Consider the following 72,089-nt stretch of genomic DNA (forward strand, 5'->3'; position numbering starts at 1 on the left):
AGGGCACCCACTATGTCCCCAAACCAGACAGCCTCTTCTAAGACACAGTACAGACAATGAACAGAAGGTGGGTTATAGCTCTACAGAATAAATCAACACAAGGCCTCTGTCCAAAGGAATTTCACAGCCTGGTCTAGGCTCTAGATCCTTATCCATATGCTTTTTTCGATGTAGCAATGAAATGAAAACTGCTGTCAAAAGCACTTCAATTGCAAATGGACTGCTACTTGAATTGTAATGCTTGGTTATAATTTTTTTCAGAGCAAAACTTTATCTATTCAAATGTGTCTTTTATAAAAGTTCATCAGTGAAGATCATTATAGTCGCCTTAATTGAACTTTTAATTTGTCTGCAGAGATTATTTTAAATGTTTCCTTTGATTATGTGTTGAGTACTGTGACTTGTTGCCCTATAGAAATAGCAGAATTGACATTTCCTTCCTTATCTCCTTTAGAGCATTCAGATAAGGATAATTTCATTAGGTCCTGTCTAAATGATGTTTGGATCTAGGCCCTAGAGCTAAGAAAATGATTTTTAATAGTCTGTACCATTTAATCTATTCATGTAGACAAATTGGATTAAGTACAACCTTTTTGAAAAGCCTCTAAAAATCCATAATTATGAACAATAAAAATATTTTTTTAGGTTTTCTTTGCAAAAGACTATCAGATTAAGAAAAACAATTACAACTGATATTCAGAAGAAAAGTTTGAGTTCTTATCAATCTATAAAGAGTGTACCAAGGGGAAATGTCAATTGCATGCTGTTTTTTTAATCTTTAGATAGTTGCTTCATTATCCACATAATCAATTATTTATTCTGTAGCTCAAACTAATTAGCCTTTTCATAAGAAAAGTATCTTGAAGTTGTAATATTCTTCTAATATTCATGTGATTATATCAAATATATCAAGCCTGCATGTGATGGTGAAACATGGGAGGTTTTGCGTTAAGTGATGAACAATTAAAAGCCTGTGAAATCCAGCTATCAAATTGCCTATGACACATTAAAGCAAATGTGTTCATTGAATTTTAATGAGTTGTAAAGCAAAAAGTAGAAAATGGTTTAATCTATTTTGCTTTATTTTGACTTAGGGGTGAATTGTTAATCATGAAATCAGGAGACATTCTAGGTTCAAGTTGGTATACAAAATATTTGAGCCAAGATATTTAACCACAAAACTTGTACTTAAAATTAGATGCTATGACTTAAGACTTAAATATAAGACGTGACACCATAAAACGCTTAGACGAGAACATAGACAAAATATTAGCTGACATAAATCACACCAATGATTTCTTAGGTCAGTCCCCCAAGGCAATAGAAATAAAAGCAAAAATGGAACATAATTGAAATTATAAGTTTTTGTACACCAAAGGAAACCATAAACAAACAAAAAAAGGAAACCTATGGACTGGGAGAAAATATTTGCAAATGATGCCACCAGCAAGGGCTTAATTTCCAAAATATACAAACAGTTCATACAACTCAATACAAAAAAACAAACAACCCAATCATAAAACGGGCAGAAGACCTAAATAGACATTTCTCCAAAGACATGCAGATGGCCAACAGGCACATGAAAAGATGCTCAACATTCTAATTATTAGAGAAATGCAAATCAAAACCACGATGAAGTACCACCTCACACCAGCCAGAATGGCTATCATTAAAAAGTCTACAGAAAACAAATGCTGGAGAGAGTGTGGAGAAAAGGAAGCCTTCTTACACTGTTGGTGGGAATGTGAACTGGTGCAGCCACTATGGAAAACAGAAAAGATGGTTCTCAAACAACTAAGAGGTACCATATAATCCTGCCATCCTATTCCTGGGCATGTATCTGGAGAAAACTATAATTAGAAAAGATGCATGCACCTCAGTGTTCATTGCAGCACTGTTTACAATAGCCATGCCACAAATGAATGGATAAAGAAGAAGTGGTATATATATATATATATATATATATATATATATATATATATATATACACAGCGGAATATTACTCAGCCATAAAAAAATGAAATAATGCCATCTGTGGCAACATGGATTGACCTACAGATTATTATACTAAGTGAAGTAACTCAGAAAGAGAAAGACAAATACCATATGATATCACTTACATGGGAAACCTAAAAAAATGACACAAATGAACTTACTTATGAAATGGAAACAGACTCACAGACATAGAGAAAACAATTGTGGTTACCAAGGGGAGTGGTGGTGGAGGGATGGATTGGGAGTTTGGGATTAGCAGATGCAAACTATTATACAGAGAATGGATAAACAACAATGTCCTACTGTATAGCACAGGGAACTATATTCAATATCCTGTGATAAACCATAAAGGAAAAGAATATGAAAAATAATATGTATATAATGAATCACTTTGCCATACAGTTGAAGTTAACACAACATTGTAAATCAGCTATAATTCAATAAAATAAAATGAAAGAATCAAATGCCATTGTATATATATATACACATATATACATATATATGTGTATATATATCATATAAACATATGTTATATATATTATATGTAATATATAATTTTTATATATTAAATATATAGCATATAATACATATAAATAATATAATATATAATTATATATTGTATAATAATAATATGACCATATAATAATATAATTATTATTTTATATAATTATTATATAAAATATAGTATAATATAATGCATTATTATTATATTAAAATATATCATAATATAATATATAATATAATAATTATATTTTATAATTATAATATCTATAATTATTGTATGTTACTATATATACATTTTGCAATATGGGCATCTCTATAAGAAATAATTATAATAATATTTATACTAAAGTCATACAAGAGTAGGAAAGACAGAACAAAATAAAACATATCAATTTTCATAAGAAATATTGTTTCAAAATAGTAAAGAACAAAAGAGAGAGAGAGCAAGAGAGAGGGATAGAGAACAGAAACAGTTATGAACGAGTGAAGTTCTTCCAAGAGTGAATGGAAGTTTCAATATTAAGAAATCTGTTATTTTAATACAGTTAAAATCAAATATACCTAAAGATGCCCAAAGGTCTGTGACAAAATTAAACAAAGATCCCTGATTTAATTTAAAAAAATGTAAATACAATAAATATATTGTGTGCACATTGTTAAGGACAAATGGATATGCCCATAACATGAAAGAATATACCTGTTAACCCAAAGCTAGTAATCTGCTTAATGGGGACACATTAAGCAAAGTCCCGTGAAAGTCAGAAAGAAGAATGAAACACTGATGCTGACCACAGCTATTGAATGTTCACTGGAAATTTTAGACAATCAAACTAGAAAAATGAAAGGTATTGGAGTATGAAAATTGCTGAAGATATGAGAATTTTGCTTAAAAAGAAATCCAATAAATTGCTAAAAATTAGTGTATTTAAATCTATAGCTTTATCAATAGTAAGGTATCAAACAAATACAAATTATAATTCAAGAAAATATTTTTAAAAAACTACTGAAGGATGAAAGTGAAATAAATTTAAATACATCATTTTGCATAAAAATTTCCTTTTTATAAAGATTAATTTATAAATTCAATAAAATCCCAATGTAGATAACAAAGGTGTCTTAAAATTGGAACTAGAAAATCTGATCCTAAAATCTATATGGAAATATAATTAAAAAAGAACAGTCAGAGAATTGTGAAAAAGAAGATCAATAACTAGGACTAACCCTATCAACTATGAAGACATATTAGTAAGCAAACTATCAAAATAGTGTTGTACCCATGTACAAAAAGAGGCGAAGACCAACCAGTTATAGCAAAACTGCAGAATTATACACAATTACTGATAGGAATTTATGGTATGATAATTGTGCATACAAAATCATTCAATACAAGACGTAAAGATAACCGGATAGTAATTTGGAAATTAAAACAAAATGAGATTTATATACCATGCCATGTAACAAAATAAATTCTTGACTGCATGAGCAATTTAAATATATAATATGAAGCCATCATATTGAGGAGGAAAATTTGGGAAAACTTCTTTATGACATTGAAATGGGGAAAACTTTTCTACTACGACACACAAGTCCAGAAGCCGTCAAAGAAAATGATGGCCCCATTAAAACAGAAAACATGAAAAAACAACAACAACAACAAAACCCACAAACTTTCTGTGTGTTAAAAACACTATTGACAAGAGACCTTCAAGATGGCGGAAGAGTAAGATGTGGAGATCACCTTCCTCCCCAACAGATACATCAAATACATCTACACGTGGAACAACTCCTACAGAACACCTACTGAACACTGGCAGAAGACCTCAGACCTCTCAAAAGGCAAGAAACTCACCACGTACCTGGGTAGGGCAAAAGAAAAAAGAATAAACAGAGACAAAAGAATAGGGACGGGACCTGCACCAGTGGGAGGGAGCTGTGAAGGAGGAAAGGTTTCCACACACTAGAAGCCCCTTCGCGGGCGGAGACTGCGGGTGGCGGAGGGGCAAATCTTCGGAGCCGCGGCGGAGAGCGCAGCAACAGGGGTGCGGAGGGCACAGCGGAGAGATTCCCGCACAGAGGATCGGTGCCGACCAGCACTCACCAGCCCGAGGCTTGTCTGCTCACCCGCCGGGGCGGGCGGGGCTGGGAGCTGAGGCTCGGGCTTCGGTCGGAGCGCAGGGAGAGGACTGGCGGCGTGAACAGCCTGCAGGTGGTTAGTACACCACGGCTAGCCGGGAGGGAGTCCGGGGAAATGTCTGGACCTGCCGAAAAGGCAAGAGACCATTGTTTCGGGGTGCACGAGGAGAGGGGATTCAGTGCACCGCCTAAAAGAGCTCCAGAGACGGGCGCGAGCCGCAGCTATCAGCGCGGACCCCAGAGAAGGGCATGGGACGCTAAGGCTGCTGCTGCCGCCACCAAGAAGCCTGTGTGCGAGCACAGGTCACTATCCACACCGATCCTCCCGGGAGCCTGTGCAGCCCGCCACTGCCAGGGTCCCGTGATCCAGGGACAACTTCCCCGGGAGAACACACGGCGCCTCAGGCTGGTGCAACGTCACGCCGGCTTCTGCCGCTCAGGCTCGCCCCGCATCCGTGCCCCTTCCTCCCTGGGCCTGAGGTCCAGCCTTGCGGGTCTGTCGCCCACCCAGCCACAGGGACAGTGTCACCCCAGGGTGCAGATGCTCAGCTGGACTGCTGGATGAAGCCCCCCCCTGGGGCCTCGGGCAATCCTCCAGAACACTAGAGTGCACGCGCCCAAAGCATTTAATTTAGCCCGAATGACACCTAGCCGGCTGGCCCCTTTGGCTCCTAAGATTCAGGACCCTGCTATCCACCTTCTGAGACTCAAGTCTACATATCTGTTCTCATCTTGCAGAACCCTTGTTCTACCCCAGCATGGGACTCTGACATTGCTGCAGCCCCCACACCGGCCAAATCCCCAGAACCCCAGTCCTTATTCTGCAGAGCCCACGCTGAGGTCGTTGATATCAAAACCCTTGCCTCCCCCTGCCTGCCCACTCCTTCCTGCTCTCTTTCCTTTTCAGGAAGGTATACTTCATTTCTATATACTGAAAACAAACAAGAGGAAAGGAAAATAAAAGATGCAATACCATTTACAATTGACCCAAAGAATACAAAGTGCTTAAGTACGTATGTCATTGACATATATACACTACCAAACGTAAAATAGATAGCTAGTGGGAAGCAGCTGCATAGCACAGGGAGATCAGCTGGGTGCTTTGTGACCACCTAGAGGGGTGGTATAGGGAGTGTGGGAGGGAGACGCAAGAGGGAGGAGATATGGGGATATATTTATATGTATAGCTGATTCACTTTGTTATACAGCAGCAACTAACACACCATTGCAAAGCAATTATACTCCAATAAAGATGTTAAAAAAAAAAGAAAGAAAAAACACCATTGACAATATTAAGATAAAATGGCAAACTAAGGGGAAAATATGTTCAAATATATCACCAAGAGATGATTCCTGTTTAAAATATTAAGAGTTCTAGGGAATCATCAGGAAAACAAATGCTCCAAAAGAAGATCAAGAAAAATACATGAAAACAGCTCACAAAGAGGTAAATAGCCATGATATTTAAATATGATATGATACTGATCTTACTACATAATAAGAGAGATGCACATTATGCTCACTCAAGGATATAAAGTGGAGGGTAGAATTGAAATATGTTGTTATGTGGTCAACAAATATTCTCATGCTTTGTTGTGGATGTAAAGTTTGGCATAATACCTGTAGAGAATGAGGGGATCAAAATTATAGGTTAATTTAATCTTTAGCTTAATAATCTAACACTTAGGAATTGACTTGGCGGAAATACATTAACGCAAGGAAAATGACGTTTTGTTTAAGATCATTCCTTCACAACCTATTCTAATGGCAAAAGTTGGAAACAAAATATCTATCAAGAATTGATAGGTTAAACATTTTTTGTTCAGCCTTACAATAGAATAGGAGAATATGAAAGGTACAGTAAGGTTATGGAAACTCTCCTTGTAATGTGTGTTCTTGTTCACGTGTGTATGTGTGTGTGTGTGTACCATGTTATAAATAAAAGGGCGTGAGCGTGAGCATATGTGGTACTGTGGGAGCTTTGTGAAGAATGCATTACAAGGAGGTGAGAGCAATCTGATTGGGACTCAGAATTGATTACTGAATTGAACAACACAGAAGTCATTTGGGAATATTATCACAAGAGGTTTCACTTGGTTATTCCAAAGCTTTAAGTGTAATGGCTTCAAGAGAAGTGAGGGAGAGGAATTACAGAAAACTGGTTAGACAGTCCTTGAGAGGAAACTGGCCAGAAAAAGAAGGAGAAAATGGGGCAGGGGCTGGAGAAGGAGGTGTGGACAAGACAGAGATTTTTATTTCATAAAAGACGTTTACATGCTGAAAGAAATGAATCAGTAGACAGAAAAAAAAGTGGTGATGCAAGAGAGAAAGCTATCTATGTTTGGAGCAATGCCCTTGAGTCGGGGAGCTAGAATGTTATCACTAGATATCATTCCACTGAGTGGACTGGAGTGGAGAGGTTGGTTTTAGATTGGAACATTAGGAGCTCTCCTGAAGAAGCAGGAGGGAAGGCCAAGTTGATGAGCTCATATGCCTGTAGTGGATGATGGTGTGGTGGAAACTGTGGATTCCTCTTGTAATTGCTTCTGTTTTCTTGGTGCGATAAAACGTACAGTTCGCATCAAGAGGAGGAAATGAAGCAGAGAGCTTATCACTATTATTTTGCTTCTTTCTGTACTGATTTATGGAAAATACACTTGAATTTTAATAAAAATAAGATTTTCAAAGAGAGAAAATAAGTATAAAGATTTTCAATGTGAGAATTACATTCTGAAAACATCTGGTATGGTTAGGTAATTGACATTTATTTTTAAACAAATTATCGGGATTTATCCTCACAAACTCTTCCACTGGCCCTAATTGTTTACTTATTTTAAATAAATGAAACCCACACATCAATATAATTCTATTTCAATTAATAGCCCACCATTCTTGTTAAGCTTTTACACTTAAAATGGTTAAAACATCTTTCAAGTTATCTTTACTGGGCCTATTAATAAAAGAAACTGTCAGTGTGCTGTGTTCCATTCTTCTTTCCATGTGGCAGATTTTCAACAGTAAACAGAGTTGTATAATATTTGAGAAGCTCTCTGTCTCCCTCTCCATTTCTGTAATCCTTTCCCTTCTCTCCCTCTGTGTCTATCTCCCCAGTTTAATATTTCTTAATATTTCAGCAAACAAGCTCTCCTCTAGCCAAGGTAGACCCTTAGTTAAGAACCATATCTCAAATAGCATATTACACAGAACACAAACTTGAATCCTCTGGGTCTTACTGAATACAGTTCTCACAATGGTGTGAGAACATCTTAGCAAACATTGTTTTTCCTTCAAGAATGCGTGTTCACGTGGACTCCGGAAAGGCACACAAACATCACCAGTGTAAAACATCATTAATGTAAAACATGATGGAGGGGAAACTGGATTTTGCTTAAAGTTTAACCAACTTAGCTAAAGAACTTAGGGAAAAATTAAATCTCAAAGTGGAAAATAATTTTATCTGAGCACTACCCTTATCAATTGATTTTATTGCATTTAATTTTACTTGATATTGAAATTAAATGTAAGAATTTCCTAGAAGACAATCTCTGACTGAGAATATTAGCTATTTTTACCTTGTACTGTAAATTTGAGTTCAAAATTTAGAATATGTGATTTTAGTCTCTCTAAGTAATATAGGTAAAGCCCACTTTTTGAAAGTTTGCTTTACACCACCTCACTTTTATGAAAGACCTACTTTTATTAAAGTACCTGTTTTTGCTAAGGAGAATAAATCCAAAGAGGATTTCACTTTTATGAAAAAAGGTGAAAATAGCATTGTTCAGCTTTTGATGTGAAGCCGACACCTAGAGCCGCCAAGCTCCTTCCCTGGGAACTACACTCAGCATCTCAATATCCAGCCACCATTGCTTTGAATTGTGTGAGCATCTCTGCTTTATCTGAACTTATTTTGTGCATCCATTAGCAAAATGTGTCCTAAGGGAACTGCTTCTTTGCTTTACATCATTTGGGCTCATGGAAGTTCTCCCAGGAACACCCTACTTTCTGATCGCAGGGGAAACCTGTATGTTTAGTATTCTAGTTTTTAAAATACCAAAGAATTTGAAACAGCATTTTAATTTAGAACTTAAAAACAATCAATGATTAAGATTTAAATAAATACAATCTGAATTTCATTTTTCTATTTTGTATATTTCAATTTAGTTTCTATATGAATGAATGCATTTCAAATGTGTCCATTTTTTTTTTTTTTTCATTCTCAAATATCAGCATTGTTCTTTTGAAAATATAAAATAGCTTCTGGAACTTTTAGTCTATCGAGATAATGCTCAGTCTGACTCTCCATATTGTTTTTGACTATGTCACATATTATTTGTGTCATTTAGCAATCAAGTTGTGAACATAAGGGCTGTCTCCACAAAGATAAGAATTGTTATGGGTTATTTTAGTTTCTTCTACATTTTCAGAGTGCCCAGAATCTTGCCTTACTTTCTTTGCCATCTTAACTACCTTTTACTTGCTTTATCATAGGCCCAATAACCATTTGGATTTGCTTCTTGTTTTACTCCACTAGTATATTAACAATTTTTTTCAACTGAAAAGTGTTTTATTTTTAATTGAAATATAGTTAGTTTCCAATGTTGTGTTAGTTTCAGGTGTATGGCAAAGTTATTCAGATATATATATATATATATATATATATATGTATGTATATATATGTGTGTGTGTATATATATAGTATAATTATCTCTAGGTCCATCCATGTTGCTGCAAAGGGCATTATTTCATTCTTTTTTATGGCTGAGTAATATTCCATTGTGTATATGTACCACATCTTCTTTATCCATTCATCTGTAGATGGACATTTAGGTTGCTTCCATGTCATGACTATTGTAATTAGGACTGCAATGAAGTCAACTGAAAAGTTTTAAATAATGCCCTGAGAACATATTCTGGACTTGCCTGTCTGCTTATATGAAGAATATAACGATTCATATAAAGAAAGGGGACCGGAACATAAGGCACAAGTAGCATATATTCTGCTCACGTGACCTAGCAGAAATCCCCTAGATACTTCCTAGCTGATATGATGAAAAGCCTTTGACTTAAAAAGAAACTAAGAGTTCATTTAATCCACCCAGAAGTAGCAATAGTTTGTATTTACATAAAGATGCTCCCTGCTCCCCACATCTTTTTTCCAGGGACACATCCAACATTTCCTCTCCTCAAGAGACTAATTTTTACCAAGAGGGAAGCAGAGAGATAGGTATACGAGGATGCCACCCCACTGAATTCATCCCAATGGTCCCTGAGCGTTCACCGAGCTTAGGCGCCTTCTTACTAATCCAGTCAGTTTGTGTTTGCATTTGAGCAATTAGATACATCAAAAAGAACTAATCCAGTCAGTTTGTGTTTGCATTTGAGCAATTAGATACATCAAAAAGAACATACGGTAATAAATAGGGTAATAGGGTAACATAGGGTAACATAGGGTAATAAATAGATCCCTACAAGGCAATCACAGTGTATACAAGAGAGTAGAGAAAGAAAGACAAATACATTGCGAAACTGAGCAATGATCTGGGGCCATAGTTACCTCTGGTGCAAAGAGCCAAATCTCAAATCTAGTCCACTGAGTTTGAATTCCTACTAGTCACTTACACTTTACTCTTTTTTTTTTTTTTTTTTGCGGTACGCGGACCTCTCACTGTTGTGGCCTCTCCCGTTGCGGGGCACAGGCTCCGGACGCGCAGGCTCAGCGGCCATGGCTCACAGGCCTAGCCACTCTGTGGCATGTGGGATCTTCCTGGACCGGGGCACGAACCCATGTCCTCTGCATCGGCAGGCGGACTCTCAACCACTGCACCACCAGGGAAACCCTTACCCTTTACTCTTGTGCAAGTTTCTTAACCTGTCTCAGAATCACTTTCCTTCTCTATAAAGTGAGGAAGTTAATAAATACTGGTTTTGAGTGTTAAATAATTGTTTGTAAAAGTTTAGCACACTGTTAAAAAAAAAGCTACTCAATAAAATACTGCTTTGCTTTTTAATTCAAGGTTATTCATTGTGTCTGAAGTAAAGTTGATTATGCAGTGCCCCTGATAATGATGAACTTCTCATTACACACAAAAAAAATATTGACAAAAACTATGTAGAAATACATGTGTCAACTGGAGCACAAACTCTGTAAGAAGAGTAATTTGGGCTCATGCTGTATCCCCAGCACTCAGCCCTAACAAACACACAGTAGGGGCTCAATAAATATTTATGGTCTAAATGAAAGACTTTGCCTATGTAAAGGATCCACCAATTTGTCTTTGGCATTGGTACAGATACAAATTGGTATCTGTGCTCAAGCAAAGAGCTTTCAGAGACAAATTAAGCAAGTACATAGATTTGTCATTAAGAACTCTGTCAAGACGGGGACTAAAGGAATCCTTGGGTTGAACAGAGCAGAAGGTTGTAGGGATTATATGCCACAGAAATAAATTGCATTTACATCCCTAAAGAGACTAAGGCCAGCTGTTAGTCCTGGTTGCAACAAGAAATACCACTGCATTCTCTCTACATCAGGGATCTGCAGCGACACATTTCTCCCTCTCTGTCTCTCTCTGTCTTTCTCTCCTCCCTCAACTTTCCTCCATCTCCTTCCCTTTCCCTTCCCTCCCTTCCCCTTCCTTCCTTTCTTTGTTTTTCCTTTCCTCCCTTCCTCTCTCCCTCCCTCCCTTCCTCCTTCCTTCCCTTCCTCCCTTCCTTCCTTCCTTCCTTCCTTCCTCCCTAATTATAGTTTCCAGAGCTATAAGGTGTTGGGGGAACCAAGAGAGTGTGGCTGCCATAGCTGCTTTAGTGTTAGTGAAACTAGGAAACAGAATATCCAAAAAGACCCTAAAGCACACCCAGGGAGGAAGTTTTCTGCATGTAGCAATATAATTTGTGTCAGTTGTCCTAAGATACTTAACTAGACAAAACAGACTCTACCCTACAGGATAAGGCTTCCCAACTACAAGGGGAAAAAATAGGTAAGCAAATAAATACATAGAAGAGCTAATCTGTATGCTGGCTAAAAATTTAGAGAGGTTTCATTCGGAAGCATCAAGAGAACTCACGCAAACAGGCTTTATATTTTCATCTTCTGAGCTTCTATAAGAAAGGTTATTCTTACTTAATGTTTTAATCAGGAAAAATCTACAAAATTATGTGCCTATAATATAGTTACTCTCCTAAATTTTTGTAATAAATAAAAAATAGAAAGTATAATAGATTTATTCTAAGATTTATATAATCATGTAAGCTCTCCCTTAAGTACATAAGTTTTAAATTTCTTCATTTAATATACATTCTTGATTTCTCATGTAGACGATTCCATGAAATATATACTTCTTTTAAGGACTTTAAAATAATCATTATACATTTTTTATAATATATATATTTATTTTTATAAATATATTTAATATAAATATATATTATTTCATAATACATAATATAGAATATATAACATATAGTATATTAATATTAAAATTAATATGCATTATATACAATATATAAGATAATATATATGATATAATATATAAAATGATACATATATTAATATATATTATATTATATATACATATTATATATATACATAATATATAATACATATTATATATATTATATATTTTAAATTATACATAATATGTATTATATAATGTATATATAATACATAATATAGGCATAATATGCTATATACATATATAATATACATACATATAATATATGTATATTATATACATATACATATAGTATATACATACATATATAAAATATAATCTATGTATTTATATTATATGCATTTATATATTATGTATATATCAATATATATTTGTATATTATGATATATAACATATTTATATATATTTCATATTATATATTATTTATATATAATATAACATATTAATTATTATTATATAATGACATTATATTACATTAAAATAATTATTATATTATTATATTATATTATATAATAATGAAAATTAGAAAATCAGTCTTTAATAATGGAGATTAAGGATAAAAGGAAAGTTAAAATCTGTCAAAATGGTCTGGTTTTTAATAATTTGTTTAAAATCCTCTTCTAAAACATTTGGTCCTGCTGCTCCTTTTATGAAATAGATCTTAGAATATAGGTTGATTTACAGGATGAATTTATATACATTCATTTTTTTGAGGTAATTGCAAACTTACATGCATTTTTTAAATTAGTTTCCTATTGCTGATGTTACCAACTATCACAAACTTCCTAGTTTAAAACAATACAAAACTTACCATTCTACAGGTATGGAAATTAAAAGGTCAAAATGTATCTTGCAGGGTTTAAATTAGTCTATTCTGTCTATGATTGGTATAGCTAGCCAAGTTCTCTTCTGGTTACTACTTACATGAAATATCTTTTTCCAACCTTTCATTTTCAACATATGTGTGTCTTTATATCTAAATTCAGTCTCTTGTAGACAGAATATATTTAGATCATTTTTTTTCAATTTATTCTATTAATATCTGCTTTTTTATTGGAAAGTTTAATCCATTTACATTTGAAGTACTTACTGATAAAGAAGAGCTTACTTCTGTCATTATGCCATTTGTTTTCTGTATGTCTTACAGTGTTTTTGTCCCTCATTTCTACCATTCCTGCCTACTTTTGTGGTTGATTACTTCTGTAGTGACATGTTTTGATTCCCTTATTATTTCCTTTAGTGTGTATTCTGTAAAATTGTTTTGGTTACCATGGGGATTACATATAATATCCTGAAGTTATTACACTCTTATTTGAGTTGGCAGCAATAACATATTACAGTTAGAATAACTTTAAAAAAGTAGCAGTAACAGATGTTAATCTAAGGTATGATGTTCTGTGGGACTTTCTGTGAATCAAGAATACAGATGACAATTCATTTTAATGTTCTTACACAGTGTCCATGTGCAACAAGTTATGATTCAGCTGCCTTAACTTCTGGGTGCATGTTTCTTCCATGACTAATCATCTCTTCTACATCACATCAAAAATTTTTCATTTGAACAAATGGGGAAAACATTGTTCTTCAGAATATAGAAAAATATAATGTGATAAAACAGATCTTTTCAACCTAAAAATTGTCATAGTTTTCTCCTTCCGTATGATTACATTTTGATGTCAAACACAAATTATCTCAACAAAACAGAAAGAAGAAAACGGTTGTACACTGTTGGGAGATAAATCTCTCGTTTTCTCAGAGCATTGGTTGCCTTTTGCTCAACACTATATTTTCAAGAGTATTTGTATAGTGGAGAGCTTTAGAAGATAGAGATAGTGTCTTCCCCAGAACAAAGGATAAGCATGAATAATGTCAATATAATAAAGTTGACGTCTTCCTCCAAAGTGAAGGGTAGGCATGCTTAGTTCCCATAACAAATAATTTCAGTTGTTCTCCTGTAATATAATTTACTGTGGGTGAAGATGTCACTTGCTGTTCTTTATGTCACTGTGGGAATGGGGGCTGGAAAAACCAGTGCAAAGCAAAGAAAATATCTGGTGTTCTGGCTGTCACCATTGCAGTAATAAAATCATTTGTCTCTGATACAGAACTCTTGTTTCTTCTAATAGCACCAATGAAACTGTGGCAGTTAATTTGTTAGCTTGCAAAGAATGTAAAACATCAAGGCTTTCATAGGTCTTGACCCTTTTGTCAATAGAGGGCGGTGCTGAGAGAAACACGGCTTCCTGGATAAGGAAGGATGAGCATCCAGTGGACATTTTCATAGAATTTGAGGAAAGTCCATGGGAATCAACAGAAACAATGTAACCGAATTTTATGCCAAACTGGGTAATAAGTGATTCTCCCCTTATCGCCTCTTAATAAGAAAGAATGAGGAAGTGATGGGAGCTAAACACAGGGGAATAAGTGCAAAGACAGCTGTCCTAACTTTGTCCTGGTTATTGTTCACCTACTCCTGGCAGGAGGACTTTATTACCAAGCTGGCAGCCAGACTCAGACTTGTCTTTAAGTAACAATTAGTGCTGAGAATTGCCCTGTGTGGGCAGTAGGTTCAGACTTCTTCCAGACAACAGTTTCTGAAATGCATACCACACTAAGCTTTAAAAAAAAAGAAAAGAAAAAGAAAAAAAAAAGTTGTGGGGGAGTGGAAACTATCAGTAGAAATCAAGCAAATTGTTAGAACCTTGGTTCGCGGTTTGTTGACCTGGGAAACGATGGGCCAGGTCACAATGCTTGTTAAGGAAGAATGGCAATGCACGGGCCATCTTCAGCGCTTTCTCCCGTCCATCTTACAAACCTTAGATCTATTCAGATAAGACATCAATAATTCTCGAAGTTTTGTTATTATTGCTGATGTTGCAGTGGGTTTCAGCTGTAAGGGAGTTTGACCACTGCAGTGTGATTTTCCTGAAACAGACACTCAGCTGTGGAAAACCATACATGAAGAAATGACAAGTCCTACTTGTTTACTTTATTATGATGCCTGTGCTTTAGCTGTCAATCCAAAAATTTATTTTCAATACCCACGTCAAGGAGTTTTTTCTTGTTTCATCCTAGGAGTTTTATGCTTTCAGGTCTTACATTTTAGTCTTTGATCCATTTCAAGTTCATTTATGTAAGTGGTATAAGATAGGGTCTAATTCCATTCTTTTGCATGTGAATATCCAATTTTACCGGCACCATTTTATCAAAGAGGCTGCCTTTTCTCCACTGAGTATGCTTGGATCCCTTGCCAAATAATAGCTGACCTTGTATGCATGGGCTTATTTCTGCACTCTTGATTCTGTTCCACTGATCTATGTGTCTAGCTTTATGTCAGTACCATATTATCTTGATTACTATAGCTGTATAATATAGCTTGGACTCAGAAAGTGTGGTACTGCCAGCTTTGTTCTTCTTTCTCAGGATTGCCTTGACTATTTGGGGTTGTCAACTAGTTCTGAGCTCCCTGAATCTTAAGATGGGAAGGGAAGTAAAAAGACAGTTTTCAAATTCCTCACTCCATCTGTCCTTCAGCTTAAAGTCTATTTCAGTGTTTACAAATTCCAGGCTTCTTCCCCTCAAAGGCATTCTGGTCTAGCCAGAGGCAGACAGAGGCAATGGAAACCACATGCAGTTTGATTTCATCCTGATAGGTTGAGATCCCAGCTCTGACCTCACTGGCTACCTAAATGCTCACATGTCTCAATTGTTTTACTAGAAATGAACAACGAACAGCAACGTAAGTATAAGTAAGCATTTAAGTATTATTTTATTTTATTTTTTTAGCATGAAGGCAGCTACTTGATTTTGAACAAGAACATGGCATAATCAAGCAAGGGTCCCCCTAACACGCCAGCTCATCCCCCACGGCACCTCCACCCAGCTTCCTCCGTGTTTTGGGAGAAAAGCATCTTCTCTCTGCCCAGTCCTGTCATCCACAGTCACTCCTCTGCACAAAGCAGGCATGGTCTCGCCTAGTATCCACTTAAAGTCCAAGAATCAGGTCCAGATGGGGGCAGCCAAGTGGTTCCGTTTGGGGAACTGAAACTCACCGGGTCACAGCTGAAGCCACGAGCTGACACAGGGCCACTGACCACTGATCCTGAATCTGAGAAAATGAGCGGATTCGCCCAGATTTCCACAGGTGCTTCCATGTACAAACCGGTTCTATAGCTACTTCCATTAAAACGTATTCTGATCAAATAACCTTGCAGAGGAAAGCTCACCTAGCCTCAAGTCTACAACATAAAAGCAAGGAGAATATGACAGATTTTCTGCTACCATCACGTCCCGGACCTTCACAAGGAGGGCCAGGGTGCGCGATGCCCCAGGGCACCACTAGGCCGTCTGCGACAGAAACTCCAGGTACTGCCCAGGGGCCTCGAAGTGGTCAGCCAGCCGGTTAAACGCGGGCCACACAGGGTCTCCCACAAACAGCCGCATGGCCTTCAGGTAGTTCTCGTTCAGCATGAAGCGGTGGTATATGCCGGCGAGGAGAGAGGTCATGTCTCCTTTCTCCCTGAAGATCCGGATCCACCTGTCCTCTTTATCCCTCACGTCAAGGTACCCACTGGCGTCCAGGATGCAGCGAATCTCGTCATCCAGGTGTAAATGCTCCTCGTAAAACATCTTAATCTTTTCTTCATAATTTGGTAGTTTGTCTTTGCATATGATTATTATGTCCATCCAGGAGTAGTTTCTCTCTTTTCGGATCTTTTCTAATTCCGACAGGGCGCGCGGGCTGCGCGTGGTGGAGCCACCGGGGGTTGTTGGCTGACTCAACCAAGTACAAGGACTGCACCACGGCCGGGCCGGGGATGCCGCGACTGACCCCGGACCAGCTCGGGCCGGTCTGACCCCGGGACCCGCGCGGGCCCCACGGACCCAACGTACTATTTCAATATTATGTGAACAATAGCTAATAATAGTAAGCCTAAGTATTTATTGATTATTATGTGTGAAGTACTGTGTCAAGCATGCGTTGTACCTTAGGAGATCAGTAGACCATTTCCTCAATTTTGTATTTTAATCATTTAAGTAACTTTTCTAATGTAAGAGGATAATTTTGGGGGGATAGCATGGACTTGAGTTCCGGGTCCGTCGACACGTGGAGCGCCTCTGTGCCCTGCCTCTCACTGGGCATTTGACACAGGTGTTTGAGACATGGCATCTTCACCTCCTTCCTGACCTTCAAGATACTTTGACTTAACTCTGAAATACATCAAATCAGAAGAACATTATGCTACTGTTTTCACAGTATTATCTGAACAGAAAAATGAGATATTATGTCCAAGTCTGTAAAGGTGTCTGATTTTTTTTTTTTAATTTTCTCTTAAGGAAAGTATTGTTTTTGTTGTTTATTACCCATATACATGGATCCGATAACACTATCCTTTCAGAAGATACTTATATTTCCTGATAAGGTAATGTTCTTCCCTATGATTCAAAAAACGCTGAATAATATTGATGGTTATCTCTAATATTACCTATAAACCCTAAGTAAGATAAACTTATACATTGACAAAAGCCATAGACTTCACATCAAGCATACAGAACTGAGAAATACCACCTTTGAATTGAAAACATGGTTCTCTCTTTAACTCTGTGTGCATGCATGCGTGTGTGTGTAAATTTAATGAACCGAAAAAACGCTCCCATCCTAGGCATGCTCCCCTAACCTTTTATAGGTCCTGTGTTGGTGTCTTTTATTATTCATTTAACATAACATGGGTTATCTTCCTTATGAGCCCAGGCTTTAAAGCACTGCACTGAACCTTGACATGTTGGCACTGACACATGACTTGTGCCTCAAAATGTCCAGTAACAGAGAAATGCACCTAAATATCTCAAGGACATCACATAAAGAAGGTTAAGTGATTCTTTTTTGTTAGCTTTGGAAGAGAAGAATGTAATGAACAAAGACGTTCAAAGCATTAAAGAGTCAAGGAATTTCTAGTACAAGGTGCTAGAGGAACTAAGCCATGCAACATGACACTGTGCTTTAGAACATAAAGCCCAACACCCAGTCAGGCAGGTGGGGAAAATTTGGTTGGGGCCCTCCAGAAAATTTAGAGGTTGTCCCTGCCCCACGAATAAACAGCTTCACTTTTTTACATTCCTGGAGAATAGCCATGGGTTTCTAGCACAGTTTGGCAGCTAAGACCAGTATAAAAAGGATTCATTTTCACAAGTCCACTTGGATTTTTTTCAGCATCAGTGATTTCTGCAATCCTGTGGAATCCTAATGCTGATTCTGACAGCAGTTATGCAGGTATCTAGGATGAATTTCCTCCAAGGGAGGGAGTTACTGAGTGATATGAGATACACGTCACTTTTCCTTAATTTCTCATATACATGCATATACTAATCCTTTAGTAAATGCATTTGCAGTGTTAATAATAAAGGGAATACAAAAATGAGGTTGATAGGATGGAATTTTTAAGGTGTGCTGTTTTGTGAAAAGGAAGTGCATTCAAACAGGGGACTGCTATTTTATACTCCCTTTGGTTCATAATGGTCACTCACTGACTTATCTCTTCCCAGGTTTCTTTTGATATCAAACTGAAGCCACAGGACACCACTTCACTGGCCAATGAGAATTCTCTCATATGAGTTGTGTGTGCTTAGATGTGTATAATTACCTACTTCTTATCTTAATAATATCAATTTGGGAAATTTTATGGGAAACTTTACTAAGAAAATAAAGAACGACTTTGATACTCAAAATTCCTGGTCTAAGGGTATATCCTAAGTAATCAGATAAATGCACAAATATGTGTTTGGGATGTCTAACACAAGAATGGTAAATGGATAAAATGAAATGCTACATAGGCATAAAATACAATTGTATGCAGCAATGCTTATAGGAAATGAATCAACAATGTACTGAAAGGTAAGAAAGGTAGTCTATAAATTATTATGTATTGAGTCTCTATAATTGTTAAAATTATATATGTATATACATATATAGTGATAGAGATTGAAAAAAAATACTCACCAAAATGTTAAGAGTTGGTAATAGAATTATGGATGATTTTTAAAAGTTCTCCATTACACATTTAATGTACTGTTAGAATTATAAGAAGAATACATTAGCTTTGTAATCAGAAAATTAGAACTATTTTCATTTTCCAAAGCCAAAAAATAAAGAAAATAAAAGTAAAGAAAGTAGGTATAAAAAGATAACCACTGAGTAAAAATTATGATCTTTAGAGTCAAAGACATCAAAATCTCTTCTCAAGTTGAACTAATACCCACAGATAGTGATGTCATTTCCACGGTGTTTCTGGTACTATATAAAGTACTTGTACAAGGATGAATTGAAATTGTGTATTGTAATGGGTTTTCTAACATGAACTTGGGAAACAGAGCATTGTTCCCTTATTTACCCACCATGTGGGATCCTGATCTGTACTTTTAAGCCTGAAAACCTCTCACTATGGTGATGACCAGTCTCCTCACCTCCTCCCAAGTCCAGATGACAATTCTGGGTCTTCTGGCCTTTCCTGATTACCCCTGTTCCTATTATCTTTGGAGACAAACTTTCATAACCACCCTAAGCGGTCCACGCTTGAACTTCATGTCACATTTGACCATGACTTCCAACGTACCTAAGAACTCAGAGGGTCTTGAGCTTGCGCTCAAGTTCTTGTGAAACAAGAACTCAGACAAAGGTTTCCGAAAGGAATGGAGCTTTCCAGAGAATCAGGAACAAAAGTAAAAGTAAAATTCCAAAGTGAGGATCAGTTATGCACATATTTAATCATAATTTTGGGCCATTTTCCAGGGTCTGGAGAACAGATGCTAAGAGAAATTTGAAGGGAAATTTTTCTGATGATATTTGGATCCATTGGCTAATTATTAAAGAAATATTTTTTTAAAAAACTCTAACTTTCTAGTTTGCCTCAGATCCCTACCTGCAGCTTCCAGGGAGAATCAACTGGTCCTCATGAAGTAATAAGTGTGAGAATAAGGAAAGGGTGGTGTGATGATCTTAATTAACTGCCTTGATTGGGAGAGTCCCCCAGATAAGCTCAGAAACCCCTGGAAATGTTGAAGCAGGGCTGCAGAGCAGGGCAGGCACTTGTCAGTCAAATATTCAGCAGCCATCAGAGAGAAGCTGGTCCCCTTGGCCATGCATACAGGGCTAAAATATGCCTCCCATTTATTCTATTCTGGCTCAAATGGAGGATTGCAAAGTGAAAAGCCCTCCCAACATTAGATATTTAGAGGAAATATCAGTGTCACAGAGGATTGTCAAACTCATTACTTCATTTTAAATGATCAAAATTACTAATGTCTAGAACTTTGATAATTCATTCTTTGTAGAGTTAAAAATAAAGAAAATATACAATATCAAAATTACAGAAGGAAGCTTTATTTTAAATCCCAATGCTTAATAAAATAATATTTTGGCTTTCCCTACCATTTTAATATGCTTATCTCAGTAGCCTAATAAAATGTCTTTGGAAGCTCTTTACCTGTGATGCATATTTATACTTCAATAATATCTTCACATTTCACATGTGCAAATTAGAACAGGTACAAGAATTGTTGATTAGAATGTCAAATGGGCTAGTGATAATATCCTATATGGTGCATTGTCTCTGTTAATACCTTAATTACTCATGCAAAATAAAGCTCTGAAATACGCAAAGTAGCATAAGTGCTTCTTTAGCTTCAGTGTGTGTGAGAACCAACAAGGAAGCATGTTTTCTAGGCTGCACTCTGAGATGCTCAATTGGCAAATCTACACGAAGATCCTGCAATCTGCAATTGTAGCAGCACCTTTAGGTAATTCTAAGATGGGAATTCAGAAACCAAAGTTTGAGAAATGTTGCTATATAGATTGATATATGATTCCTATCTTGAATGTATCCACAAAGAAACTTTTATTAAAATGATATGTAGGGCTTCCCTGGTGGCGCAGGGGTTGAGAGTCCGCCTGACGATGCAGGGGACACGGGTTCATGTCCCGGTCCGGGAAGATCCCACATGCCGAAGAGTGGCTGGTCCCGTGAGCCATGGCCGTTGAGCCTGCGCGTCCGGAGCCTGTGCTCCGCAACGGGAGACGCCACAACAGTGAGAGGCCTGCGTACCGCAAAAAAAAAAAAAAAAAGAAAGAAAAAGACATGTAATATTCTTTCTTCATCGTTAGTCTCTTCTTTTTGTTTAGGTACATATTATGAGCAAGGCATTGTGTAGGAACCTGGAAGAAATACAAGGAGAAAGTCTTAACTATCTAAATTACTCTGTGTAATTTATAAGTTAGTGCATACACTATAAGGTTTTATGAGTACAGTGAGTTATAGAATAAATGCCATGGTGATTTAGAGATTGGTTAGTTCCACTTGATTAGGAAATAATGGCTCCCTGTAAGAAAGAACACCAGATGAGACCTTCATTCACGGAGGTTGGATTAAATTTTGTGGAAGAGATAAAGTAGGTGAAGAAGAATGCAGAGACTGAAATTTCAGGGCGGGTGTGGGAATTGGATGTGGTCAATTGTGTCAAAGTTATATTTAGAGAGTGGGTTTAACTGTGATTTGTAACAAGTGTCTAAAAGAACTTTCAATGCAATATTCAAGAATATAAAATTTATAGCTTAGAAAGTGCGGAAATATCAGATATTTCTTAGCAGGAAAGTGAAAGATTCCATGTTGTGAGATTTCTCATGTGAGAAGAAGATTTCTCACATGTGTGTAAGAGGGATTAGAAAATAGAAAGACTAGAGATCACAAGTGGAAAGGGGCTGGTGGCGGCAGTAAGTGTGGGGATATAAAAGGGAAAATAAACATCAGTATTCAATTCTGAAGCAGAGTTGAGGCATGCTGTGACTGATTGAATGTGAAAAACATGCAAATTTGGCAATTAAGATATACTCTTAAGTTTCTATCTTAAGTTTTAGAAAAGATGTGTATGCCATTAATCTAAATAAGGGACCATTAGGGGGATCTGGAGGCATGATGACAAACACAGTGGGGCATGCTGCCTTTTGACCTCATGCCTTTTGCACTATTGCATCTCTATCATGTGTAACTGAGCATCATTCAAGACCCAAGCTGAAGGATCCTCCCCTCTCTGGAACCTTTGTTATCCTTGCATATCTTGATTGAGAACCTGGATATCAGTGCACTCACAGAGCAGAAATAAACTTTATAATAAACTCTACGGAAGAGGATACCATGTAATGAATGCTGAGGATTTGTATACCTCAAAATCATCACATGAAATATTTTTCTCATCTTTGTAAAAACTAAAGAAATGAGAACTGTTAGGCATGGTTATTGTGTATAACTCTTATAAGTAGTTTCTCTAATTAGAAAAACACAAATTACATATGTATACAGTTATAAAAACTTACTGTTAGTTTCCCATCTTCTGAAAAGTAAGAAGATGGCTATGAAGATTTTTTTTTTCCATTTTTAAGTTTCTTATATTGCTGTGACTTTGATGTCAATATCCAGTAAAGCACCTTCTGGTGCATGTGATATGAAAATGTGATTGCTATTGAACATTAAACAAGGGATGCTGGTAATTTTATGACAATTACGTTTTAGCTTTCCATACAAAAACAATGGTAATCAAATCTCATGCTTGAGAACTTTAGCTGATTGTCACAGGGAGAAGCATCCTGCCACCAATGGTGTAATTATAGAGCAACATTAACGGGACATTTCACCTTCCTTTGAAGGGTAGGGTGAATCATTGTAACCGGTATAATGCAGCTATGGGCTGATAGGCTGATGTAGCTTATCAAATCTTGTACTCAGATGTACTGGCATTATATTCCATTTAAATGCCATGTATTATAATTAAGTTACATTTCCATGTTTAAGAAAATGAGCTTGATACTCCCATCTGCTACAGAGTAGATGGTTCTTCTGAGAATAGAAAAGAAATACTTTTGTGTGCCACTCACATTTCCTTGGAGTGAGACTTGCTGTCATGTACGTAGGATTCTAAGCAAAATGTCTGCTTGTATTGCTTTTCCTCACCTCTCATGCCAATAGAATTCTTAAACCCATCTCACTGGAGAAGAGAGACCTTTTCTGTTGTCCAATAAATGCTTCATATCCTGCCGAGACACTGAACATGTGTGAAAGCTGTGTAGGAATCAACACCATACAACCCAGAGGTTACCACAGAATCTATTTTTATAATAGAACAAAAATAAATCATGCAAGAAACCATTTGCCAAGGCTTGGCCTGCATTTTAAGTGTCCCCATGAGCCCGTGTACACCCTTGTGACAGCAGGGCATGAAACTTGGCACCACACCTGAACAAAACAACAGGGATTCTTGTGTCAAATTTTAAAGGTGATTTTGGCCAGAGAAGATTTCAACTAGTGAGTAAAAGGAAGGTTGCACCATACATACACACACGTCTCAGACTTTAAGCAAAAAATTTTAAACAATAGATCTATATAGTGCAAAAACATGTCTAATCTTACCACACTTGTCTTTAAAATGTTAGAGGTAAAATGAAGGGCAAACACATAGTGAAAACCTTATTTGGAATGATTCAATATCTAAACTAAAATACTGAGGCTCCTCTGCTGTTTTTTGCTTTTCTTCTGTAGGTTAGTTTTTCATGAACCCTGGTGATTCCAAGGTACACAGCAGAGAGGTCCCATAAATTGGGATTAGTAGTCATTATAAATGGCAGCTCTTGCCCTGTGCACCTTAGAAGGAAAGGAAGACCATATTCTATCAGTACACTTATATTCTTTGGCTAAACAGTGGAGAGTAATTATTAGGAAAAAGAAAGAAACTGGATACACCTGAGTGCTAACTTTAGCAAAGGAATTAAAAAACTCTCATAAGAAAAATAATCCTACTAGCTAAGATTTAAGAATTTGCAATGTATCGTACAATTGACATCATTGTATTGACACTACAATACATTATCTCATGAAATGACCCTATGAATCCTATGAGATAATTATTATTTGTACCCATTCTATACATATAGGAGCTGAGGCTCACAGAGGGATTAGTAATGTGATGAAGTTCATTCAGCTTCTATGTGGACAGGACTCAACCACAAGCCTGTCTCACTCACTGGTATAATGCAAAGTTAGTAACAACTCTCTCAAAAAATATCTTTTTTATAGGCCTTTGCCAATTTCCATGGTGTAAACACTCTTACCATGACCAATGAAAATAAGGAAGAATTGCACAAAATGAGCTCCCCCAAACTTTGAGTCAGTCCTTACAACATTTAACTCTGACTCCAAAATCCCTAATTTCCACCATTAGATTATAGCATGAGTCATAAAAGAAACAAGACAAAAGACAGAAACAGCGAAAGAAAAAAAGAGTAAACTCTTAGGTGGGGTTCTGGCCATGTTTCTCCTCACACTAACCATTTGGGTTACAATCCTTAAGAATTAATATATATTGTAGAAAAAGATGTCCATTTATTAAAGATAAACACATATAGGAGATAAAAAAGTGGGTCAGTGAAAAAGAAAGGGATAAAACTTGAGAAAGCCTTCCTAGAAAATTATCTATGATCAGGTTAGAAATGTTTGAGCGTCGGGGATGTAAAGGTGATATTTAACTGATGCCACTATTTATTGTAGGCCCTTTATATTGATTAGATAATATTTAAGGTATATATTATGATAGCAAAATTTATAGAGAAACAAAATGAGGCTTAAGGTTATAGACTTAGGAAAGTAGCAGAGACTGTCTCAGATTTGCCTTAATCCTCATCAGTGTGCATTGTAAACCTAACAAAACCCAAAGAATCTTTCCAGTTTGTGTTGTGTTGCGTCCACACTCTACATTCGCCCACATCTACTTCTTTCTGGTTGCTGTTTACATTTTTTTACCTCTTGATGCAACTTGGTCCAAGGTTTATGTAAAGTTATCTCCATTCATTTTCAGAGAAACCTTGTGTTATAGCATTCTTCTATTTTCCAATTAATAAAATGAGTGAAAAGTACATGGAAAATGTACAACTATATTCATTAAGTGGATGATTTTTCTCCACTCTGGTCTTCATTCCATCAGTCTTCAAAGTAATAGAATTTAATCTTTCCAATTACAAATTCCTTTCTATTTGTACAGCATCATAGTCTATTGTAACATCTGTAACAACATGCTCTCATTTATCTGATGAGATCTTGGTCTCCTGTGCTGTTAGCCTGACCTCATTACTCTTTCTCTCCATCCCTATCCCCCATCTTAGAGTCTGTAAATATATATACAGAATGTGCTAAACAAATGTCACCTGGTCAATATGAGACTAATGATTAAACATTGAAGAGAGGATGGAAAAACTATTAAAATGCAGTGTATTTTAATGGAATCATAGAACATGCTCTGTCAAGGCAAATGGAGAAAGCCTGTTTTAAACTTTTCATTGAATATTGAGGAAATGGAGAACAGGGAAGGTTTTCTTGCTACAAGTTAATTTTAAGGATATATTGCAAAGGATTAAAGATTTCAAGAGGGAACTTTTAAAAGAGAACACGATACATATAATTATGAAAACACATTTTTCTGAGATTATATGTATTTGGGGACAAAATGAGATCACGATCTATATCTGAAATGTATTGAGACTTTATTATTTGCCAGACACAGGATGGGTCCTTTAAAGGAAGTGCTACTATTTTAGAGTATGTCTGCTGGCAACACATTCTCTTAGTTTTCCTTCGTTTGAGAATATCTTGATTTCCTTTTCACTCCTGAAACACACGAAGTATTATTTTATCTTCACAACATGGTGGATACGGTTATTATCCCTTCCTTTAAAATGCAGACACTGAAGCTTAGAGAGATTGACTAAACTTCCAGCGCTTAACCAGATCATAACTGGCAAAGCAGGTATATAAATCCTCATCTGACCTCCAATCCCTGATTTTGAGCACTTGTTAAAGATGCTACATTTTGTTTGTTTTAACTACATTTGTCTGAATTCCAGCATCAGTTAAGTTCTTTCTAGATGATTCTGGGTGGCTCCAGGAATATGCCTACCTGGAGGCTTTGGTCTTGACCCTCTTCCCTATCTCCAGATTCTCTGATAACATCTCTTGCTAAAGTGAGTGCTAATGTCAGAAGTGTTAAGTGTGTCATCCATGCCCACAGATGGGTCCTCACCAACACAGACTCTGTTAGAACCCTACGCAGGTAGCCAATCCTCATGGTCTAGAGGCAGCCGATGCCCCATACTCTTCTAAGGGTGATGAGAAGTTTGCCTCCAAGCTTTGCCCAGCAGTCTTCCCGGGAAGAAGCTAATCTCCCTACTGCAGCCTTGGGGTACAGAGTCAGTTTATTACAGTGTTCTTGTAGTCAAGGACTCAGGAGCCCCTGGACCTGCTCTGCTGGTACACATACTTGCATTCCAAACCCAGGCAGCTCCCTTTAGAGGCCTTCTTATTGGGGGCTCAGCTGGGACACTTTGCTTCATCCTGACTTAGCACTTTTCCACCCCTGGGTCTTCTTCTCTCCTTCTTCTTGGCCCCCCACCCATAAAAAGGCCTTTGTTGAGGTCTCCCTCTGCAGTGAGATAATCCCCGACTACATCATGTGTCACCCATCAGGTGCTGTCCACGGAGAGCAGTGGGACACCAGAGAGCAGCACTTCCCCTCTGGCCTCTCCCTGCACTGCACTGTCTGCAGTACGGGATGGGGGCTTGACTGATGCTCTCAGTTTAGCTTGTACTAATTGACTCCTGAGGCTCTACAGGTGATACCACCGTTGCCCACGCCTGCTATCTATGCCTAGGATTTGCCACCTGTGTCTTCAATGCTTTCGACGTGAGTGCTTTTGAAAGCTTTTTCTTCTCCATATCCTACGACAGTTCAGGGAAAATCTCTTTCTATTTTACTGACTGTTTTATTGGTCACCTTCCTCACCCTGAGACTCTCAGGACCAGCAGCTGGAGCAGAGGCCAATCTGTCTGGCAGATCCAGTTTTGTGTTTGAACCACCCCTTTGCTCTGGCCCTCTTTTTCTTGAATTTATGTGTGCTTTTAGCATTTTCCTCCCTTTGGAAGTGCTGTGGCCAAGAGTTTTCATAGGAAAGATGTACTCAGGATCGTCTGGTTCATTTGGATTCAACAGTTCTCCTGTTAGGTTCATCCTAGATCCAGGGGGAAATTAGCTCTGTGCAAACCTGGATCCCTACTACATTAATCAAAATTAGTGTGTTCTTATATAGCATTGCCATTTGTTTATAAAGCTCTTTCTACTGTTTTCTCGTTCAGCTTTAAAACAACTCTGCAAGGGAGGTAGGAAAATACCATTTTCTATAATATTGCAGAATGTAGGACCAGGCTCAGTGCTGTTAGCACATTGCTTATAGCCTCACAGTTTGTGAATAACGAGCCATGGGTTTGAATTCGGTTCTGTCGAATAAAAGCCCATTTTTATTCCATTTAAACCATGCCATGTTGTTTTCAAAATGCATAGTTCCCCAACCTGAAATGAGCAGCAGAGCTAATTTTTTAAAATGATAGGTTTGAGAAGTATGAGGTAGCAGGAAAGACTGTGTAAAATAGTATTTCTAGCTAATCGGTAGAGACCCTGTGCAGAACACTAGGGAGACTTACACAGAAAGTGGAAGATATGATTTCATTTTCAAATGGAAAAAGAAATGCCGAAAGTAAACACGGAGTGATCTCCAGCTATTGGAACATACAATTGCACCCGTGTTAATGCTCATTGACTGATGGATGCTTTGAGGAATTGGATTGTAGGTAACAAGTGCAGCTCAACGTGCACATTGAGATCAAAAGGAATAATTTTGATTTTCCAACTCTTTCCTGTTCCCACAGCTCATGTCCTAGGAAGAAGAGTAAATTGGTAGACGTTGTGAGTGTCTGAGGACACCTCTTCCAAGCTAAGCTCTAGCAACTCCCTCTGTCATTTCTTGGTTAACCTAGAATACCAGTACATTATTCTCAGTAATACACATTAAATCAAGTCACTGTTTTGTTCCTTATGAATATAGTAAAAATGCAAAAGGGACATTGTGAAATAGAATCACATGAAATTAACCTTAGCTTTAAATTGTCTACATTTTACCTTGCAATCACATTTTAAAAATATGTCCAATGAAACACATTATCAAAAATGCTGAACTACTTGGGGGTCCTTAAGGATAGATGTTTTGTAAAGTTTCCTTAATAAAGCACCTATTTTAAACATTAATTGTCCTTCTTTCTGGCAGATTAAATGATGTATTAGACCACTGAAGGCTATAAAAAATTGTCAGAGATATCAACTCATAAAACTAACTAGAATAAATGTTTCTAGCATCTGTTCATTTTTCTCCCTACTCCTCCCATACAAAGCTAGACATATGAGCCATCTAAACTCTTTATTGTATAAAAAAATACAAGTTTTAAGGAGGAAGAAGCATCTGTTGCTATTATTCTGTGACTGAGTTAAACAGATTTAACTAAATAAACTATCTCTAGTTTTCAGGGAGCCAACTTATTAAATAGTTCTCAGTAACAACAGGCTAGATTATTTAAACTGTAAGGTAGATAGCTAGTGGGAAGCAGCCGCATAGCACAGGGAGATCAGCTCTGTGTTTTGTGAATGCCTGGAGGGGTGGGAAGGAGGGAGATGCAAGAGGGAAGAGATATGGGAACATATGTATATGTATAACTGATTCACTTTGTTATAAAGCAGAAACTAACACACCATTGTAAAGCAATTATACTCCAATAAAGATGTAAAAAAAAAAAAATAAACACTGTATATACTGCTATTCCCATCATGCCAGACACCAGACTTTTTTTCCCAACTTTTTAGTTTGGTATACTGCAGACCTGAAAAACAAGATTTTAGCTTTAATACAAAATGATAGAATCTGAACAGGGAAACAAAATGATTACATAATTTGTTTTATCAATTCATGCTTTGAATGTCTTTTATGTCCCTCAAATTTACTTGCCCAAGTTTATAATTTCTCTAAGTTTAAATACTCGGAAAAGTCAACAAAAATATTACAATGAGCTCATACTTACCCTTCAAACATACACTAATTATTTTTTTCTCTTTCTCTAAGATATTGAAAGACTTTATTTTCTGCATACTTTAGGCTTTATATTTTAAGAATAAGTATACCCTCCTACATAACCATGTAAGATTCATAGGGAGTGGCAAAAACCTATCATCTCATGAACCCTTCGCCCAACTTCTCCCCAATGGTGACAGCTTGTATAACTGAAGTTGAATATTAAAGCCAGGAAATGGACAATACTATTATGACTCTAGTACAATACTATTAATGAGATTACAGACCTCATTCACTTTTCCCCAGATTTTACATGCAAACATTTCTGCACATGTGTGTAGTTCTATGCATTTGCTTCCATGTATAGATTTATGTAAACACCACAAACATCAAGTCACATATCTGTCCCATCCCCACAGTAGAATTCCCTCATATTATGACAGCTCTGTACCCTGGCATGCAATAGTAGTTCTTCATATCTATGGTTTTGTCACTTTAAAAAAAATGTTTTATGAATGGAATCACACTGCATGGAACTTTTTGAGACTGGCCTTTTTTTTTAACTAAGCATAATGCCCGTCCAAGTTATTGCATGGATTAATAGTTTGCTTCATTTTATTGCTAAGTATTATTTCATTCTATGACTTTTTAAATATTTGGATTGTGTCCACTATGAGGTGATTACAGCAAAATCTGCTATGAACATTCATGTACTGGTTTTGGTGTGAATATAAGTTTTCATTTCTTCAGGATAAATACCAAAGAATTTGATTGCTGTTTATACAGTAAGTACAGTTTAGTTTTATTTTAAAGAAAAAGGAAAGCCTCCCAAACTATTTTCCAATGTCACTTTTACATTCCCACCAGTGGTGTATAAGATATTTAGTTTCTCCACATACTTGCCAGCATTTATTATAATTTTTAAAAAACATTCTAATGTAGTGATATTTCATTGTGGTTTTAAGCTCGATTCCCCTAATAGCAATGTGCTTATTTGCTATCTGTATACTCTCTCAAATGAGGCGCCTGTTCATATCCTTTGTCCATTTTCTAAATGAGTCATTGCTCGTTTTTTAACTGTTGGTGCTGAGAGTATCTATGAATCTAAGATTTGCCCTTTGTCAGATAAATGGTTTGAAAATGTTTTCTTCTAGTCTGTAGCTTGTCTTTTTATCCTGTTAATAGTATATTTTTCTTAGACCAAAATTATTAATCATTGTACTTTATCAATTTTTCTTTTAGTGATTATGTTGTTGGTGTTATGTCTAAGAAGTTTTCATCTCTCACTTTAGGTTCTAAAATTTTCTTCTCTTGTTATTTCTAAAAGTTTTACAGTATGATCCATGTTGAATTACTTTTTGTATGAGAGTGATTTTTTTTTTTTTTTTGCCTATAGATGCCCAATTGTTCCAGCACCATTTATTGAAAAGATTATACTTCCTCTGAGTTGCATTTGTATCTTTGTCAAAAATCAGTTGGGCAGGGTTCCCTGGTGGCGCAGTGGTTGAGAGTCTGCCTGCCAATGCAGGGAACACGGGTTCGTGCCCCAGTCCAGGAAGATCCCACATGCCGCGGAGCGGCTGGGCCCATGAGCCATGGCCACTGAGCCTGAGCATCCGGAGCCTGTGCTCTGCAACGGGAGAGGCCACAACAGTGAGAGACCCACGTATCAGTTGGGCATATTTATATGGTTCTATTTCTGGGTTTCTCTTTCATTGACCTATGTATCTATTCATTCATCAATACCATACAGTGTTGATTACTGTAACTATGATAAGTCTTAATACCAGTTGAATGATTTTTCCCTATTTATTCTTTTTTACCAAAATTATTTAGCTATTTAATTTCTTTGCTTGTCCATATACCTTTAGAGAAGCATGTCTGTATCTGAAAAAAAAAAACCTTTCAAGGATTTTAAAAAATCTATGTAAATTTTAGATTAATTTTGGGATAATTAACTGTATTATCATGTTGATTTTTCAAACCATGATTCTCTAACCCATTTATATAGTTATATAATCTCTTTCATGTGTGTTTTATAGCATAAAAGTCTTGTACAATTTTAGTTAGATTTATACATAAGTTTTTATTGGGGGAACTATTTTAAATGATACTGTGTTTTTAATTTCAGTTTCCACATGTTCATTGTTAATATAGAGAAATAGAAATGATTTTGTGCATTGTTTCATGTGTTGGTTTGTTATCTTGTTGAATTCACTTATTATAAATTTTCTTTCATTTTTTGGAAGATTTCTTGAGACCTTATACATACACAAATATCTCATCTGTTCACAGGGACAGTTTGTTTCTTCCTTTTCAATCTGCAGGCAATTTATTTCTTCTTCTTGCCCTATTGCCTTGACTATTACTTGCAGTATTATGTTGAGTAGGAGTGGTAACAACCTACATTCTTGCTTTGTCTTGACATCAGTGAATGGGGAGGTGCATTTATTCTTTCATCATTCTGAATTATGTTAGCTGTATATTTGTGCAGATGTTCTTTATTAAGGTGAGGGAATCATCCTCTATTTCCAGTTTGCTGACAGTTTTTAACATGAATCAGTATTGAAATGATGGCTTTTATGATCTGATCATGTGTTTTTCTGCTTTAGCCTATGAGTATGGAGGATCATATTGACTGACTTTCAAATACTTGAAAGGCTTGAATACCTGGGAGACAACCCCACCGATTGTGGTTTATAACTATTTTTTGAACTGATGAGTTTTATCTGTTAATTATTTGTTGAGAATTTTTGTGTCTAGGTTTTTGAGAGTTATTGGTTGGTAATTTTCTTCTGTGTATGTATGCAGTCTTTGGTTATTGTAGCTTCATAAAATTATTGGGAAATTAATATTTCCTCATATTTTCTGGAAGAGACTGTGTGGAATTGACATTATTTTTTAAGTTTTTGGTTGGATTGAATTTCTTTAATAGTTATAGAAATGTTTGCATTACCTACTACATACTTAGTGAAATTTGGTATATATCAGGCATTGGTCCATTTCATTCTACCTGCCACATATATGCATATAGAGCTGTTTATAGTATTCTAGTACTATCTTTTTAATAACTAAAGGGCATGTTGTAATATTTCCTATTTCATTTCTGATATTGATAAATTGTATCATTTCTCTTTTAATCCTTGTCAGTCTTGGTAGAACTTTATCAATTGTAACTGAGCATCTCAAAGCATCACTTTGTTGTTATTATCTTTTCTATTATTTTCTGTTTTCAGTTTAACTTATTTCTTCTCTCTTTTTTTTTTTTTTTTTTTTTTTTGCAGTATGTGGGTCTCTCATTGCTGTGGCCTCTCCCGTTGTGGAGCACAGGCTCCGGACGCGCAGGCTCAGCGGCCATGGCTCACGGGCCCAGCCGCTCCGCGGCATGTGGGATCTTCCAGGACTGGGGCATGAACCCATGTCCCCTGCATCAGCAGGTGGACTTTCAACCACTGCGCCACCAGGGAAGCCCTCTTCTCTTATTTTATTATTCCCTTTCTTCTGTTTGCTTTGAGTTTATTTTGCTCTTCTTTTTCTATTTCCTTCAGGTAGACACTTACACAATTGATATGAGACTTTGCCCTTTATCTGGTATAAGCATTTAGTGTACAAACTTCTCTCTTTTCCCTTTTTTAATGGCATCCCACAAATTTTGTTGTTTTATTTTTATTCATTTCTATGCATTTTTCCTATATTTAAATTATTTTGTTTGGCTTATTGTTAACTTTAATATTCTTTATATATTCTCAATACAAATCTAGATGCAGAGATAAAAAACTCTACATATACTGTAACACCTCTCACAGCTGCAAATATTCTAATCCCTGTAATAAATCCTTAAATCTAAATCATTCATAGTGGCTCTTCTCTGATGAAACTGTTAATGATATGTCATATATTCTTCAGACACCATTCAAGTTTTGCTAGTTTTCCAAATAGTACACACACACACTTCAGAATCACATATATGTTTTTTAATTATCTTGAAAATGTATTCTCCACCAGGTTGGAATAGTTCTATGATGTTTCCACAAATTTCAAAGCTGTGTTAGTTTGGTATTGCTGTGTAACAAATTACCGCAATGCTCAAATTACCATAATGCTCACTCATCATGACCTGACAGTTTCCATTGTTCTGGCATGGGGTAACTAGGTTCTCTGCTCAGGGTCTAGCAAGCTCGATTCTCAGTGTTGTGTGGGCCATGATCTCACAGGAGCCTGGGGGCTTCTCCTAGGCCTATTCTTGGTAGAATTTAGCTCCTTGTCCTGATTATAGGATGGACGTCCCTGCTTTCATGATGCCTGTTGACCCAGGGTTGCTCTCAGCTCCTAGAAATCATACAGGTCCTAGTCACATGGTCTTCTGTGACCATGTGCCACATGGTCACTTCTTTAAAGTTAGCAGGGGAATTTATTTTTTAAAGTCTTTCACATATTTAGGTCAGATCCACTCAGGATTCTCCCTCTTTTGATGAACCCAAGTCCACCTAGTAGGGACCCAATTACATCTGTAAAATCTCTTTATGTTTGTCATATTCTCTTTGCTAAAGACCAATCACAGGTTCTGTCTGCACTCAAGAGCAGGGGATTATATTAGTCTGTGGCTCACAGGGAGTCCCCTTAGGGTATGTCTGTCATGATAACCCTGAGTCTTCTTAAGATTTCAGGCCTGCTACCCTTCTATTTACCTCTTTCCTCTCACATTTTACTATAAGCAATAAGAAGAAAGAAAGCCACTCCTTCACAATTTGTTTACAAACCTCCTAAACTAAATATCTAGTTTCATCACTCACAGGTTCTACCTTTCAAAAAAAAAGGCTAGAACACAGTTCAGCCAAGTTTGTTGACACTTTATTACAAGAATCATCCTTTCTCCATTGTCCAATAACATGTTCCTCATTTCTGAAGGCTCACAAAAAAGCATCTTTAATATTCATATTTTATCAGTGTTCTACTTAAGATTATTTATTTCATCTCAAGAAAACACAGCTTTCTCTCCAACTCTCCTTTTTTCTTTCTGAGCCTTCAACAGAATTGCCTTTAATGTCCATATTTCTACCAACTGTCCATTCTAGATAACTAGGCTCTTTCCAGCATGTACCTTGAAATGCCTTCATCCTCCACTGTTACACAATTCCAAAGCTATTTCAACATTTCTGGGTACATGGTGCAGTCACATCAGGAGGGAGTAGAGACTGGAGCTTCAGCATGCGAATTTTGGGGGGACATGATTCAACCCATTGTCATCATGTTTAAAACACTTAAACATTTAAAAAAAAATTAAATTGAGAAGATAGGTTTGGTTTTTGTTTTGGTGTTCTCTGAAGAGACCTAGCCTTGCCTACAGAGAGTCGTTCAATTACAAGAGGGCAATCTAAACAAGCACACTAACCTGAAAGTGAAGGTTCAGGAAGAAGATGTGGTTATCAATAAATGAAACAAATATATAATATATTCTAATTTAGGATAGTAAATCCTTTTTTTTTAATTTTATATTGGAGTAGAGTTGATTAACAATGTTCTGTTTTTTTCAGGTATACAGCAAAGTGATTCAGTTATACATATACATATATCTATTCTGTTTCAAATTATTTTCCCATTTAGGTTATATATTTAAAATAACCAACAGAACTTACTATATAGCACAAGAAACTCTGCTCGATATTCTGTAGTAACCTAAATGCAAAAAGGATAGTAAATTCTGATGTGATTACTTAAAGAAGATAACCATCTCTCTGGCATGTAGGTAAAAGTATGTGCACTTACACATGCAGAATACAAACACACATGCACAACAGCTAACGATCAAGATCTGTAATCTAAGCAGCCTGGGTGCTTAGAATGGAGGACAGGAATGTGGATGGGAACCTTTTACTTGCACATTGTTTTATTTTTTCATGTATGTATTATTTATATTATTAAAAACTGGTTTACGTTTTAAAATTTTCGATCATATATCATCTTCAGAGCACAAATATTTTTATTTTTAAATAAGCAATATTTCTTATGAATAACTAATATTAAATGATTTATAAGCAGTTATTACCAACTATTTTATTTAGTTGTTTCAATATTTGTTTCCATTTTTTAGAAAGTATAGTTACATGGCACAATCATGTGATGGTTCCTTCACTGGTTATTCATGGGGTAGTACTCAACAGTTTTTAACCTGTTCATTCACAATTATGATCCACACGTGATGTTATTAGGTTCCTGAGGCTGCTGTAACAAATGACCTCAGACTCAGTGACTTAGAACGACAAAAAAGTGTTTTCTTAAAGTTCCAGAGGCCAGAAGTCTAAACTCAGTTTCAATGGGTGGAGTCAAAGTCTGGCAGGGCCTTGCTCCCTCCGTAGGTTCTGGGGGAAAATTCAGCTGCCCAAGGAGGTCAACAGGACTCTCTTGGCTAGAGGTTAAATCACTCCAATCTCTGCCTCGGTGGATACACTGCCTTTTCCTCCTCTTTATGTGTCAAATCTCCCTTTGCCTCTCCTATAAGAACTCTGTGATTGGGTTTGAAGCCCACCCAGGTAATCTGAAATAGTCTCCCCATCTCAAAATCCTTAATGTAATTGCATTTGCAAAGACTCTAGTTCCTCCTAAGCTAACGTTTACAAGTTGGAGGGATTATAACCTAACGTCTTCGGGTGGTTATTATTCAGCCTACTACAGTGGCTGACTGAGTAACCAGAAGAAAGCCAACCTTGACAGTAAGAGCCAAATACTCTGCCAAGAACTCAATCACACAACTATCTAATAACATACATGATTATGACTGGAGCGAATTCCCCAAACAAAAATTTTCGCTTTGACAGAGAGGACTATAGAGAACTCACATCTAACTGTAACTTATAAAGCAATAATTTTGTTGTTCTTAAATATTACCTACATGATTATCCTTGTTTTCAGTATTTGGGGGAAAAAAATAGTTCTTCAATAAAAGCTAAAATTCTGAATACTACTATCAATTATTAACCAAACATTTTATAATATTTTATATAATTAAATTAAGTACTTCAATTTAATATAAATCTTATCTATACAGCATAAAAAAGAAAACTGAAATTTTCATGAAATTTTTTTTTCCTTAATTTTTTGACCCCAGAAAAATTCAAGAATTTCCACACCATTATATAATTTCCAGCCAAAAGTACTTAATACATATTGTTACTGATAAGTAGTTTGACAAATTTTATTTTCAGGGAGGAGTTTACGATCAAAAAAGAATATCAATTATTTTATAGTTTCCAGAAAAAGAATAAATGGTAATACAAAGAATATACTTACTCATAATTTTTGACCTACTTATCTTAGATCAGAGACCTGTCTTTACATTTTTACTTATAAATTTATACATTTTAGTGGCCAACATTTAATCAGTACATTGGAAGTAAACTCCAAAACTAATGTTAGGGTAATTAGAAATGATGTGTGCTATAACATTCTGAGGTCCCCAGGATTGAACACGTAATGGATCAATGATTGTTACCAAGCATTACCAAGATGGAGCTAACAATATCACTTTTAAAAGCAGATAATAGATGCTGAAGCTGAAACTAAATTATAAACCTCTCTTTGGAAACTCTCTATGGGACATTAATACTGAGCCGTTGTACAATAACCCAGTGAGCAAAAGAACAGCAAACAATACGTACGTGTAGTTGCTAAGGGGCCCCCCTATTCCATATCCATATATATAAGTTCTTCCAAGGGCCAGACCCTCATAGAAAAATGATTGCATTTTTCTTCCCAGTTAACTTTAAATAAAAAGTAATTAACCTCATAAATAAAAGCCATGTACAGAAGAGAAATGTCTTCATATATATCTTGTCAATTAATATAGATCAATACTGTCTTAAAATATCTACTAAGATTCAGATGATTTGCATGGTAATATTAATAGTAATAACTTCAACCATCTTTCTTACTAGACAGCAAATAACAATTTCATTTCTCATTTTAATATTTGATTGTTATCTATCAGAAATATAAGATAAATTTTTATTTTTTCCCCCTTCTATCCTTTCCCTGTGGCCTGGCATGTAAACACTGGATAAATTCATGTAGATGCCCAGCCTAAACAGGAATTGAAATCGAACCCTCAAGAGTGAGCTTTTTCACTTTCACTCCTTTTCCTGCTTATGTGTCCAAGGTTTTGCTTGTTATTAATTTTTGTGCGTGGCAGCTTCATGAGAGAAAAGACTTTCCTGTGGATGCTAGACAAGTTTGGGGACTGGAGAGCCTCCTGGTGATGCTGCCAGCAGGTGATTATGTTGTTACTGGGAAGGCAGAGCACACAGTGGGTGAGAGAGGCTGAGAAAAGACAACCACACAGGTTGTGCTGTGTGAATGAAAGCAGCCAATCACATGCAGCTGAAGTCAGGGATGCTATTTACAAATGGTATTCATTGACGTGGGGGTCTGAATTCATCCAAAATTTCAGGAAGCGCTTCATTCTTGGAGGAAAAATAGGTGTGAATGGGCTGGATTTTCATGTCCTGCATGGTTGTAATCTGCTTTTTTTTTCTCCTTCTCCTTCCTATTCTCCTTCTTCTTCTTCTTCTACTTCTTCTTCTTCTTCTCCTCCTCCTCCTCCTCCTCCTCCTCCTCCTTCTTCTTCTTCTTCTCTTCTTTTCCAAAGGATTGAGTTGAGCTAAAAATAATAGTTGTTGAACATAAGAGCCATAATTCCTTTTTGAGACACAGCTATTTGAAGATAACAGCACATACCTATGGCAGTGGTTGCCTAACTTTAATAATAAGATAATACATCATTAATTAATTTTCAAGGGAACTCAAATTTGCTCCACTGTAAGTGGAAAATAAAGAGTGGGTAAATAGTTGACCCAGTTTTTGGAATAAATGGGTGAATCTATCACTAAATTAACTATGATTCCATGATAGCTGGTTAGGAGTCAGAGCAGACATCTTTAGTTACGAATGGGAGTAGGGATTTTGGGGAAATAATCACATGTGAGAAATAAAAGTGATTACAAAAATACATTCCCAAATACATTTTAACAATTCAAGTTTTGAGAACCCAGTTTGAAAACTGTTTGAACTACTTCACTGTCCTGTGAAGCCTGAAAACACCCTGGATAATTTAAGGTGATCTGGCACTCTCACTTCTGCTCCACTTCTAAAACTAAAGCAGATCAAACAAAAACAAAGACCAGATTTGTATCATCTCTCTGGACCTGTTACACTACGTGTGGTATCTGTGGCCATAACAGTCTGAATCTTCAGAGCAAAGCTGTGAGACTAAGAAACATCGTGCCCTTATTGGCCACAACAAATAAGCTCTAATTTTAGGCATGAAAGAAGCCAAAGTGAGCTACAATAATAAATACAAAGTAATGCAATGATTTCTGTTCCTTTCATAAGCATCAGCATCAGTCTCAATCAAGAGTCATGACCACAGTACATATTCTATTTGCAGCCTTAATTTTATCATGAAACAATTGAACTAATTGTCACAATAATCATAGGCTGTAATTAAAGATGCAAATGCTTTCTCCTGGACTTGAGAAATTTAGTCAAGTTGAATTATCAGAGTGTTGAACACCATTGCCAAGAGTGGGAGACAGTTCAAAAGGGACATAGAAAACCAAATTTGGAACAGGCTCAAAGCATTAGAAATTTCATGCATTTTGGAGGGTAAACTTAACCTTGTTGATAGAAAAAATATCAGTGAATCTCTTATAATAGGTAATGAAACAAACTATACAATCTCTTCATGTTACAGATAAAAGAACTCAGGGATGTCCTCTTCGGTAGCCTTAATTCCTTATGAAAATATGGAAGAATAACACCTCCACTTTTTTATGTCAACATTTTCAGGGGAAAGTAAATCAAATTGAACAGAATGTAACAGGTGCAAGTGTTTTATGACTTTGGAAACTCGTTTGGTACTGCTTACAACCTTATTTGACTAAAATTCCAGTAGTAATTCAATGATATCTCTAGAGAAAAATAATTCATTGTAATATAAAAGAAATTTTCAGGCATGCTACTCCTGTTAACTATAATTTCACCTAAATGAGGTAGGTGCAAACTCACTTATTTGTCATTATATTTTAGATGCCTCCTTTTAGAAGGAGATAAAATATTTGTACCTAATAATAATAGTAATTATATTAATAAAAGTCCTTAGAGGCCAATAACACAGGGTGATTTTGCTTGTGTTACCTCTGATCTCTCAAACAGTCCTGTGAAATACATATTATGATTAAGAAATCATCATTAATCATAATTAATGATATCTTGGTTATTTTTCTTTACAAAAAGAGTCCCATTCTTCAGAGGTAAATACTGACACATTTACAAATAAAATTAAAAACTTATTTATAACTCACTTTACACAAGTGAGGAGACAGAAGTTCAGAGAGAGAGAACAACACTTCCAAAATTTAATGTGTCAATGACATGATTTTCCATCATTTTATCTAAATTCCTATACCACAGTATTTACACATCTTCAGACAAGAGTTATTTACAATATTTTTCTATCTTCCAAGAGAATTTTTCCTAAAGCCCATTTTCTTTGTTCAATTGAGTCCAAGATTAGCATGGATTATGCAAAATAACTGTATATTCAAACTTTATTCTCTGCAAAAATAATAGGTGAAATTCAGAATCAGGGAATTCAGAGACAGATAAACACAACTTGGGAGAAGTCTGAAGATTTCCAGATAGTAGCTACCACGTAGTATGCCAGGCAATATTCTAAAATTTTACACACGACTTATGAAAACTTTAAAAAGACCCTGTAAGTTGCCTTACTTCCATTTAATAGATGAGAAAACAGAATTGGAAGTTGAATAAATTGCCCAAAGTCTCAGCGGGCAGGACCAGGAACTCAGTTTGCATTTTGAAGGACTGATGTCTCCTTTACGATACATAATAGCATGAAGGCTGCTCCTTCATTTAGATCGGAGTCCTCCTGGCCTCACATACAGGTGTTCTTTCCCACCCACCCTTCATGTAAGTCACATGCTTATGTCAGAGAAGTTCCTGAGATCATACAGGTCCAGAGCCCTTTACACCATCTTATAATCAGTTTCCTCTTTGTACATTAGGAAAATTATTAGATTTTAGCCATTGCTTTTACATAGGATAAACCAATGATGTGATGGAACTGGTTCATACCAGATCACAAGAGATAACTGACAAAATTTCAAGAATTTTGGAAGTCAGATTTTAAAGATAGTCATTATCAAAAAGCAAATCAATATAAAATGAAATAAATTATACTAAAATCAAAGGTAATGAATGATTAAAACTTATTACCTCCTAATTCTTGTACAACATTTTACTACATATATGCTCCTGAGGGTAGAGATTAGAGACTACTTACGTCTACCGTCTCTGTATTATGAAAACCCTATAGAATGGTGTGCTGCTTGGAAAATTCCCACCTCCACATTAAGTAAGGCCATGTCAGTCACACGAAATCAGCCGTCATGAGTGTGTTTTATCACAGAGACCTTCAAATGCTAAAAATCAAGTGTTAATTCATTGTTTTGTTGATTTCTGGACTTAAAAGAATGAAAGAGAAAATATTAATAATACTGAGTAAACTTAAAATTGTATCATGTCAAGCAATTACATTGTGTCTATAGTTCAAAGAAGTGAGAAAATATTATACTAATATTTGAAAACTACTATCTTATTCAATAAAGAAGTCTCTCTTGTCATAGACAAGCAAATGAAGTTCCAACATACATCCACCTGCTTCACTTTCATCACACTTGTTAACATAAACAAAGGATTCATGTCAGGATTATACTCATTCATTGATGGCGTAAGTAACTTCTTTGCTGAACCAGTTAGTAATCAATCATTTATTTGTATTCTAATTTTATCAAATAATGGTTATATTGCACCATAGATGGTTACAAACACAGGAGTTCAGACAAAATCAGTGAAAGCCTTCAATAAGAATTAATTGGCTATAAGAATTTACAATAAAAGTTATTATATATATTTATGATTATTTGTAAACAGTGCTACACATTCTTAATATCCGTAAAATTTATAATAAACTGCTTTATAATAACACACACACTTTTTTTTTTTCTGGAGAGTCAGTTGTTAAGCATTTGTCACCACAAAGCTGGATATCTACCTCATATTGCCTGAAGAGGGAAAATTCTCTTTTAATTAGATTCAGTGCGTGTGTGTGTGTGTGTGTGTGTGTGTGTGTGTGTGTGTGTGTGTGTGGCTTATCAATTTATACCACAGATAAGACAAAAATAAGTTGTAATTGAATTTCAGTAACTCTACCCTTCTAAGAATAATAGTTATCCAGAAGTCTCTGCACTGATATTGCCAGTAGATTGATGTAGATTGCCAGAAAACTCACTCTTCAACTCCACTCACATAGAGAACAATGGCAGCTCCAGAGTTGAGAAACGTACCAGCTAATGTATATCACCAGCTCAGGTATGGCTCAATATTGCTTAGCCATTGCATTTAATAGAGACCAAATTTTTAGAAGATTGAAAAACTCTGTCTCATTGTTTTCACAAAAATGAAGGAATCATTGTTATGTCAGGCCAAGAAAAGGGAGAAACGAATACATCAGCTATTCTCTACCATAGCCTGATCACATCAACATAACAATTGTGCCAGGAATTATGTGCTTCTTTTTTCCTTTTTTTAGAAAACAGAAATATAGTTGACATACAATATTATGTTAGTTTCAGGTGTACCACATAGTGTTTCGATACTTGCACACATTATGAAATAATCACCACAATAATTCTAGTAACCATCTGTCCCCATACAAAGTTTCTACAACATTATTGACTATATTCCTTATGCTGTATATTACATTTCTGTGGCTTACTTATTTTATAACAGGAGGTTTGTACTTCTTAATACCCTTCAACTATTTCACTCAAACCCTCATCCTACTCCCCTCTGGCAACCAGTTGTTTGTTCTCTCTATCTATGACACTGTTTTGCTTGTTTTGTTTTTTACATTCCACATATAAGTGAGATCACACAGTATCTGTCTTTCTTTGTCTGACTTATTTCACTTAGCATGATACATTCCAGATCCATCCATGTTGTTGCAGATGACAAGATTTCTTTAATAGCTGAGTAATAGTACATTGTATATATACACCGCATCTTCTTTATCCATTTATATATCTATGGATGGACACAAATTAGAAAACTCTTTTGTTGAGAAGCCTCCAGCACTCTCTCACATGGAGGTAGCAGCTCTTGCTATGAATGGGCTCCTACAATAGACTTCATCTTCCATTTAGAGACATATGACATTACTTTATCATGTAAACTGCTTATTTAATTCTGTTTTCCCTCAAGACCACAAACAGCATTACAGTCTCTTTTATCAACGTCACTATCTACAATACTTAGCATAAAGCCTTGAACATAAAATGGTTAATGAATACCTGCTGAATAAAAATGGCTTAATTTTTCAGAACTAAACTGGGATTATGCTACCTAGAGTGAGTGAGGAGCTAGAATCTTAGAGTTGAAATGAGTTAGTGAAATTTTAAGACAAAGGTTATATGTGGGTTCCTTAGTTGCAGCTTGCCGGCTCCTTAGTTGCAGCATGCGGGCTCCTCTGTTGTGGCAGGCAGGTTCCTTAGTTGCCCACGTGCCTCAACTAAGAAGTTGGAGAGCTGCAACTAAGGAGCCCGCTTGCTGCAACTAAGAGATGGCACAACTAACTAACTAAATAAATCAATGTTAAAAGAAAGGGTATATGTGTATCTTGCTCCTTCCACAGCTAAATATTTATGTTATTTTTAATTATTCCTATTCTATTTGTTTCACTACATCCGACTTACTCATTACATAATCCCAGTACTTGTGGTAAATATTACTTGCATATTGATTGAAAAGAGAAAAATTTGTACAAAGAACACCACAATGTTTTCCCCAAATTCTTCCTTTATATTAAAAAGAATCATCTAAATTTTAATGTTTTGCGTTTAGAAAACACTTCTCCTTATAACTTAGGAAGAATGCAGATGTGTTTTCTTAGCAAACACAGAAAAGCACAGATATATTTATTGTCCACCAATAAATTTTGAGGTAATTGTAAGCCATGGTCCAGCAGCTTTAGTCAGTAAATGTAAACTGAAGGATAAGATGTTTACCTAAGCCAGATGTAAAATAAAATATGTGGATAGAAATGACCTGTAATATTTCACAGATGGCTGCGTACATTACATCTAAAATGCTTCCCAGCAGCCAGGACGCTCACCACTCTGGCTCTGCTGCCTGCCTAGGGATCTTTTGGAGCCAGGGGCAGATGCTGTGTTTGTCACCTTCACAGCTGTTTGCTTTCTCTCCATGACTCACTACATTAGCTCCCTAAGGAAAAGTCAGTAGGGAAAAGCTTCCCAGTACATGAGATCCAGCACTTGTGAAGCTCCCAACTGCCTCTGCTCTTGCAGCTGAAATTTTCCTGAAGAAGGGAATCCATCAAGAGGATAATAACTGTGTTATTAATGGTGTTGCACAAAGCTATGAATTGTCAGGTTATGCTGACATTTCAAAAAAACCTCAATCTGCCATTGCCTGGGAGAATCAAATATATGACCTCTTCCCTCTGTGGCTGCACACAATTTTAAATAATGCTCAGATGAAACTCACAACTAAATGCATCTGTATCTTTATCAAGCATTCTTACCCTCTGGAAATGTTTACAAAATGTTTTGGTAATGAGCTGATTTTTCATTGTTGCTCTTGCATGCATGCTTTTCAAATATAGCAATCAATTTGTAGAAATTAGCTTATGTTAGAAATAGAGTTCTTATCCTACTTGGCACTAGCCCCCAAAATTTGTTACATCATGTAGAAAATGTATTAAATTACTGGTATCATTATACCCCTCCTACTTTAAATGCTTGTTGACTTTCACAGCACCTTATAATTTTCTTTGGAATTTATTTTTCCCACTAAGAACATAAGTTTCATGAGACACATATCTATTTTGATTAATTTATTTGTAACGTGCTATCTAGCATAATGTATGTGCTGAATAACTATTTTTGGGTGATTGGATGCATGTTAGAACAACTGAATCTTCAAAGGAATACATATTTCCAATTTCTTTCAATCTATGTGTTCACAAGCAGAGAAGCAGAAGTAATCTCCAAAATAGTCTTGTTTTTCGATTTGGAGACATGAAATATGGTGATCTTGTTTTAGAATGTGTCTAAATGTTGTCTCATCAGTTAGTATGGATGTAAAGATCAAAGGAAATCATGTTCTCAAACTTCAATTTAAAAAGGAGAGATTATTAAAAATAAACAGGCATTGAGTCAAGGATTTTTTTAAAACACATTTACATAATATGAACATAAAAGGTTTGAACAAACCTTGAGTTTTTACTTTATTTGAAAAGAGAGAGAGAGAGAATATGGCTTTCAGAGGGCAGCATTATTTACCTTTATAGTAAGGATATGTTTCTCAGTAGTCCAGGAGATATAAAATTGCAGGCTTCAGCTCTGTTGCAGGTGGGAGGACTGTGGGAAATCTCTGTGTCTCCTTAGTGTTGGATGAGGTGACCCGTAGTGGATTGGCCTGAAGGGCCAAAGTTGGCATCTGTATGTTTCTTTTTTCCTTTATTTTGCCTTGATCTTCAGTCTAAAGCAACCAGACTCTGTCAAAAGATTCTGGGCCATCTCCCTCTGTAAATAAAATTGACTAAATAAAAATTTCATCTTAAATATTACTCTTTCCCAACCTAATTATCTTTTCGGTCTTGCTCCTTCAATCATTTTGCCAATTTGATGCAACAGGCTGTATTTTTGTAGTTGTTTTAGTTTGTTTCCATAATGGCAGCTCTTAGGGATGGGATTCAAAGTCCCACCATCCCCTTAACTAGTTCCTACATCACACACCCTCGAGTATGCGTCTTTTTCTATTCACACATAACATGTTCTCTCCCGTCTGGGTGATCCCAGGAACACCTGCCCCTCTTGAATAGAGGGCTTCAAAATGACTCCTACTCAAGTAGATAGATCACTGTCTATATATGCTTCTCTCTAAGAGTATCTATACTATCCTCATCCATTATTTGGGTCCCCTTGCACATCTCAAAATTCTAGGCATCCATTAGATAGATTAACTTTGCAAATAACTGGCAATGGCTCTGGTAGGAGCCTAACTATAGAAAGATGTAAAAAGTGGTGAACTTTTAGGCCATTATTTAGGGATCCGTGAAGAAGAGTCTAATGAAATTAGTTTCAATCAGAAACAAGTATAGCTGAAAGGCACACTGCAGGATACCACCAATGGGGGTGGGCAGTTCCCAAACACATCATCATTATGGGATCGTTTGCAGCATTACATAATGAGTCCTTTGCTTTTACCTTAATGAAAACAGGTCATGTAGATAATGTTGTTAATGATCTCTTTCCCCAAAAAACAAATTTAAATCTGTTCCCAAAATACGACCATTCATAACTTAAAAATAAGATCAGAAAAGTAGGAATAATAAAATGGAGGGCTAACAGATACTACAAAAAGTGATAAATTATGACTAATATATATTATGTATTATAAATAATATGCATAGTATATAAAACACATGTTAAGAATTTTAACTCTACATTGAGGGAACCAGGAAAATTTTACAACAGATTCAAAGGAGAAGTAAAAGTGGGACAGAGGGAGAGAAGATGAACGAATAGGAACGTGACAGAGAGTAAAGGAAACGTATTTATAGGTAGACACAAAACTGAATTTTTCAAGGAGGAGCAGAGGATTTGGAGGAGACCCAAACCCTGGATGGGGAGTTAACAGAACTTCTAAAGAACAGAATTGATTTGTGCATCCATAAGCAAGAATTATTTTGCATTACTGTCAGTTACCTAAAACTTACAAAATTATTAAATAGCTCAAAGGTAATGAAGAGCAACCTGAAAATGTGTGCTTTAAATGATGCATAATTATCCATTGGAGACACCCAGTAATGTTTTCAGTTTATTCCAAACTTCTTTGCAGAAATAAGAATATTATAATTTAATAAACACATTTGAGAGAGCAAAGACTTTTACAGCTCTAACTGAACTACACTGAATGATGTCCCTGCTAATTGCTTAACAATGCACTGATTATATTGGAACTAGCTTCAGCTTGCTCATTTTGAACAAAGGCTGTTCAGCAAACTGCTTGGAAACATCATCCACCCTCAACCCTGCTTAAAGAGATTATAGCAAACAGTGCATGACAATATTTTAAATACAACTAGGTGAATACATATGTAAATGTATAAAGTTATTATGCCTCAGAAAGCAGGTGAAGGCATATAAAATACATTGTTTTCCTTATTTTTGTTTTAAGGAGTGGGAACACATGCTAATAGCACAAAGCAAGGCACCTCAGAGGCTCACCTGCAGTTACACATAAAGCTGAGGAGCTGGGATGTGGGACCTTCAGGGGATGCTCCCTAGACAGCCTTTCCAGACTCGCTGGGGCCCAGTCAGAAAACACACTTCTCACTTCTCCCTGCCTCCACATTGCAAATCTCTGCCACAAACCCCCATCATCAGCGTTGGAAAGGCATCGTCACCCTGTTACCATAATTTTGAACAGAATGAGTGAAGCTTGAGAATCATGGTGCAAGAAAACATTCCATTAGAAACAGACATAAAAAACCCATTATCATCATTAATTATCATCTCACAACACTTTTAAGATGTTAAAGCAATGCAAGCAGCAAGAATAAAAAATTGTCCAAACTCATTAATAAACCAAATATTTAAATCAAAGTATGATGTCATCATTTGTCTATCAAGTTAGCAGAGATTCTTGTTTGTTTATATGTATATATTTTAGATTATTTTAAGGAAACTATATAGTATTTCTAAAGTGGTAATTTTCAGACATAGTTAGGGAATTATGTTATTCTGCTCTGCTTGTGTGAATTATTTTCTTCTTAAAAATGTATCTTGCCATCTATCTCTTCATTTCACTTTCAGGAATATTGAAGAAGGATATTTAATCAGTGATAAAATATTAATATGTAAGAATATCCATTACAAAATCATTTATAGCAGTTAAAAACCAGAAACTATCACATGCCCCAGAATATTTCATTAGATGAAAAAGCCAATAAAAATTGTGATTAAAAAATATTTAAAAATGGGGCTTCCCTGGTGGTTGAGAGTGGTTGAGAGTCCACCTGCCGATGCAGGGGACACAGGTTCGTGCCCTGGTCCGGGAAGATCCCACATGCCGCGGAGCGGCTGGGCCCGTGAGCCATGGCCACTGGGCCTGCGCGTCTGGAGCCTGTGCTCCGCAAAAGGAGAGATCACAACAGTGAGAGGCCTGCATACCGCAAAAAAACAAAAAAAAAATTAAAATTATGGGAAATGTTCATGATACTGTGTTAAAGAAAAAAAAAATCAGCTTCACAGTATGATTCCAAAAATGCATTACTGAGGAGAAGTTGAGGCCTACAGTTCCCTAAACCCACTCCCCACGTGGACTAGAGTTGGACTCTCCACAAGAGGTGAGCTGTCCAGAGTTTCCTGAGAACCAGGTGGCTTGCAGGTCGGCTCTGGAGAGACACCTGCTTTGTTGATGCAGGTGGAGGAGGCTGGTGCTGGCCTCCTGACCTGCCGTTCTGCAGCCCTTCCCACGGTTACACACGTCTTTTGAGTCCCTTTATTAAACCCTTGGTTCCTGGTACACATAAGGAGGCCTCTATCGTACTGTTCAAGCTCTGACTTATAATATCAGGATTGCAAAGGTAATGATACTTAAGTTTGGGCATTCAAGAAAAAATGCTTCTCTTGCATTCTCAAGACACCCAGTCATTTATTACAAATAACCCTGAGGAATTTCAGGGCCCATTTAGACTTTTCTGGGCATAGTTCTTCAGCACTGACTGAATTTCTTTCAGAATTTCTCCTAATTCAAACATTCTGTCCATTCTAATTTCAACAACCTCCTAAACTGGATGTTTTGGATGATCTTGTCCATTTACAGCAATTCTCTATCCTTTATATTTTATTCCCTTTCTTTTCCTCATGATAGATAAATATGTGCAGGACAGAGACACACTTTGTCCTCATGGAAAAGCAGGAACAAAGGGATCTCCGCTGTCTTTTTTACTAGCATTAATTGGTCATTTTGGTGAGATGCTCTGTTGGTGAGTGTATGGGGAAAAAGCCACTTTCCTACAGTGTTGGAGACAGTTTGTTGAAAACTTTTTGCAGGTAATTTGGTAATATCTTTAAATTATAAATGCATATGTCCTTTGTCTCATCAATTCCACTTCCAGAATTTTATCCTACAGTTATACAGTATTGGCAAATGGCATATGAACAAAAATATCCCATTCATCATATTTTTAATAAAAGAAATATTTTAGAAACCATATAAAAGCATATCATAAAAAAAGAAAAGTGCATGCTTAAAGTAACTCTGGGAGAGATAATAAGTAACATACAATGCTGGTTGCATCTGGGGAGGGGCATTGCAAGATGGGGTACAGAGTCAGGAAGGGGAATTTTAGTGTAAGACCTTTCTATCTTTTGAATTTTGAACTATAGAAATTTATTTCCCTGCCAAAATAAATTAATTAAAATTTATAAAGTTAAAAATAAAATTTCTCCCCAGTGTTTCCCCCATAGAAGGGTCTTGTGGTCACAAGAAAACAAAAGGAAGAAAATTGATTCCTGACCCCCTTCTTTCATGTTTCTTTAAACAATCTTTCAGGATAAAAGACACTGGAATTTCCATATTGGCCAGCAGCTGTCTTTTAGGAAGCTGGCTGATCTAGTTCAGGCTTTGGAATGCTTTTTCTGTAAAGGGCAAGAAAGCAAATATTTTAGGCTTTAAGGGCTATGAGTTTCCTTTCACAACGACTCAAGCTGGGCCACTGCAGCATTAAAGCTGCAAGGGGCGAGGGGTAAGGTTGTAGCTGTGTCCCAGGGACTGTTTTACTTATTGTTTCCTTACAAAAGTCACCAGGCAAGATTTCACCCACAGGATTGCACTTGTTGACTGAAAAAAGTGCACAACCTAAAAGCTGAGAATTATGTTTTATTTGGTGAACAAAACTGAGGACTTGAGGCCGGGACGCAGCCTCTCAGATTGCTCTGAGGGACTGCTCTGAAGAGGTAAGGGGGAACCAGGATATTTAAAGAGTTTTTGCAACAAAGACCAGGTAGTTGGAGCTTCAAAAGATTACTATTAATTAAAAAAAAAAAGATATCTCTAGTTAATGAATTTAGCACCTTTCTACATATAGGAAGATGCAGGAGTCTGGGCTCATTGAAATCATTCCTTTGATCTGCATCTTAATTCTCTAGGTCCAGTATCCTATGTTTCTCCACCCTGAATGCCCTCAGGGTGTACACTGCAGGGGCTGAGGGCTTGATGGATGTAACATCATTCATTTATTGATATGGCAGGTGATGTTTTTCCTTCACACACTCCAGTTACTATTCTTGGCTGTTAATCTGTGAAATGGGAAAAGAAAGGAATTTAGGAAGGTTTCTATATCAACAGTCTAGTTTTTAGCATTATTACCTTATGTAAATTTATAATTTGAATGTTAGAAGCTAAATATTAACTCTTTCTATTTGAATTCATACATCAATAATTCTAAACTTTCCTGAAGGAAATGGATGCTTCTAGCCAAACAAGGGGAAATAAATAAGGAAAAGCAAAACAGAACAGCTCTTTTATCCATTTTGAACTGTAATCTCTCTTTTTTACTTAAGAGTTTTATTGATATAATTTACATACCATAAATTCACTCATTTTAAGTGTACAAATCACTTAAGTTTAGTACATTTATGTAAAATCAATTGTAGAACATTTTCATCATCTCAAAAAACCCTGGTACACATTGGCAACTACTTCCTATAGCCAATCCTATCCCAGGCAACAACTAATCTACTTCTGTCTCTGTAGTTTTTTTGGTTTGTTGTGTTTATTGGAGTAAAATTGCTTTACAATGGTGTGTTAGTTTCTGCTGTAAAACAAAGTGAATCAGCTATACATATACATATAGCATATATGTATAGGGTGGGTCTCCCTCCCACCCTCCCTATCCCACCCCTCTAGGTGGTTACAAAGCACGGAGCTGATCTCCCTGTGCTATGCAGCTGCTTCCCACCAGCTCTCTGTTTTGTTTTTTGTTTGTTTGTTTGTTTTGTTTTTGTTTTTGCGGTACGTGGGCCTCTCACTGCTGTGGCCTCTCCCGTTGTGGAGCACAGGCTCCGGACATGCAGGTTCAGCGGCCATGGCTCACGGGCCCAGCTGCTCCGCGGCATGTGGGATCTTCCCGGCCGGGGCACGAACCCATGTCCTCTGCATCGGCAGGTGGACTCTCAGCCACTGCGCCACCAGGGAAGCCTTGATCCTATTTTTTAAAACTATACCTTAACCCCAAACTTTAAACTGTGAAAAGCCTTTTATAATATCTTTCTCCTCTAAGACATTTTTAACTCACTGTAACTTTAAAAAATGCTGTCTTCCCTAACGGAACATGTTGCAAAACTGCTTAGGTCATGAGAAGTAAGGAAAGACTAAGAGATTGTCCCAGGTAGGGGGCTTCTAAGGAAAGATGATTCAATGCAACAAGGTACATTGGACTGGATCCTGAAAGAGAAAAGACATTGATGGAAATGCTGATGAAATCCAAATAAAGTCTGAGCTACGTTTTCAATAGTATACCAATGTTACTTTCTTAATTTTGACCAATATACCATGGTTCTGGAAGATGTTAACATTAAGGGTAGGTGCTGAGTAAAGGTAAGTGGAAACTCTTCTATAAATCTAAAATTATTTCAAAATAAAAAGTTAAATAATTTGGGGGTTGCCATTTTTGCTTCAAAGTTATGGGCCTCCACCACAGGCCAAATTATAGGGCTGGAAACTGAGCAAGCCACACTGGGCTAAGAAAGACACAGTGGGCAACCACCCAGAGGCCTGGGTCAGGAAAGTGAAATGAGCACCAGAGTCTACTCGGGAAGCAGAATTATTGTTATGAGAGGTCACCAACCAGGAGGCAAAACTAGGGACCTCTAGCAGGAGTACATTTGGGACAATCTGGACTCAAAGCCTCAAGAACAACTGTCAGACCTGACATAAGAAATAGGACTTAAGAGCAGACTATTTGGAGCAATATCCCTGGGTAAGGTTTGTTTACATCAGTGTCCCTGGAGGAGGAGTGAAGTTCTGATTCTTGAGGACACATGGACCCACCTTAAAGGCACAGCTACCTGCATTTCCCCACCGTGCATTCTTTCCTTATTCCTTTACTGCACCGTAAGTCCCCTACACATGAACCTTCAAGCTGAGAACCTTCAAAGATGCAAACGTGCAGTCGCATGTCCGATCACGTAAGTTATTTCAAGTGTCTGGCGTACATTGTCACATGTGTGCATCCTCTACAAGTGGTTGTGCTTTTGTGTACTTTACTGTACGGTACTGTATAGAGTACAGTAGCACAGTGTCTTTATTTCAAGCCCAGGATGTCTGGAAGCAAGCATGAGAGCAGCGGTGATGTAGCTGGTACTGTTAAGAAGTGCCAAGCGATAACTATGGAAACAAAAGTGAAAATAATTGAGAGAGTGGAGTGAGGTGAAAGGATGACAGACCTCGCTCAATTCTTATAACCTTGAACTCCTTGCTGTGCAACACGAGGAGGTTACTAATGAAGACCTGATGGAATTGGAGGCCCAGAGGAAGGATGAAGAGAGACAAGAGGAAGAAGTCACTGAAGAACTGAAGAGATTCACGATGAAGGAAATGGCAAGGGGATTTTCTTTATCTGAGGAGACACTGTTAGTTTTTGAGGCACAGGACCTGAATGTGGAACGGTACACGGAGGTGGCAGCAGCCATTCAGAAGTCAATCCAGTGCTACTGTGTCATCTATGATGAGAAAAAAAGAGCTACTACCCAGACATCACTGGATCATTCTTTCAAGAGGGTAGATAGAATTGGATCCAGCAAGGAACAAGAACCTGTGCCATCCACGTCAGGCATGAGTGAAATTGCAGCTTGCCCTCCGTCTCCTGTTGCTGACGACCCTTCAGCTCCACCATCTCCCACCTCCTCTCCCTCCTCCAGTCAGTAACTCTTCTTGCCTGTTCACTCGGTGCCAGCCCCTGGATGCCAGCTGTTGTACTGTACTACTGTACTTTTCAAGGTACTGTGCTGTAAGACTAAAAATGTTTTCTTTATTTTTTGTGTTTGTTTTTTTATGTATTATTTGTGTGAAAAGTATTATAAACCTATTACAGTATAGTACTATGTAGCCGAGTGTGTTAGTTGGGTACCTAGGCTAACTTTGTTGGACTTACTAATAAATTGGACTTACAAATGCACTCTTGGAGCAGGACTCGTTTGTTTATAGGGAACTAACTGTATATTTTATAATTAGACCATCTGATGCATATCTCTGTTTCAAGGACACTTAAGGTTGATCCTGCGTGAATTTAGAGAAGACAAAATGCAAAGAGCAATGAACTTTACTGTTGAGCTATCTGGGGCTGATCCTGTTAGGCTGGACCCCTCTCCATGTTCACTCATATTTATCAACTAATGTTAGTACAGTGTTACTGCCGAGAACATGTGGATAAGGAGAGACAGAAATTCAAGGGAAGCACGGCAATATTCTATAAAAAAGATTACTGAATTAAATTAAATTGCACCTTCCAAAATAATGCATTCCAAACATTTTACTATATTGCTCTACATATTCTTTTTGAAAGTTTAATTAAAATGTTTAATTTATTATAGCATAAGATAGTGAGCCAGTGATGTGAGCTATTATCATAATTATTATTTTCCAAAATCAAGAAATGTTGAGGGTTATAATTGCTTAAGTAATTTTTATTACTTTTGCTATTCATATAATAATTTTGCAATCTCTTAGAGAAATGTCATGTATTTAGCTAGGAACATCATAAGTTCATGTGAAAGAAGCCATTTTTGATATGAAAAATTATTGCAGTTTTCTAAAGTATAATAATTCTATTTTTTAGAACTTCTATTTTTCTAGAAATTTGCAAAGGAGAGATATAAAAGTTTGCCTCCGAAAAGACTTTTCTCCTTTCTGAAAAAAATACAGCCACAAAACTGTGCCTGTTTAGGACATAACTAATATTAAGATTTGCTATATAGTCTCTGGTGGAATGACAGAGTTTGCTAATAAAAACATACAAGACATCATTAGCCTATCGCTTGAGTTACAAAACTAAAATAAAATAACCAAGTAAACCAATTCTGAGTTAATACCATAATAAAAAAGTAAGGTGAGATTTTTGTGCTGTTTTTGCTTATTTCAATGCAATTATTTCCAAACATTAAATATTTGAGCAATATTTGGTCCTAGCAAACATGTAAAATCCAATAAAAATTCAAAATAAAATTTAAAATTTGAGTGTTAAATTTTCTTTAAGAAATATTGTTATTCATTCTTTGTTCATAGCTATAAATAATCCCTGGAGCCTTACTCTGACTGTATTGACTTTTTTAAGTATTTTTTTCCTGATCACAAGATATATTATTTCTTTTTATATTCTTCCTCAATGAGCTAATTTAATTCTATGTCTTGGACTATCCATTTGTCCCCTGATGATTCTGAAATTTCTTATTACTCTGACGTGTTACCTGACTTTCAGTCTATATTCATATCTAGAGTATGTGTATATGTATGTACATATTGCTATGTATAATGTGCATACATATATCAGGAACACACTATATTTGCATACATTTGCATATACATGTAGTCAAAAGCATGCTATATATCTGTATACACATTTATATGCATATAATTATCACAATCTATTGACACATGTACATATAAGAATATAGGTACATAACTAGTACTCAATTCTCCTTTGCTACAGGCTGTCTTTAGTATTCCAATACACTTACACTTCTATTAATTTAACTGCATTTTTATCATAATTTCAGTTGAATATGTTACCAATCAATCTATGACAAACTTTACGATTATGTAATTCATCTAATCATTTCATAGAAGAATGAAATATAAGGGAAGAAAGAGAGCTAATAATTTGGAAAAACTTAAGTAGAGAATTGTCCAAAATAATTCGTCCACATTAGGAGTGAGCAAATCATCTATAAAACACTGGGAAACATCTACAAATAATGTACACTCATATTGTCACTCATATTGTTTTGCAAATACCTAAATACTGGCTACACTTTAAAGAAATAAAGACAGGAAATAAAAGATGTTGTACTGTGGGTATGGATTAGTCAGAACTCCAATTACCAGGCTCTCATGCAAAGAAAAACCTGGATCTCTTGTTAAAAATTTGGCAAATAAATATACATATACATTAAAAGTTTAAACAATATGTTACTTTTGTGCTGCCTCTTTTTAAGCAGTTCTTGGCTTAACCAACCAAAACAGAACAACAGATAGGAGAATTGTGTATACATGTGTGTGTATGTGTGTATGTATGTACACACATACACACACAAGTATACAATCATATTTATACAAACACATAAGCATACAGGCACACATACATATATGTATGTGTATATTATATAACATGTATACACATACCTACACACATGAACACGTGTGCATATATATTACATATAATCCATATGTATACACACATACACACCCACATTCCACACTGCATTGTTTTGAGCAATGTTTTCTTACATTTTAGATGGAGTAAAGTAAAATAGTACTGTACATTTTCTCATTGAAAGGAAGATCCTTATTTCTTTGAAAGCATAGCACACAGGGATGGAGCAGTGGCATCCAGGTGAAGAAATAGGTGTCTAGCTCAAGCCAGGACGCCTAGCACCTCCTTTTGTTTTTGTTTCTTTCTTTGCCCCTTGCTCTGCCTGCACTATCGGAGATTACTGCCAAAGTTAACATGTGGTCTTGGGGGGAAAAGACCAAGGGATCTGGGAATTAATAATGGGGAGAAAAAAAGTCCTGTGGTTCATGGGTAGGTTACTGAATCAGTTTTCTTTACATTACATTCTCATCAGATAGAATCATTTCTGTTCCACGTGACACATTTTTCAATGCCTAAGTTATAAAAATGCCTGCTCTTACTGCTTTTCTTCTTTTTCTCTTTTTTCTTTTCTTATGTATTTGTTTTGTGAATGTATTTCAAAGCTATGTTATTTGACACATTTCATGGTTTAATCTTTACTGCATTTTTTTTTTTTTTTTGCAGTACACGGGCCTCTCACTGTTTTGGCCTCTCCCGTTGCGGAGCACAGGCTCCGGATGCGCAGGCTTAGCAGCCATGGCTCAAGGGCCCAGCCGCTCTGCGGCATGTGGGATCTTCCCAGACCGGGGCACAAACCCATGTCCTCTGCATCGGCAGGCAGACTCTCAACCACTGTGCCACCAGGGAAGCCCTTTACTGCATATTTTATCCTTTATTAAAATTAAATGATGACAATGCCAAAATAAGAGAATAATTACAAATTAACACAAATTTGTTTTCTAAAAGCTTAAATTTGTCATCTAGTATCGCTAATGAGAATTCTAGGTGTTACAAGTTATAAAATAAAACTGTAATTTTGTAGGTGCACCACTTGGGGTTTTTGAAAACTCTGTGGTTTAGCATGATGACTTTTATTACTAGCTGCCATTTTATGTTGGTATAATTTTTAATGATTTTTAAATCTTTAACGATTTAAAGAAACCATAGAAGTCATTTTTACCATTTAAAAACTGCCCGAAAATCCTCTAAAAAATGTGTGTGAGTTTTGTCTTTAGAATCTCATTAACAATGTATTCAGTTAAAGAAAACCTAGTAAGCTCTGTTCTTAAAGCTTTATTCTAGCTCTTTCTTTTTTTTTTTCCTGTAGGTTCCACAGCCTTTAGTCTCTGATCAGTTTATCTGTTACTTTATTAATATAATTTAAAATATTTCTTAAACTATTTATTAAAAGTTGACCCTAGGCCATGCATTCTTTCCTCTGTATCTTCCTGTGACTCAGTGTTCATGGCTTTAATTGCTGTGTGTTTATTATGCAGAGTACAGGAACTTGGCCTGATGATCGTGTTTGTGCACATGGACATGTTTTGGGGTGTGTGTTAAGGTTGTGGTGAAGCTGGAAGAAAGAGTGGGGAGGGATATCAAGATGGTATCACTATGAACTTGATATTAATAAAACTGCTTGGGTTTTATTTTTAAGAAATTAAATGACAATGCCATAATAAAAGAATATAGTTACAATTTTACACACAATGAGAATTTACACAATTACTCAATTAACATACTATTATTTCTCCTGCAATCTTGCCAAGGATGGATATTAGCATACCTTGTTTTTGGCAAAGATGGGTATAACTACCATGTGTGGATGTAGATATACTGAAGAGATAGAGACAGTTACATTTCTTTAAGTAACTAGAACATATCTGAATACTTTGTATATGTTTATTAATAATTTGTATTCTTTCTTATATGAATTATGTAGTTACAGTTTTAGTCATTCCCATTTCTCTCTCTTTTTTTTTTTTTTTTTCATTGCTATTTAGTGGTTCCTTACACTTGTGGAATAATAATTTGTCATCTGCTCTGTGGGTTATAAATGTAATGTCCTGCCCTGTCACTTGCCCTCAAAGTTTTTGTTCTATTTTATTTTAGGGTAGGTTTTTAAAACATTAGCTATCACAAACGTTTCCTTTATGGCTTCTAGGTGCTTAGTCTTCTTAAAGATGCCAAAGGAGGAGATTTGCGGAGGGCTTTTAACATTATCTGTAAAGCTTAAATTATCAAAATTTATTTATTATGTGTGTAATTTAATTAATTTACTCTCAGGAAACAAAGCATTTTCTTCTAATTTTCAGCCAGCTTCATAATTTTGATCTTTACATTTGTGCTCTTGCATGAGACAGAAAGCTGTCTTCTATTTCCTAATTGGATATGAGAGGGTCAAGTTTTTAGTAGCTCACTATTATAACACAGATTTTAAATGTTACCATTATCATATATTAAATTCTTACGTATCTGCTTCAGAAATCTCTATTCTACCCCAGGGAGTCATCTGTCTCTTCCTGTCCCATATTGCCAGGCATCTGTGCTGCACCAGCAGAAGACTCCCTCTGCTCCGTTGGCAGTGCAATCTCTCAGTAAAACCTCTCCATCTATCCCAGATAAATATTCTGTCCTAGAACTTGACGGACAGACCACAGTGCTCTGAGGCACTGCTGTGAACGAGCCCATCAGGCTCACAGTTCTGGCTCCTCTCCCATCCTGTCTTCCATGCCTCCCACTTGGAAGGTGCTTTTGGAAACTCATGGTGAGTCCTCAGAAAATCCCCACAGAGCTGAACCCCTGCAGCATCGTCTGCGACTTCCTCCCCTTGGTCATCGTGGACGCACTCCTCCTCAGCTGGAAGCAGAGCTCACTTTCTCGAATCTCCCAGACCACCTTGGATGGACGAGGAGCAGGTGCCTTCCTGAGTCATGCTCACTCCTTCCAGACTCTTATTTCCTTTTGGTCCTTCAAAAGCCCGCGTTGCTTTGAGACTCCTGATCTTAGGAACCACATGCCCGCTCTTCTTCTTCTTCTTCTTCTCTCTCCTATTTTGCTACTACCTCCCCTTCATTCACTAAAAATCTAAATTCCTACCTCATGATCTTCATTCTTGGCCCATTCTGGTCACTATTCATATTTCCTTTAAAATCCACCTGCCCAATTCCCAGTCTTCCTCTAGGACATGGATAGGTTTCTGGTCCCCTCACCCCATTCTCCCACACCTGACCCTCATCATGAATCTTCTCAAATTGCAAATTCAAAAAATCCTATTGCTACTCTGTCCTTCCAGCTTGTTTTAGTTACTTTTACAGGACAAATGTTCAACTTCATCAAGACCCCTCATAGACTGTTCTTACCAGAGTTTTCATTACCTGTCTCCCTCATCAATTTCTTCTTAACCAGCTGTGATTCCACAATCCAAAGGAAAATTCCTATTTTAAAAACATCCATTGATGGTTAATTTTATGTGTCAACTTGACTGGGCCATGAGGAGCCCAGATATCCTGTTAAACTTTATTTCTGGGTGTGTCTAGATGAGATTAACAGCTGAATTAACAGCTGAAACCATAGACTAGTAAAGCAGAAGGCCCTCTCCAGTGTGGACGGGCCTCATCCAGCCCATGGCAGACCCGAACAGAACAGAAGGCTGAGTAAGAGAATCCTCACTCCACCTGCCTGTCTCTGAGCTGGGACATTGGTCTCCTGCCTTAAGACTTGGACAGGAACTCACAGCATCGGCTCCCCCCTGCCGTTCACCAACTTGCTGACTGCACATCTTGGGACTCAATCTCCACAATCAAGTCAGCAAGTGCTGTCCGTTTTTTAAAATAAATCTTGTGCTCTCTATCTCTCTCTCCATTATACACACACACACACACACACACACACACACACACACACACACACACACTGGTTCAGTTTCTCAGGAGCATCCTAATACATACTCTAACTCCCTTTCTTCTTCCCCCCTTTATTAAATGCTTTTGGAATATGATAGTAAAAACCATACTGTTTAAAATATTATAGTGGTTAAACCAATTGTGCACTCAATCTTCTATAATGGTTAAAACCAATTGTGCACTCAATCTTCCTTTGTACTAGTTCAGGTAAAATAAAATCGAGAGAAATGCATTCATCTTAAATCTGAAAGGGTCCCTTTGTATTTTCTCATAGTCCTACCACTTTGTCCCAGCCTGAGAATTATATTTCACATCTGTTTTTTTTTTTCTTTTCTCAAGCATCAAAGACTTCCCTCCTCTTCTGTCTTTGCTGACAGTCTTGCATTTTACCTCACTGACAGAGCAGAAGATAGGGGACTGACCTCCCCAGGTCCCAGCTGCTATCATGGATCACGTGTCTGAGTGCTGCCCACCCTCCACCAGCACCTGAGTCCCTCCCTTGGATCTCCCTGAAGAACACTTTACTGCTGAAACATTTTCTCTACCTTTTCTGAAAACAAAACTTAATGCCAGAGGGAAACCCTTTCCAGCATCCCACTTGCCTGCTTCACTTCACAACTTACGATCTACCCCGTGGTTTTTCCAGTCCTCGCCTCCACAGCCACATCTCCTAGTGTCTTCTAAGTCAGTTCAGGCCTTTACTTCCAACACTCAATCTCTCTTCTCCAACTCAGTGATGGGACGTCTCTGGCCTTAACTTCCCAGCAGCAGCAGACACGGTGGATGAATCCCACCCTCCAGAATTCTCCCCTCAGTGTCCCTGCTGCTTCTGAATCTTCTCCCACCTCAAGAGCTGTTCCTTCTCAGGCTTCTTATCCTCCCCTCTCCCTTCCTTCACCCTCTAAGCATCAACGCCCTGCGAGCTTCATCCTTAGCCCGCTTCTCCATATTTTCAGCATAGGTGATCTCATGCAGCCCTTGGCTTTAAGCACCATGTACATGGTATATGTGAGCTTCTATGTTCATGACTTTTCTTTCTCTAGCTTCAAACTCTCCACTAAGTTCCAGGCTCATGTTTTCAAACTGCACAGGCGACACCCCCACTGGGATAACAAAGGTATGTATTTGAGGAAACATGACCAAAACAAACTCTTGATTTCTCCAAATATTTTCTCTATTGGTGTCCCCATCCCAATACACGGCACTAGCATCCTGCAGTTTCTAAGCCAATAAACTAAGACCCTAGGAGTCTTCTTCCACTGTTCTAATGCTGTCATCTGGTACACTATCAAGATACCCACCTGCCAAACATGCCCTAAACTCGGGTGTGTCTTCATATCCATTACTTCCCTCTCAGACCCAAATATCCTCATCTCTTGCCTGAAGTATACAGCACTGAGCTCCTCTTGTTTCGGTTTTAATTGCTGCCTGTGGATAATCCCCTCCTCATTATAACAGACAGAAAGATTTGTCTGTTAATATAAAAATATCAGTCTTTCCTCTGCTTCAAACCTATGGCTCTTTAATAAAATCACACTTTTTACCTTCCCTCAATGCCTTACATTGCTTCATCAAAGTCTATGTCTGTAATCAAATATTATCTTTTCTCTCAGTACTCTAGCTACTGAACTTACATGTAGACCTCAGGTAAATAAAAATTGTTCCCAATTCTGAGTCTTTGCCTTTGCTCTTGCCAGTCTGGGGCACACTTTCCCTTTATTTTTACATGAAAATCTCTTTTTAAAATGTTAATACTATTTTCAATAAGATCAAATATTTAACTATACAAACTGGGCAAACAGGGGAGGTGGGGAAGAAGTATGCCTTCCTGAAAAGCAAAGAGAGCAGGAAGGAGTGGGCAGGCAGGGGGAGGCAAGGGTTTTGATATCAACGACCTCAGTGTGGGCTCTGCAGAATAAGGACTGGGGTTCTGGGGATTTGGCCGGTGTGGGGGCTGCAGCAATGTCAGAGTCCCATGCTGGGGTAGAACAAGGGTTCTGCAAGATGAGAACAGATATGTAGACTTGAGTCTCAGAAGGTGGTCCTGAATCTTAGGAGCCAAAGGGGCCAGCCGGCTAGGCGTCCTTCGGGCTAAATTAAATGCTTTGGGCGCATGTGCACTCTAGTGCTCTGGAGGATTGCCCGAGGCCCCAGCGGGGGGCTGCATCCAGCAGTCCAGCTGAGCATCTGCACCCTGTGGTGACACTGTCCCTGTGGCTGGGTAGGCGGCAGACCCGCAAGGCTGGACCTCAGGCCCAGGGACAGCCTCCTCCCTGCAGACATTGTAGCTGTCCAGAGGTCCCGGCCTGGGCACAAAGGAAGGGACTACTCCGTTTTTAGTCAGTGGCTTGAAGGCGGACGGCCTGGGTTCTGCGGTCTCAAACCAGAGCGGTCCATCAAACTTCCTTTCTCCTTTCTTGCAGCGGCTCAGGGCCTGCAGCACCGTCTCCTTGGCACAGGGATCTGGGCGCTCCTCGACGGGTGCGCGCCGACAGGATGCGCCAGGGCTCAGCCTGTGCTCAGGGGGAGCGATTTTGACCGTCACCGGGCTCCAGGTCCCTGGGGGGTGCCGGGTGCTCGGGTGCCACCGCTTCATGTCACTCTCGCTGGGGCTGGAAACGTTCGGCCCCACGACTGTCTCCAGGGGCGGCTGGGCGGGAAGGCGCCTCCACGCGTCCGCGACCACCCTCGGAGGTGAGGTCCCAGTCCCTCGGCGTCTGGGGAGGGGTCCGGGCGGGACGCACCCAGCGCCCTGGGCCGGGCGGGCAGGGGCCTCGGGCTCTGGTGCGCTCCGGTACCTGCGCATGGGAGCCAGCGGTGGAGAGACGGCCCCGGGGAGGTATTTGGCTTCCAGAAGTTCCCCTGGTCGCCGGGCTGGCCGCAAGCGAAGCGCCCAGGTCTCAGGTGACCGTTGGCAACTGGACGTAAGGAAAGCGCGCGGCCAAGGGCACGCGAATGCCCACATCCGGCGGCGCGTGCGAACAGCGGCCGGGGTGTGGGATGATGTCAGCCGGCGCAGCGTCAGCCTTGGTGCGCCTGGTTGTCTGGAGGTCCTGGCCTTCAGCCCCTGCTTTTCCCGCTGCTGTTAGCAGGACTTTGGCTCTGGACAGAGGGGCTTAGGATCTCTCTCTCTCCCTCTCTCTCTCTCTCTTTCTCTCTCTCACTGTCTCTCCATCTTTATTGTGGTATCATTCATCGCATCCCACAAAATTCACCCGTTTACAGTGCAGGGTTCCGTGGCTTTCAGTACATCCACAGATGTGAATGTGCACCCATCACTATAGTCAATCTGAAAGCATTTTCATTGCTTCAAAAAGAAATCCTGTCCCCTATAACTATCACCCTCCCATCTACCTCTCCCTTCCCTCAGCCCGAAACAAGCACACATCTGCTTTCTCTCTCTATATAGATTTCCCTATTGTGGATTTTCTTATGAATGGGATTATATAATATGTGATCTTTTGTGACTGGTTCCTTTCACTTAGCTTATTGTTTTCAAGGTCCATCCATGTTGTAGCATGTGTCAGAACTTCATTCTTTTCTATGGTCCAACATTATTCCATGGTGTTGATATATCCCATTTTATTTATCCGTTGCCAGTTGGTGAATATTTGGGCTGTGTCCATCTTTATAAATAATGCTGCTATAAACATTCGTGTATAAGATATTGTGTGGACCAATGTTTTCATTTCTCTTGGGTGTCTACCTAGGGTAGAACTGCTGGGTCATATGGTAACTCTGTTTAACTTTCTGAGGAAACACCAAACTGTTCTCCACAGTGTCTATACCATTTTACATCCCCACCAGCAGCCTTGACTCTATTTTTGTACTTGACATTTAGAGGGAAAAAGCATAATAATTTCCACAGTTAAGAAAAATTGCAGATAGGGTATTGACGGAAGGCCACTCGCTTGCATTACTGTAAAAAGAAATGAACATAATTCATTTGAACGCTCTTTTAAGGAAAAAATTTAAAGAACAGTTTTTGTTTCAGTAAATAAGATGATATTTTATTCTTCTACAATTGTTGTTAATGTTACTTTCTGCAATTTGCCTCTAAAGGAAATGGTGAGAGTAGGCCATGATTTATATTTTAACCCTGACAACACTGATTTTATGAAGACTCTCCTATAATTTTAAGCTTTCATACATTCATATACAGATATTTTTTTTCCCTTTGGACATTAATGCAATTTCTCTTTTTTCCATTTTTCGTGGTAATCCATGTATCTACAGAAGAGTGACTCACAGTTTCAACTAACAATTAAAAAGCACCTGACAACAAAAACAGTGTTTAAAGGCCACTGGGTAATTGGTTACAGTGACTGAGTTTGGCGGTGTGAAAATGTTCTCCAGAAAAAAAAAAAGCAGGTGCAGGAGGTACCTGCTGGGCTGGCCAGTAGAGGTGCAGAAAGTAGAGGCTGGCAAAGTAAGTAGCAAATCCAAGAGAAGCAATCGTGTCTGGATCTGAAAGGCAAATAGGTGAATGTTGAGGCTATTTAAAGAAGCTTAATGGGGCTTCCCTGGTGGCGCGGTGGTTGAGAGTCCGCCTGCTGATGCAGGGGACACGGGTTCGTGCCCCAGACCGGGAAGATCCCACATGCCGCAGAGCGGCTGGGCCCGTGAGCCATGGCCGCTGAGGCTGTGCGTCCGGAGCCTGTGCTCCGCAACGGGAGAGGCCACAACAGCGAGGCCCGCGTACCGCAAAAAAAAAAAAAAAAAAAAAAAAAAAAAAAGAAGCTTAATGAACACATGAAAGAATGCTCAGCATCACTAATCATTAGAGAAATGCAAATCAAAACCACAGTGAGGTATTACCTCACACCTGTCAGAATTGCCATCATCAAAAAAATCTACAAACAATAAATGCTGGAGAGGGTGTGGAGAAAAGGGAACCCTCTTGCACTGTTGGTGGGAATGTAAATTGTTACAGCCACTATGGAGAACAGTACGGAGGTTCCTTAAAAAACTAAAATTAGAACTACCATATGACCCAGCAATCCCACTACTGGGCATATACACTGAGAAAACCATAATTCAAAAAGAGACATGTACCACAATGATCATCGCAGCACTATTTACAATAGCCAGGACATGGAAGCAACCTAAGTGACCATCATTAGATGAATGGATAAAGAAGATGTGGCACATATATACAATGGAATATTTCTCAGCCATAAAAATAAATGAAATTGAGTTATTTGTAGTGAGGTGGATGGACCTAGAGTCTGTCATACAGAGTGAAGTATGAGAAAGAGAAAAACAAATACCATATGCTAACACATATACATGAAATCTAAAAAAAAAAAAAAAAAAAAAAATGGTTCTGATGAACCTAAGAGCAGGACAGGAATAAAGACACAGACGTAGGGGAAGCTGGAACGAAGTGAGAGAGTGGCATGGAGTTATATATACTACCAAATGTAAAATATATAGCTAGAGGGAAGCAGCTGCATAGCACAGGGAGATCAGCTTGGTGCTTTGTGACCACCTAGAGGGGTGGGATGGGAAGCGGGGAGGGAGATGCAAGAGGGAGGAGATATGGGGATATATGTATACGTATGGCTGATTCACTTTGTTATAAAGCAGAAACTAACACAGCATTGTAAAGCAATTATACTCCAATAAAGATGTTTAAAAAAAAAACTTAAAAATAAAAACGAAAAGGAGCTTAATGAGAAAAATGAGAAAGCTTTCACAGGTCAGAGAGGGACCAGTTGTTGGGGAGGGAAGGTGCTATCAGCCACAGGGTGCTGGAGAGTGAGATCTATGACACTTCCCACTCACTGATCCATTTTCATTCCCTCCAGATTCCTTAGTTAAGTAATGCTTCCTTAGTATATAATTTTGAAAACAGAAAGTTCTGTGCTATCACTTTCTTCTTAATAAGACATTGCTTAATAATGATAGCAATGACTTTTATAGCTACGAGCCTCTTAAGATGGTATCATAATCATGAGAGTGGACATTATGTAATTGAGTATAGATTTCTTAAAATGTACTTTTTCTTCCCAGTATCTACTGAGCTTCCCACATCCTATTTGCAGTGCAGTCCAATGGGTGTCATTTTGGTTTGCAGTTAAACACCCTTGGAAAAACGAGTCTTTCTGCTGGGGAGCTTCAGGCAGCCATGAGCTAATGGCCTCTAACTATATATACCTTCACTGGTAAATCAATATGTTGATTAATTAAAAGTGATTTTCATAAACAGTAAATATGCTGTTTCTTCTCCTCACACTCCAAGAGATAATGGGTTTCATTTGGTTAGTTGACACTGGAGATTAATGTAGATCCGTGGTCCCCAACTTGAGGCAACTTTGCTGCTCCCAGCCCTGCCCCCAGGGACATCACAGAAAGTCTCTAACTGGGTTGAGGCACTGAGCTGAGGATGTTACTTACATCTAATGGGTGGAAGCCAGGAATGCTGCAAAACACCCTACAGGCCCTTCCCTCGGCCTTTCCTAACATTATAAAGTTTCCTAACTATGGTATGTTTCTCAAAACTGAGACACTGACATCGGTTCAGCGCTCTTAAGCAAACCCCAGACTCTGCTTGGATTTCACCAGTTTTTCCATTTATACCCCTTTCTTTACCAGGAGTTCATCCTTTTTCATCCACTCTAATCAATGAAACTTTTGTCTTTTCTTATTTTCCATGACTTGGACACTTTTGAAGAATACTGGGCAGGTATTTTCTAGAACTCCTTAATTATTTTTTCTTGGAATTTTTTGGCATTGTTTTATGTTTACCTTTAAATCAAATTATACATGCAATTAGCTTGAAGCGCTAAACTGTTCTAGAATTCTTACTAAAAACATAGCACATATATACACACTGCATTCCATTTTTCCCCACAGAAATCCGGTCTCATAATTTTCCATTTCTTTTTCATTATTTTTTCCTGATGTGTAAACAACTCCTGTTGCTCTGCCCTGTTAGCCTGGGTTCTGTGAGCTTTATATTTGTCTCATGTTTATAGAGCTCACTGCTTTGTTATACTCCATATCTTGGTGCCAAATTTACATCACAGTTTTTATTCCTTTGGATGTACTTTTTACTTCTGCATATTCCTAAGTAAACGTTTTAAAACAACGTCATTGGGATACAATTCAAACACCACATGGTTCACCTCACGCACAAGTCATTGGCTCTTTGCACATTCATAAATATGTAAATTTTAATATTTCATAGATGTGGGAATTTTTAAATATTTTATTTAAATACACATTTTAGTATCTTCATTATCTCAAAGAGAGACCCCTACCTTTTGGCTCTCACTCTTCTATATCTGCCCAGCTCTCAGCCCTAAGCAACCACTAGTCTACTTTTTCGCTCTATCAATTTCCCTCTTGTGGGATTTCAGATAAATGGTATTGTACAATATACGGCCTTTTGTGACTGACTTCCTTGACTCAGCATGATGTTTCCAAGGTTATCCATGTTTAGCATGTGTCAGTCCTTCATTCCTTCTTATGGCCCAACATGATTTCATGGTATGGATAGACTACATTTGTTTATATTTTTTGTTAGTTGATGGACATTTAGGTACTTTCCACCTTTAGCCTATTATGAATAATGCTGCTCTAAACATTCATGTATAACATTTTGAATGGACAAGTATTTTCATTTCTCTTGGGTGTATATCTAGCAGTAGAATTCCTGGGTCATCTGACAATTCTATCTTTAATCATTTGAGAAACCACCACACACTTTACCAAAGTGGCTGCACCGTCTTACACCCCCCAGCAGGGTGTGCAGGTTCCAGTGTGACCATGTCCTCCCTGACACCGATTACTACCTGATTTTGTTGTGCTACCCATTCTAGTCTGTGTGAGTGACACTACACTGTGCTTTCGATCTGCACTTCCCTACTGACTAATGGTGTGGAGCATCTTTCCCTGTGCTTATGGGCCTTTCATATTTCTTTCTTGGAGAAATATCTTTTGAAGTTCTTTGCCTATGTTTTTAGTTTTATTATTATTATTATTGAGTTGTAAGAGATCACTGTATATTCTGGATACAAGTTTATTATCAAATATATGATTTGCAAATATTTTCACCCATTCTGTGAGTTGTCTGTTCACCTTCTTTGAAACACAAGTTTTTTTTTTCATTTTAATGAAATCCAGTTTGAAATCTTTGCCAAATCTAAAGTCATGAATGTAGATAGATAGATAGATGGATTCAGATAGATAGATGGAGATATATAGATATACAAAGTCACTAACAAAACATAATGGTATTATGGTTTTATAGAGAAAGGGGCCCACAAGAGCCATGATCACAATGCACTCCTATTTCTTGGGTAGACTTGGTTACTTTGTTGTTTTTTCCTTTACTTTTTTGTTTTGTTTCATTTAGTTTAATTAATTAATTTATTTTTTGAGAGCTGTAGTGGATGATGAAGTTCAGAATTAACTCAATACCTGTTCTGTTTCTTATTTAGATCACTAACTTCCTAACCTTACCAACATTCACCAGTAGGCCATTAGTCATTTAGATGGGAAACTTCAGAATTTTGTATCTATCCAAACTTCACTATTTTAAGGAGCATAGGAGGAATGTGCCCACTAGTTCTGCAGTTGGGAATAAATATCTTTAATTATTCAAAAGATTGCCATAGAAGTCCCTGCAATCCTTTTCACTGGTTCACTTTGGGATTTCTCTGTGTTTCATTTTGATCTCAACTCCATTGTGTGTGTGTGTGTGTGTGTGTGTGTGTGTGTGTGTGTGTTTTGTGATTCATTCCCATCCATTTCCCATTTTCTAGGAGTTCCTTAAAATATCTGGTCCACTGATGATGCCCCATTTCATTTTCCAATACTACGATCAATATACTATTTTTTTCTTGAATTTCTTTGATCTCATTTTAAGAGAATTCAGGTCAATGTATGAGTTTATTTCTGTGGCTTTTAAAAGATATTTTTTTTTTTTTTTTTTTTTGCGGTATGCGGGCCTCTCACCGTTGTGGCCTCTCCCGTTGCGGAGCACAGGCTCCGGACGCGCAGGCTCAGCGGCCATGGCTCACGGGCTTAGCTGCTCCGCGGCACGTGGGATCTTCCCGGACCGGGGCACGAACCCGCGTCCCCTGCATCGGCAGGCGGACTCTCAACCACTGCGCCACCAGGGAAGCCCTAAAAGATATTTTTAACTTCTACATTCCAAGTCATTACAGTATTACAATATTTTGATGGAGTAATGGTACTCAAACTTGAGTGTGCAGCATCAGAATCACCAGGAGAACATGCTAAACAAAGATTGCTGGGCCCAGCCCCTGCTAGGTCTGAGTAGGTCTCTACCATTTACATTTCTAACACCTTCCCTGGTGATGGAGTGGTGCCAGCCCTGGGACCACACTTTGAGAACTACTGCTGCCTACTTCATTATGATTGCATGTGATTTTAGGATCTAGAATTTGTTGGGGTTAAACAAATTTGAATTAGACATTGAAGGGAAAGGAAACTAGCAAGACAATCATCTGATCTAGGATATACAGAGTATCGATTTTCTCATTTGGGAAAAATGTATATTTTTTGAGGGTATTTCTCAATATTCAATGTTCATTTGAATTAACAAGAGATATTGCTAAAATTCTCAACCCCAACTGCACATTAGAATAACCTGCAAACCCCAAGTACTGCTGTTCAGTTTTAAATGCTCTGGAGAGGGCTCTGTGAGTGTTCAATGTGTATTTTTAAAGTCTTCCCAGGGGATCTGATTGTAGCTATGTTTGAAAATGACTGGGCCAGCTGGTCTCTGGCTTGTGAGCATGGCCTGCTACAGACCCTGTCATCCCGTTTCCCGGCCAGCACTGATTTATTTGATATGCCTGATGGTGCAACTGCTTCCTTCCGTCCTGCTCCATTTTCACCTGTCCAGGGTTTGCTTTGTTAGATAATTACAATTCATTCATATGAAGGTCTAACCTTTGATGAAGAAAGTAACATTTGTGTGATCCTTTACTATCTGATGTGACTGAGTATCAGATATATAAGATAATTTGTGCAATAAGTCTGTATCATCAGACTACAAAGCCAGCACTGAGCATAGTAGGTGGCATATGTATTGGTACTTAATAAATGCTTATTGAAAGAATACTTCCTGCGGTTTGGAAAGGTTCACCTTTTACCTTCATCCACGTACTGAACTTTTATAAGGAAATGTTCTTTTATACTCATGCTTCTGGAAAGTGTTCTAGAGTATAATTCCATGCCACTGTGTTCTTTTTTGATTGAGCTTCTATTATGTATCGGCTGGTTTGTTAAATACATATGGGACAAAATGTCTGCTTGCTAATGTCCAGTGCAAATATAATTCTATAATCAAAACTTGCAGACCATAAAATGAAAACAGAGATGACATTTCATGCTGAGCTATTTCTTCCTAAAAATGAAGGTTTTAAGGGCAAAGAGTATGTCTCTTGGGTGCTGCTGTATACAATATCTTACCTGCCAGGAATGCTCAACACTTGTTAAATGAGAAATTTACCATAAGGTCCTGTAAGTTAGAATTTTGATCAACTGATCGAAAGTGAGTACAGATGACAGAGTGTGTATCGAGGACTGACATACACAGCCCAGTGTACTGCAGCCAGTTATGTTCCTGTAACTCTCCCAGATCCATAATTCAGAGTCTCACAGCTTGCATAAGATTCAGCAGACAGAAAACAGTAATTACAAAGACATAATGAAGGGGTGATTTTCAGAGAAGGCTCTTTGGTGTAGTGGATGTCACAGTTGGAAACATATTTTTGTACCTTTTAAGAAAGATGAGCACCACAGGTATTGGCATTGTAGTGCATGCTCTCCGGCAATCCGAACTTCTTTTATTAGTATCATTTCAGATAGCCTTGGTTTCAGCTGCTGGAAAGTCATACTAAAATGTACTAAAAATAAGTCAAGAATTATTAATCATCATAAAACATGCATGTTTCCTGTTGACTTAGCTACTAATAAGCGTCCTCGTGAATGACTCATTTGATATGAAATAAACAAAATAAAATGAAGAAATGGAACAGTCCCACTGGGGAGCCAGCAACGATTTGCCTGGATCACATTTAACTATTATATCAACAGAGTTATATCTGCTGAAAAGATGGTGAAATTTAATAGGTTAAATGATGTCAAAAATGTAAAGGCTCAGTAATCTGTGGCAGATGGTGTTTGGTCATCTTCAGGGTAATGATGGCAAAGACAAATAACAGAACTAATATATGCCAAGGTTCATGGGTTTATGGTTATAAACCATATACAACATATTAACTAAATACCTGATTAAATGTTCAGGGATGACTATATTGATTTACCTTACTACAAGTTATCCTGAATGCCAAAATACTGAATACTGTATTCTTTGCTGCAAATAATCATTCAGTAATCTAATGCAATGTCCTTTGCTAGGAAGCCGATTGATCAAGGTTTGTTGACTAAGAAAATTCATTTGGAAAAGGAATTGCATTTCACATGCAAATTCATGTTTTTAGCTTTTCTTTCAAACTCATTTTTGTACTCATTAATGTAGTTTCATCTGCAGATCAATTTTTTGAATCATCTTTGCAAGTTAACTTTTATTTTACTCTCTCAACAGAAAGAGCATATGTTTATCTGGCATTCATTTTTAAAACACTGAGAAACACATTTTTATAAATGTTTGAAGATATGTAGTGAGGGTGTCTGATTCCTGATCCAAAATAAAAATAATGAAATTATAGATATAACTTAAAATTTTTGTAAAACCTATTTGTCTCTGAATTATTACTTGAAATTTCATGAGTTTTTTTTAATTAAAATAATGAGTTTTAACCAAACTCTTATAATATGTTTTGAATAAATTAAAATAAACCTTATTCACATTTTAAGAAAAGTATAAATTAATATATTCTAGCACCAGTACCTTATTTATTACATTTTAAAGTCAAACTTTAAAAAAAAATTATTTCTTTTCTCCTAAAAATATTATTTCACAAATTAGATTGTTGAACACGTTGAATGAGATTTCAGGAATTCTGCAAAACTGTGGATGGATGATGTAATCTAAGAAAATATAGATTCAATTTTCAAGATGTCAAAAAGGTCAATGCTATAAAAGATAGACTGATCAATTTATTTTTGTTAATTGTATGAATGAAGAAATAAAAGAAAATATTATAAGAAAACAATTTCTGTCTGCTGAAAGAAAGCATGTCAATATAAATTCAACATGGGTAATAGTAGCTAAGAAAAATGTAGTAGACATATTCTATCTGGAAATCAGAGGGACATCTGACAAAATACTTCTGAGACAAGTTCGTCTTATTTCAAAGGCAAGAAAACTTTAAAAATACTGGTCTTTTAATAAAATTTAGCCTATACATTAGATACAAATCCAAATATTGTGAAATCAAACGAACACACAAACCCTAAACAAAACAAAACAACATAGGCTATGCAATTACCAATTGTTCTCAAGTGGCTAAGGTGGTATAACCAGGAATCAGGAATCCTAGTATATGGCAGAAACTTTAAGATCCTTATGGATGTTGATAAGTCAGATTGCTTGTCATTAATGAGAACAAAAGGCAATATAGTACAGGACAGTTGGAAACAGGAAGCCCTGACACAGAAGGTTTGCAGAAGACTAATGGAAATTTGCACCATTTGCATACACAACAAAAATCATCATAGATGAATAATGAGCTAAAGCCAGCTACATGGAAATAAGTTAGACTGGTTGTTTAGAGATGGAGAATCAGATAGTCAGAAAAATATCTGCAGGATAAGTCATGGGTATTGGTTAAAATTATCTTGATAAATATCCATGTTTCATGCTTTTTTAAACCACCACACCTGTGCAGTCCAGTCTTCTTACTTTACCTCAAAAAAGCATTCCAGTTTTAGTAGATAGGATGCATGCACGTTACTGTCCTTAGTAGAATTTAAACATAGTGCTATAATGCGGTCCATAGTAGGCATTGTAGTTTGCAGTGCAGGGGACAGTACTCCAATGTCTACAAAGACCAGAAGGAGAAACTAAGAGTGAAAAGAGGTGTAAGAAAGCAAGCCACGTGTATGAAAATGTTTCACTTTATCATTTTCTATAGGAAACATGACACTGCAACTGGGGAGGAAAATGACACCTGACACTTCTTCAGCATCATCAAGACAAAGGGCACTGTGGATTCTAAACCCCACATAAAATGCCAGTTCTCATCTGTTCCCATCCGTCGTTGACAGGTAAAATGGGGCCAAAGTGATACCTGGCATCTGAATTGTGAGGGAAGCTGAATATGAAGGGTTATATTAAATCTACCATTGTTTAAATGATGGCAGTATTTTATTGCAGGCCCTTCTTTTTTTATTTTATGGTGTTTTTCACATTTTAAATAGATGATCCTTCCCTGTAATGAAGTTGATCTACACTTCCTTTGTATGTTGTTCCTTTTCTGTCGTTTTCTACCCGAGTTAAAAAGATACTTTCCTACATTGTAGGGTTTTATCCACCTGAAATTTTGGTAAGAATAGGTTGTGTTACAGGACTCTAAATTCATACTCGTTTATCCATGTGAAAAGCCAATTGCAGCCTCATTTATTTAATAATCCATCTTTCTTTTCACTGTTTTTGTTTTGTTTTG

At 37.3% G+C, this 72,089-nt stretch overlaps 1 pseudogene; it reads right to left on the bottom strand.

The window, feature by feature from the left end:
• Nucleotides 1–16,418: 16,418 nt before the first annotated feature.
• On the bottom strand, nt 16,419–51,403 carry LOC101276143 (acireductone dioxygenase-like; annotated as a pseudogene).
• Nucleotides 51,404–72,089: the final 20,686 nt, after the last annotated feature.

This window comes from Orcinus orca, chromosome 9, assembly GCF_937001465.1.
Source record: "Orcinus orca chromosome 9, mOrcOrc1.1, whole genome shotgun sequence".
In the NCBI taxonomy this organism is placed as follows: Eukaryota; Metazoa; Chordata; class Mammalia; order Artiodactyla; family Delphinidae; genus Orcinus; species Orcinus orca.